Genomic DNA, 72,089 nt, shown 5'->3' on the forward strand with positions numbered 1-72,089 from the left:
CTCTGAAACTAAAGCATTTAGAGCAAATACCACATGGGGTAAAGATGTTCATCACGTTTAGATCTATCTGTCCTGAAATTTTCAGACGAATAAGATAACCCGTTTGTGGGTTGCTGCCACTGAATTTGGTAATTTTAAGGAGATTTTTTTCATTTTTTTTGGGGGGGGGGGGGGATATTTGTTTTTTTCAAAAAAAATTTGGGGGGGATTTTTTTTCAGATTTTTTTTTGGGGGTTCATACTTTTTTCTTCGAGATGTTCAAAATTTCAAAATTTTTCAAACCATTTTTTTGGGGGGGACAATTTTTTTTTTTGGGGGGGGGACACATTTTTTTGGGGGAGTTTTTTTCTCAAAAATTTTCCATTTTTACATTGATTATTTCTGATTTATATATTAAAGCAACAAAAACTGATATGGCAGGAGATACACACCAAACAGGGTGTGTAAATTATTACATATAACAGATTAACTAAGTTAAGTACTGTGCAACAGCACAGTATTGTGCAATAGCAAGAAATCTTCAATTGAAAATAAATACAAATCTTTTAACCAATTTAGTAGGATTAATTTAAAGTCTTTAATTTTTGGGGGTTCTAACCTTGTATTACTACTTTGGATATTGGGCCCCATTTTTAAATTGGTCTACATTGAGGTCCAAAAGGTCCAAAATCGATTGAATCTTATTTTGCATTCAGATTTTATATTTTGGGCCCTGTTTTCAAATTAGTCCATATAAAGGTTTAAAGGATCCAAGATGAAACTTTGTTTGATTTCAACTAAAATTAAATTTTTGGTGTTTTTTTATATGCTGAATCTAACCATGTTGCTAGATTTTGGATATCAGACCATACTAGGTAAATTAAATGTCCTATTTCAAATTTTTAAGAACTTTGACCACATTTATTTTGTTTCAGAAACCTATATTATGTCAAAAGTTTGATAACAATCAAAATTCAGACAGTATCAAGCTTGAATATTGTGTCCAAACTTGCCCCAACTGTTCCGGGTTCGACCTCTGCGGTCGTATCAGGTTGCGCTCGGCGAAGCATTTTATTGGCTATTATCTTTAATATTATTATAGATAGAGATAAACTGTAAACAGCAATAATGTTCAGCAAAGAACGATCTACAAATAAGTCAATCTGACCAAAATTGTCAATTGACCACTTAAGGAGTTATTGCCCTTAATAGTCAATTTTTAACAATTTTTCGTAAATTTTTGTAATCTTTTACAAATTCTTCTCCTCTGAAACTACTTTGCCAAATTTAATTACACTTGGCAATAATAATCATTGGGGTATCTGGTTTAAAAATATGTCTGATGACCCCGCCTGCCAACCAAGATGGCCAACATGGCTAGAAATAGAACATAGGGGTCAAATGCAGGTTTTGTCTATTATTTTGAAAACCATTATAAAGGGAAAAATCTGACAAGAGCAAAAATGTACCAATTGTCCGTACATGTCAGATGACTTCTTATAGGATTTATTGCCTTTAAATGACAAATTTTACCATTTTTTTTCATTTTTGCCTTGTATCTTGAAAACTACAATAGATACAGAGAAACTTTAAGATGATCAGCAAGACAAGTTCTACAAATAGGTCAACATGGTTGAAATCGTCAATCGAGTTATTGCCCTTTTATGATGATTTTGACAATTTTTTGCGTGTTTGCCTTATATATTAAAACTATAGTAGGCAGATAGAAACTTAGCTGGGCAAAAATTATCAGCAAAACAGAACCTACAATGAAGACAATATGGAGGAAATGGTCAGACGACTCCTTATTGGAGTTATTTCCCTCTAAAGACGATTTTCACCTTTTTGTTTTGCGTTTTGTCATATATGATAGAAAATTATAATAGATAAAGATACACTTTAAATCACAAAAATAATCAGCATGCCAAGATCTACTAATAAGTCAAATTTTGCCGATATAGTTAAGTAGACTGTGACTCTTTATAGGAGTGATTGCCCTTAAATGATGATTTTTTTTTATTCTCTTTTGTGTTTTGAGCAAAAACTAAAGAAGATAGAGAGAAACTAAACCGGTTAAATGATCAGCAATACAAGATCAACAAAACAGATTTTTTCATGCATTCAATTAAGTCTTGTCTACAATGTTGGAGAGTGTCCTTTGATGAATATGCACATAGACCAAGGTGCGCGACACAGGTTCTTTAGAGCCTCTAGTTAATTGATGTGACTTCTACGTTTCTGTTGTATCTTGTTAAATGCAATTAATCTGATCTTTTTTTTTATTCATATTTATAAATAAAGAATATCATTTATTGGTGTGCTTTTTTGTCTTTTTGATCATGTTATTTCCTTTTATTCATATTTGTACATAAATAATATCATACGTTGGTGTATTGTGTCATTTTTTATCTTATTAAATACAATTATATATAAACAAATGACATACGTTGATGTTGTGATTAAATTCTTCGTATTAAACGATTGCTCGTCCTGAACATGCATGAAATATTTGCCACTGGGCGTCAAACAAATAACATTTAACCAATCAATCAAATGATGGCACTTATTAGTGATAGTTGATTTTTGTATAAAAATAAATTGGTAAATTATTGTCATTCTTGTCTCGTCTATGACGAAAGTCCAGCATGGAATTCATGACATGATGAATGGAACCTGACATAATTTTCATGGTTCATTGACTAATATTTTGTTGTCTTGGTGCATGTAGTGAGACTTTCCCTCTAGACTATCATCATATTGTTTAGTAAATCCACCAGGTTAGACATCGCATTACATTACAATAGGAAAAAGTTTTTTCATTACAATTATTAGTATAGTGTACATTATGTTTAAATGCAAACTTAACATATTACAAATATTAAAGGTGAATGTTTTGCTTATTTGTATTCTACAGTTATTTCTTAGATGCATCTTATATAATAACATCGTGTCCTAAGTGTTATGTTTTTATGTAGCTTCAATATACTTGTTTTGTAAAATGTAATAAAAGCTTTATTTTATATGTTGCAGTTTTAAATTGATGTTAAGCCAATACATTGAAAATAGTACCAAAAACACAGTAAGTCATGATGGATGGTCAACTTCATTCTTTTATGTACTTGCTGTTTGATTTGCAATATTGGTTTTGAAAACCAATAGTATCGAAGGAGGTCATATTCGATGTTTTCTTTTGTTCATTTTAACTCTGGTGAATAGTCTTCTGCTTGGCGATCCATTGGTGGATCCAGGGAGGGGGGTCCCGGAACTCCCCCTTTATTCCTCGATATTTTTTTAATCATTCAATTATGTGAACGTTTCATGGTGTACCCCCGTTTTTCATAATGGCCGGATTCGCGCCTGAATTCATACCACATCTTATTTTTGTATAGTTATTTGTTTTAAAAACTACAATCCGCAATAAAACTACTTTAAAAAAAAGGAATATTTGCAGTATAACAATAATAATAAGTATTATACCCATTCTTAATCCACAATTTGCTGCATGGTATGAGAGGCGAGAGAAATGAAAAGGGATATTCATAAGTCGAAAACGAAATGACAATGTCATGGAAAAAAACTATAAAAAAAGTGACGAAAACACATACAAGTGTACACAAAACACAACGTAGAAAATTAAAGACTGAGCGTCACAAATCCCACCAAAAACGAGGGATATCAGGTGCTCCGGAAGGAAAAACAAATCCTTCTCCACATGTGGAGATACAATTTTCGCAATAAACCCTCGCAAAAATTTACCAATTACATAATGAATTTTCAACAGAAACTAACTTTACTACTCTATTCTATGCACCTTTATTGATCCTAACTGATATTACAAGGTGGTGCATTATTTCTACCACATGAATATTTTTATCAAAATTAAATTGAGAAGATGTTATGCATTCATAATATGATAGATTTTTTTTTAATTACAGTTGTCTCCCGTTGACTTATATGCCAAATTAGCAAATGAACATATTATTATAAAAGGGGAAACAACTTAGTTATCAATTCGTTTATAAATCTATTTGAATATTTTTTTTTTTTTGGTTTGAAGGAGATATTCGTTAACCTCAATGAAACAGCAACCCAAATACACGCATGAGCAACAGATATCTAGAGTTGTTTTTATTTCCTTATTTGGTTTGTTTGACAAATTAAAATCAACTGTATCAAATCTTATCAAAGATTTATTATTCATATGAGAAAGCAAGCATATTCAGTAAATCATATATACATGTATGTGTATAAACCTTTACTTGAGGAGGTATAAATACCGTTTTCATAGCGTGGACCGGTGTTAATTTATGAATTGACAATAGATTGCTGACTCGACAAAAGATTGCTAAACCGACAAAAGATTGCTGAATTAATCGATATCTATAATTTATAAAACATTCAAGTAAGCTTTATTATTTAGAAAAAAATCTATACTAAATTATACTCGCAGAGTGTAACAAATCTCTTTTAAAAAAAAACCTAGGTCCAGGAAATAAACCCATAAAAAGTTAAAAAAAATACATCATTCTTTCAAATGAATACTGAACTATTTTAGAATATATTGGACTTATGTCATTTATATATTTACAAGAGTTTTTGGCTGAATTTTTAAAAAGAAATATATAGATGCAAATCTGACATAGAATATTTATACAAACGAAATATTTACATGTAGCATATGATAGATATAAATAAAAGGACTACTAATCAAACAATATTTCGTTTTTTCAACTTGCATGCATGCTAACCATACTAAAAGATTCGGTGTGATTTAGGGTTGGAGATAGTGTAAAGACACATTCCTATGTTGAAGACCAATACTGATGTCTTAGACGAGATGTCTATTGATTTTTATGTCTATGGGGTGGTGTCTTATTGACGTAAACCTCATATAAAAGAGGGACGAAAGATACTAGAGGGACAGTCAAAATCATAGATCGAAATCAAACTGACAACGCCATGGCCAAAAAATAAAAACACAAACAGACAAATAATAGTACAGATGACTCAACATAGAAAACTGAAGACTAAGCAAAACACGAACCCCACCAAAAACTGGGGGTGATCTCAGGTGCTCCGGAAGGGTAAGCAGATCCTGCTCCACATGTGGCACCCGTCGTGTTGCTTATTGTATTACAAATCCGGTAAATAGGTCACATTCGTGAAAAGGGAAGGGTATTGTAGTTACGACATAAGGAACATATCCGATATCCTCTGTGAAACGGTTATTCCATAACGGTCAACCAACGCGTGATGGCGTCCGTAAAATTAACGAAGGGATGATTTAAACTTCATCATTTGGAACTCTTGGTTTAATAACTTCCTTGTGAGCAGCAATCCTCTATCAAGGAAATCATGATAGGAAATACAGGCCCGGGAATATCGTATCAATTGGGAGATATATACTCCGTATGCAGGCGCTGCATACGGAGTATATATAAAGTGCTCCATGTATTCATATCAATTGCATGTTTATCACATTATGATTTAATATTACACCTTTGCAAAACAAAAGCATCAACACACGTCACCATACAGTTTGCATAGATTAGGAGACAATGCTTACATAACAAACAGTTATTGAATTAATAATTCAAACATTTTCAACATTTCGAAAGGTAAAATTTTAAACTGCCTAACAAGTTATAGCTTTTAAGTACACGGTACCAATAACGCGTTTTCAACAATCTTCCTGGCGGTTAAGTTATACTACAAAATGGATATAAGCAGTGTCCTTCTTTCACTTTTATTTCTAAGGCTTGTCAACGGTCGAGTTGTTACTGGTGAGTAATTTTACTCTTTTTTTCACAATTTGAATACCATAAGATTGTTGTTCAAAACGAATTTATTATCAGTAGCTGTTACATGTACCTCTGTAAATTAACTGTTAATTTAATGTTAAAATCATGTTGATACCACTAAGGCTTTTTAACTCCAGGTATAGATGATGACCTTAGCTTTGGCTCAACTTTTTAGATATGATTTTGGATTTCAATGTTATTCACGAGACTGAGGCGAAAGATATAAAAGAGAAATTCAAACTCATAAGTCGAAATTTGATAATGCCATGGGAAAAACTGAAAAACAATCACAAGACAAACAGTATACAAAACACACTATAGAATACAAAAGACTGAACAACACGAATCCCACCAATAACCGGGGTGGAGGGGGGGAGAGGGGGGGGGGGGGGGTAGGTGGTAGTGGTTGTTTGGGGAGGGGTGATCTTAGCTGCTCCTTAAGGGTTAGAAGATCCTTCTCCACATATAACACTCGTCCTGTTGCTCTTGTAAATACTAAACCAGTATTCATCTTCGTTATTGATTTCGTTGTCTAACTTTTTGATTTGAGCATTACTGTTAAAAACTCGCCAGTGCCGCTCGAATCTAACAATATGGATGAAACTCCAGTATTGCAAATAAATTAGAAACAAAGTATAGTTGATGATTTTTTTTTTTTATAATATCATCAACTTTGAAGAAATATTCATATGAAAATTATAATAATAAACTCCTTATAGACACTAGGATAAAAAAAAAATCTGAGCGAAAGACGCGTGTTTTGTCTACTTATCAGTGACGCTCATATTACTTCAAGGTTTAAAAAATATTCTTTAAAATTAAAATATTGCCTGTTCCAAGCAGGGAGATTATAGGGCACTGGGTGTCGTTTGTTGCCATCTGAAATAATAGTAATTTTAAAATTATTAGGTTTTAAGTTTTTGAAAAAAAACTGTTGTATTGAAGTTAGCCTATTACTTGAGAGTGAAAAATAAAATTTGTAGAGCCAGGGAGATACAACATGGACAGTTGAAAGTGCCATAATCACTCGATCACGGGTCGGAACACTGACCATCGCAATGTACAATTATTCTAACATTCTAATGTGAGTCTGTCCTTTCCGATCGTTACCTTTTCACTTTTACATTAAAGTTATTATCAAAATCATTTCTTATCAAACATTCACAAATCTCTTTAATCTGTTAATAGAAAATGAATTATGGCCGATTTGGTTATGTGATTGATGAATTAATGTATCCAGGATACCAGCACAAACTGCGTTAACGCGCGTTTAAGACAGGGAGTAAACGTGCGTTTACTTTTAACAAAATTAGAAAACACGCCGTTTTTACCTTAACGCGTATGTAAACGTAAATTTTTCTGTCTACTAAAATTTTGAGGTTATAACAGAATAAACGTGGCGTTTTCACAAAGTGCAAATGAGTTAACGCCGCGCTAACTTTTTTCCGGTTCACATTTTATGTTTGGTCTGCATCTCATGGGCTGTACGTTATATTCAAATCGACGTCCTGTAAACAATTCGGCGTTCTCTTTGCGATAACAGTCTCAAATCGATGTTCAAAAATTTGTAACCTGTAATTGAAACCAAACTTTAAGGTTTACGTCATGAATTAAAAAATAAGAGAAAGAAATCTGCTCTAATCGACACCAAATATTACATTACAGTATTCACAATGTTTAAATCATATTGTGTTTATTATATTGTAATTTTTTTCCAAAGGGAAAATTGGCTTTGAAAAGGGGATCCTTATTTGCCGTCAACTTTAATTTTTTTTATTAATTATGACGTTAGATTGTATTCCCATTTGCTGAACAATCGTCGATCTGGGTCCGACATTGATGCACTACTCTGAAATGCGATGGTGTATCGAAAGTGTGCAGTACCAGTATTGTCGAAACATTTCTACGCGAACTTCAGGATTACGGGCAACAACAAAGATCAGCCAAAAATAACATCTTAAATAGTTAACATACTAATGACTAATACATGCATGCAAATGTCAATACACCGGCCAACCAACTACGTAATACTTGATAAATATCAATTCACCAAACTTTAATAACAAATGGACTTTATTTCACGTAAATCTTGTGTTGAAATTTCCATATTTTGTCGTTAGGTTGCTGTCACATTTGTATATATCTTCATTTATTCATAACATTGGTATACCAATCAAGTTATATATTGTATTTAATTGATTCAATTAACAGACATTAAATTCTATATAAAAATGAGATGTGATGTGATTGCAAATGAGACAACTATCCATTGGAGTTAAAATGAAGTGGAAGTAAGCAAATGTAGTTCACCGTTCGGCTTTCAACAAAGAGAAAAAACCCATACCGTATAGTCGGCTTAAAAACGCCCGACATGAAAATTGTGAAATAATTCAAACGAGAAGACTAACTACCTAATTTATAAAAAATCAGTCAACGAAAAACAAATATGACTGACATGAACCAAGGCCAACCTCTGTCCTACAGGTTCCCGACTTGGGACACGTACAAAAAGAATGTGGCGGGGTTAAACTTGTTTGTGAGCGCTCAACCCCCCTAATCCGAGACAGTTGTGTAACTTTATTTCACGGGCATCAAGTGATATAAATTCCCATTTTTTCTCTCTATTATAAAGAATTTTTACCAAAAAAAGTAAGGTGAGCCCTAACTTGGGCTATATGTCACGTTACCAACAAATTGATGCTGAAAGAGATAAAAAAGATTGTTAGAAAATTTGAATTAAATATAAGAGATCGACTTAAGGAAGAGGAATCTATAGATTCATATTCAAATCACAGAGAAGACAATTTGACAATAGCTTACGACAAGAGGAACGCAAACACTAAATGCAAAGGCTAAATGCAAAGGCTTAACTTCATACGATTCTTCAACATCGACTATGAAAATTTACATGATGCATTAGTGCATCACCCTCTCACATATATTTTTCAATGGTGGAACGATGAGTATTCTAAATTGTTTTATAGCGATATTGTTCACGTCAATGGCCAATATATAGCGCGACTGCAAAATTTGAATTTACTTCTGAAGCAAAAACTAGATAATTCGGATAGACCTGAAGAAAATGACATCTCGGGCATCACGGAAGTTGATGAGTCGATTGTATAGGGAAAAACCAAAAAGGTCGTCAATTAACCTGAAAAAAAACGCGAAAGCAATTGGAATAGACAAAATACCTTATGAAATTTTAGAAGGGATAAACTGACAATTTTCTATATGAATTCTGGAACCTTTTTTTAAAATGGCACAGTGCCTGATTGCTTGTACAAAAGTATCATTTGTCCATTGCCTAAGAGAATGGGAAAGACTAATATTATACATAAAGTTACAGGCGTTTGAGTCTCAGTACTAGTTCAACTGAATTCAAATATAATGTAGTTAATGATAGACCAATGAGGTACCTTGAAAACATAACTCTACTGAGAATAGTGACAATTTGATTTTTATTCTTCAGATTTTGTCTTGACCACAGTTACTGTTGTGTTTTGTGTACTGTTATTTGTCTGAATGTCTGTTGGTATTTTTTTTCTTTTTCAGCCATGTCATTGTTAGTTTGTTTTCGACTAGAGTTTGAATGTCCCTTTGGTATCTGTCGCCTCTCTTTTACTCACTACGTTCTATACCGCAAAACCAAAAAAATAATGACACATGTTTATGTTTTGTTGATTTAAAAGACGGACGAACGATACCAGAGGGACAGTCATACTCATAGATCAAAAACAAACTGACAACGCCATGTAGTTTTAAGTAGTGTTCGATTTTGTTGATATGGTTGGATAATCAAATAATCTGTGAGCTGCGGAAATTCATTGAAACATGTTCAAAGTCATAAAAGTATGTACTTATATCTGAAAAGTGCTTTTATTCCACTTGCAATGATTGCAATATATACAGTAAAAGTAATGACATACCAATTAAAGGAGATGTTGGGTATATCATGTATATGTCAATAAGACAGTAACGCATGGGACATCTACAGCTCTTCAACATAAGACAATTGTCTACAAAACATGCCTATCACCCCTATGAAACCCTGGGGTAAATAAAAGAACTTGAATCCGTATGTTCTAATGAGAGAATAAGGGGTTCCCCAATTAGGTGCGTCTATGCTTTTAATGTATTTATCAAGTACGGAACCAATCAAGCCATTTAAGTTAATGCACTTTACCGTCCTGACTGATACATTAATACTTAAAACCATGAGTTAGGAATGTTTCCTTAATATTTTTTTTTTAAATTATTGTTCAAGTTTTACTTTTTAATTTAGGTTTCTTCGATACATCAACAACTGGATACGTTGCACATTATATCACTCCTGGACTGGACAGTTTTTCTGCTTTACCAAACGGTGACAATGTCATTGGGGTATGGTTATATGAAGATGGATTCGTTATCCTAAGCCCTACAACAAATGGACAGAGGTTGAATTATACTATATTTCTTGGTGGTGTTTGGACCTTGACATCAACTATATATAGGAACTTCAACGGTAAATCAAAACAAGTGGCAATACACGACACGACAACCAGAAATTCGAGATATTTTTGGATTGGATGGTACAACGACAAAATACAAGTTGGATTATCTAGTATCGTTTCTAAAAATGTTATCATGGAGTATACTGATCCTTGTCCATTCAGAATCCATTACGTTGCTGTCAGTAGAGTTACACATTCATATTGGGGGATACATCTAGGCGTTGGTATGATTCTCTAAGTTTAGAATTACGAACGGGTTTGTACTTACATGAGCAACACGACGGTTGCCACACGTGGAGCAGGATCTGCTAGCCCTTCCGGATCACATGAGATCACCCTCGGTTTTAGAATTGGATACGCGTTGCTCAGTCTTTAGTTTTCTATATTATGTTTTGCATACTGTTGTTTGTTTTTTTGGTCCTTTTCTTTTTTGCAATGTCAACTTTCGCATCTCGTTTATCTAACCAGAATCATATATTTTTCCAAAGATGATTCCTTTTTCTTAATTTCTTAAATTGGTCGGAATTTGCATTCCATTTGAATTGGATCTTATCAATCCTGAACATTGGGTTCCGGTAAGGCATTTTTTTTTGTTCTTTCCTTTTCATGATTGTTTAATATTAATCGAAATAAAAAGTTAGATAACAAAAATACCGAACTCCGAGGGAAATTCTAAACGAACAGTCCCTAATCAAATGGCAAAATCAAAGGCTCAAACACATCAAAAGACTAATAAAAGACTTCAGTTTATATTGGTTTCGGTCAACACAGGACAGGTTATGATGTGCTAGTAATTCAAGTCTTAACATCATTATCATCTTATTTCAAAAGAAACACTTATGCGGTGTCCTTTTTCAGTATAAGTATAGTCTGAGTTTGATATGATTAATTAGAAATAAAACCTCATGAACGATACCAGGCTAACCTACTATTATTCGAACATATAAATAAAAGCAATATTATTGTTATTTCCTTGATTATTGAGAACATATTAAAAGAGAGGTGAAAGATACCAAAGGGACATTCAAACTTATAAGTCGATAATAACTGACAATGTCATGGCTAAAAAGGAAAAGACCAACAGACATACAATAGTACACAAAACACAAAATAGAAAACTAAAGACTGAGCAACACGAACCCAACCATTAACTGGGGCAGATGTCAGGTTCTTCGGAAGGGTAAGCAGATCCTGCTCCAAATGTGACACCCGTCGTGTTGCTCATGTTAGTACAAACCCTGAAATTAAAGCAGACTTTGTATAGATATAAGAAGATGTGGTATGAGTGCCAATGAGACAACTCTCCATCCAAGTCAAAATTTATAAAAGTAAACCATAATAGGTCAAAGTACGGTCTTCAACACGGAGCCTTGGCTCACACCGAACAGCAAGTTATAAAGGGCCCCAAAAATTACTAGTGTAAAACCATTCAAACGGGAAAACGAACGGTCTAATCTATATAAAAAAACGAGAAACGAGAAACACTTATGAACCACATCAACAAACTACAACTACTGAACAAATATGTCCATCTTGTAATGATGTTTTCAATATGCTATCAATATCAATTGTTATTAGCTTAATTCCCACCCAGATTGAAACATGCTTAAAAATACCCACAAAGTTCTTATTATTTTCTTTAAAGAAAGACCGTTAACAATTGTATTTTTGTGTTTTGTGTACTATTGTATGTCTGTTGGTCTTTTTCCTTTTTAGCCATGGCATTGTCAGTTATTATCGACTTATGAGTTTGAATGTCCCTTTGGCATCTTTCGCCTCTCTTTTAATATGTTCTCAATAATCAAGGAAATAACAATAATATTGCATTTATTTATTTATATGTTCGAATTATAGTAAGTTAGCCTGGTATCGTTCATGAGGTTTTTTTCTAATACTTATAACCTTGATGCACTGTTTTGTGTTTATTAAAATATCACAAAAAGCATACAATTTAAGAGGTTTTAGTGCATCTATAGCTGTAAACAGAACCCTTACTTTTATACGAATTGGTCCTCAAGTGGTTGTAAAAATACACTTTTCAATTAAACAGTACTTTAACGTAGTGTTATTTTACATAATAACATCCTTAAAGAAGAATAAATTTCCTAACCATAGCCACAAAACTAAATTTATCTACAGAAAAATTAGAAGGACATTCATGCATCGGAGGTTTTACTTGGTTTTTAAACTCATAAACTTAGAAGTAAGCTTTAACTCAAATGTATGGAAACGCATATTAGTCACCAGTTGGCCAGTTGTTACCACAACTTGACGACAAACACAAGTGGGAATGTTGCCTTGTTATAGAACTTGTACATATAAACAAGTTTACTTGTTTAATTAATATTTCAACTTGTAGACTTACAACAAGTTGACTTGTTGGGTTCCTCCGTACAAGGGCACAAACCAAAAAGTACACAAAATATTATTGTGTCCTAGTACACTTTGCCGTTTGTACACTTGTTAATTGAACTTTCTTTCTAGCTTTATAAAAGTATACTTTCCAAGATAATCAAGTTCACTTCTCGTGTTGTTTCTCGCTTTGCCGACATAGTATAAGTTCATTTGTATTGTTTTTTATGACACATTTGAACTTGTTAAGAAAATATGGTTGATTTACTTGCGCAAAGTAAACATAATTTTCATATTGAGCGCGAAATTATCGTGAGATTTTGATTTTATGAATACATATTTTGTTTTCATGAATACATATTTTGTTTTCATGAATACACATTTGATTGTTTTTTAATGAACAATTATTTGTTTTTATGAACATATATTAATTTTTTAAAGAACAAATACTTATTAATGACCATATATTTATGTTTTATGCATATACATATGTATATTATATTTTATGAACACATATTTTGGTTTATTGAATATATATTTTGTTTTTATGAACATATATTCGTTTTTAAGAACAATTATTTATTTTATGAACATATATTTTGTTTTTTGTGAATATTGCAACGTTTCACACGCCATACCCGGGGGTCTTATTTATCTTTTTAAAACCTAACCTAACTTCATTCATTTCTTTCTTGCACAAGTTCGTTAAAGATTAATGTAATTAAATAAATGTAATTACACATGAAAACAATATTTGGCCGGCTAGAGTATTTTCGTGAAAAAGTTAGGATCAAAGAGAGGATTGAATTTGCATTTTGTCACTTGACAGGTGCAAATATTTTCAAAAAGTAAGGGTATTTTAATCTTTAACCTTGGTATATACTTCATTAAAACAAACTCATTTATGATTCGTTTTCTTCATCAGATAATACACTGTAATTACATGTCACGGATTATCAGTAAACGCACGAGATTATGACATAACTGGGGGTCTACCCATCCCCGATATTCCAACGACCATTATTCCTATACCTCATTAGTCCAACACCCCAATATCCCGACGCCGCCCCATTAGTCCGTGACCCCATTGAACCAACACCCCGATACTAATCGGACAAATAGGCTGTCGGGCTAGTGGGGTGTTGGACTTACGGGGTGTCGGAATATCATGGCTGCCCCTATATTAGTCCTAGATTGCTCTAGGGTCGTCAAGTTGGTTACTTATTCCTTATTCCTTATTCGTTACCTATTCGTTACTTATTCTCTTATTCGTTACCTATTCGTTACCTATTCGATACTTATCCCTTATTCCTTATTCGGTATTAATTCGATTTTAATATGTTTCAATCTTTCAATGCTTTATTTTTTTTTATCTCTGGTAATAGTTCTTTGTTTATCGAGGGAAAAATTACCCTCTTAGCGCGTAGGTATCCGTTTTTGCGCTCGACTGATCCCCTGTTATTTATTCGCTACTTATTAGTTCCTTTTTCGATTTTTATACGTTGCACCTTTGTATTGCTTTATTTTCGTGTCTCTAGTGTTGGTTCTTGGTTCGTAGAGGTGAAATTACTTTATTAGCGCGTATGTACCCGTTTCAGCGCTCGACTGATACCCTGTTACTTATTCGCTACTTATTCGTTCCTTATTCATTTTTTATACGTTGAACCTTTTTAATGCTTTTATTTTCTTTTTTTTTTTGTCTCTGGTGTTAGCTGTAGGTCTGTAGATGGGAAATAACCCTTTTAGCGCGTATGTACCCGTTTCAGCGCTCGACTGATACCCTGTTACTCATTCGTCCCTTATTCGCTTGTAATACGTTTGTTATACGTTGCACCTTTTAAAAAAAAATCAAACGTTTTCTTGTCTCTGGTGTAAGCTATGTGTTTTAAGGGGTATAATAACCCTATTAGCGCGTATGTATCAGTTTCAGCGCTCGACTGATACCCTGTAACTTATTCGCTTCTTATTTGTTCCTAATTTACTTTTTATACATTGTAACTTTTAAAGCTTTATTTTCTTTTATTTTCTTGTCTCTGTTGTTAGCTGTGGGTTTGTAAATGGGAAATAACCCTATTAGCGCGTATGTGCCCGTTTCAACGCTCAACTCATACCCTGTTACTTATTCGTTCCTTATTCGCTTGTAATACATTTGTTATACATTGCACATTGTAAAAAAATTTTTTTTTTTGTCTCTGGTGTTAGCTATGGGTTCTTAAAGGTGAATTAACCCTATTAGCACGTATGTACCCGTTTCAGCGCTAGACTGATGCCCTGTTACTTATTCGCTACTTATTTGTTCATACATTGCTCCTTTTTAATGATTTTGTCTTTTCCTTATTAGTCTGTGGTGTTAGTCCTGTGTAATTGGAGCTGAAATAACCCTGTTAGCGCATATGAACCAGTTCATGCGCTCGACTGATACTCTGTTACTTCCTCGTTCCTTAATGTTTTTTACGCGCTCGACTGATACCCTGTTTCTTATTCGATTTTTATACGTTGGTCTTTTGATTATTTTTGTTCGTGTGTTGTGTGTTAGTTCTCAAGTTTGTGGTTTGTTCCTTATTCATTTTATATACATTGCCCCCTTTTTATTGTTTTATTTTTCATTTGATGTCTTTGGTGTTATTCCTGGATTTGTGGTGTTGATATAACCCAGTAAGCTTAATGTACCAGTTTTTACGCTCCAGTGATACCCGGTTACTTTTTGTGCCCTTTCTTTTGCTTTCTTAGTTCTGGTGTTAGTTATTGGTTCATGCAGGTAAAATTACCATATTGGTACGTATTTCCCCGTCTCCGCGCTTGAATGATATCTGTTACTTATTTGATACCTTTTTGTTTTTTATTTGCAATGTTTTTGAGGCCATATGAGATGACATGCCCAAAATAAGCTTAAATAAATTCAGTAGACCTGGATTTGTACAAAGTACTAATAGTGCTTTGCAGTTCCTGTTTTTTTTACGCTTTTAACACCACAACAGAGTGATTTAGACTCTGAACCTTGCTTGTTCCAGCTATGGCAGATAGCTTCAGCCCGTGGTGCTTTTCGTTTTTTTTGGTGGTGCTCATAAATATGCTTCATGATAGGCACCATTATAAGACATCTCAGCCTTGTTGACCGGACCAATAAGTCTGGTGAATAGATGGGCCATAGAAACCAGATAAGACCACAACATTTAATAATTTAGACCCTGAACCTTGTTTGTTGTATGTTTTTGAAGATAGCTGCAGCCCGTGTTGCTTAATGAGTTTTTTTTTTGTGGTGCTTATAAATATATGAGATGGGTGGTCATCTCCAACTTGCAGTCTGGACCACCAAGTCTGGTGGACCAAAGAGTTGTGTTTATCAGATAAGATCCCAACCAAGTGGTTAAGACCTTCAGCCTTGCATTTTAGACCTTTTGGAAGAAAGCTGCAGTTCGGAGCGCTTAATTATTGTTGTGCTTATAAGTATATGACATGGGTGGACATCTTCAGCTTGGAGACTGGACCACCAAGTCTAGTGGTCCAACGTGTCGTCTTTATCAGATAAGAACCCAACCAAGTGGTTTAGACCATGAGTCTTCCATTATAGACCTACCGGAAGATAGCTGCAGTTTATGTTGCTTTATTATATTTTTTTAGTTGTGCTTATTAATATGAGATGGGTAAACATTCCTACATTTGTGAAGAAATTTTATTTATTCCTCTTCTAAATGAATCCTTTACTGTATTTCAATTACTACTTGTATATAAAATAACTCATAAACGACTATTTTCAAGTTTTACTAATAAAAAATATTAAAATCCGTAATGCTTATAGGTATAGAACCACTAATTCAGGCCCGGTCGGAAAGAACATACAAGAAAGTAGTACATATTTTAAACAAAATAGTTCCTACGCATAGCTGTATCTTTGTCAATAGTGGAAATATTTGGGTAGTTTTAGTATCAAATGAAAGCTTGGGGACTTGGGACCACTGTAGAATCCTTGTTGAAAGTTTTATTTGAATAATAAAGAAGTATATGAAATTTTAATAGGAGGGCTCATTTGGCCTGTTGTTCAGATCAGAAGTTCCTGTTTTTGTACTATCAAACTTCCGGGAACCAGTACGCTCTAATATGCAATTAAAGGTATGTTGATTTTTTCAGCACAAGTCAGGATAAGGTACAGTTTTGACATGAAATAACTGCCTATTTATTTGAACTTAAGACAAAGTAGCCATTAATGCTTGAAATTACAGAAATTAACATAGAAAGCAATGGGGCTATGAATTAGTGGTTTTATACCTATAGTGGTTTTTCTACGTAAAATGGAAGTATATTATAACTCAGTACAAAATTAATGCCGGGGATAGTAATGAACGGTACTAAGGTAACTTTGAATTCGAAATAACTCGCCCCATTGCTAAATCGCCCAAGACATACGCGCCCAAGTTATAAAAAAGAGTTAAATCCCGTTTAAAGGGTGCTTTTACCACTAGGAACCCAAAGCTAACACCAGAGACAAGAAAATAAAAGAAAAGAAAGCATTAAAAAGAAGCAACGTATAAAAAGCGAATAAGGAACAAATAAGTAGCGAATAAGTAACAGGATATCAGTCGAGCGCTGAAACGGGTACTTACGCGCTAATAGGGTTATTGCACCTCTAGGAACCCGTAGCTAACACCAGAGACAAGAAAAAAATTGAAAAGATTTTTTTAAAAGGAGCAACGTATAACAAACGTATTACAAGCGAATAAGGAATGAATAAATGACAGGGTATCAGTCGAGCGATGAAACGGTTACATACGCGCTAGTAGGGTTATTTCCCATCTACAAACCCACAGCTAACACCAGAGACAAGAAAATAAAAGAAAAGAAAGCATTAAAAAGAAGCAACGTATAAAAAGCGAATAAGGAATTAATAAGTAGCGAGTAAATAACAGGATATCAGTCGAGCGCTGAAACGGGTACTTACGCGCTAATAGGGTTATTGCACCTCTAGGAACCCGTAGCTAACACCAGAGACAAGAAACAAAATGAAAATTTCTTTTTAAAAGGTGCAACGTATAACAAACTGATTACATACGAAAAAAGGAACAAAAAAGTAATATGGTATGAGTCGAGCCCTGAAACGGGTACATATGCGCTAATACGGTTATTTCCCATTTACAAACCCACAGCTAACACCAGAGACAAGAAAATAAAAGAAAAGAAAGTATTAAAAAGATGCAATGTATATAAGGTGAATAAGGAACGAATAAGTAACAGGGTTTCAGTCGAGCGCTGAAACGGGTACATACGCGCTAACAGGGTAATCTCACCCCTACGAACCAAAAACCAAAACCAGAGACACGAAAATAAAGCAATACAAAGGTGAAACGTATAAAAATTGAATAAGGACTAAGGTACTGATTGATAATTTAGTCTTAGATGCACATTTTTTTTTATATTAGTTGTTATTGGCTTTGAACTAGCTGTCAGTAACTGCGAGTACTCTCAGATCTGTACTTTGTGTCTTTTTGTTGTTTGGATGTACAAGTACCAGTCACGTCCACATGTTTTTGTTATATATATTTCTAATTGTATCCATCTGATGAGTCAAGCTTTTTTCAACTGATTTGTATAGTTCGTTCTTATTTTGTACTGTTACACCACTGTCCCAGGTTAGGGGGCGGGTTGGGATCCTGCTAACATGTTTAACCTCGGCACATTCTGTATGTATGTACCTGTCCCAAGTCAAGAGCCTGTAATTCAGTGGTTGTCGTTTGTTGTTGTGTTACATACATGTATTTGTTTTTCGTTTAATTTTTTTTTTTGTACATTAATTAGGCCGTTAGTTTTCTCGTTTGAATTGTTTTACATTTGTGATTTCGGGGCCTTTTATAGCTGACTATACGGTATGGGCTTTACTTATTGTTGAAGGCCGTACGGTGACCTAAAGCTGTTAATTTCTGTGTCATTTAGTCTCTTGTTGAGAGTTGTTTCATTGGCAATCATACCACATCTTCATTTTCATAATAAGTAGCGAATAAGTAACAGGGGATCAGTCGAGCGCAAAATCGGATACCTACGCGCTAAAAGGGTAATTTTTCACTCGATAAACAAAGAACTGTTACCAGAGATAATAAATAAAGCATTGAAAGGGGAAACATATTAAAATCGAATAATTAACGAATAAGAAATCAGGAATAAGTATAGAATAGTATAGGTAACGAATAAGGAGTAAGGGATAAGTAACGAGTAGGTAACGAATAAGAAATAAGGAATAAGTAACCAACTTGACAACTAGAGCAATATAGGACTAATAAAGGGGAAGCCTTGATATTCCGACACCCCGTTAGTCCAACACCCTACTAGTCCGACACCCCATTAGTCCGATAAGTATTGGGGTGTCGGATCAATGGGGTCTCGGAAAATGAGGCGGCGTCGGGATATTGAGGTGTTGGACTAAGGAGGTATAGGAATAATGGTCGTTGGAATATCTGGGATGGGTAGACCCCCAGTTATTTCATAATCTCGTGCGTTTACTGATGATGCGTGACATGTAATTACAGTGTATTATCTGATGAAGGAAACAAATCATAAATGAGTTTGTTTTAATAAAGTATAAACGAAGGTTAAAGATTAAAATACCCTTACTTTTTTTGAAAATATATGCACCTGTCAAGTGACAAAATGCGAATGCAATCCTCTCTTTGATCCTAACTAAATATGTGTTCTCAAAATAAAATATACATATTTATAAGCATATGCATACAACATAAATGTATGTTCATAAATAAGTATTTGTTCTTAAAAAAAAAAGATATATGTTCATAAAAACAAATAGGTTTACATAAAAAAAACAATTAAATATGTATTCATGAAAACAAATTATGTATTTATAAAATCAAAATTTCATGATAATTTCGCGCTCAATATGAAAATTATGTTTACTTTGCGCAAGTAAACCAACGATATTTTCTTAACAAGTTCAAATGAGTGAACTTGACTTATTCATAAAAAAAACAATACAAATGAACTTATACCATGTCGGCAAAGCGAGGAACAACACGAAAAGTTAACTTGAATATCTTGGAGGGTATACTTTTATAAAGCAAGAAAGAAACGTTCAATTTAACAAGTGTACAAACGGCAAAGTGTACTAGGACACAATAACATTTTGTGTACTTTTTGGTTTGTGCTCTTGTTCGGAAGAACTCAACAAGTCAACTTGTCGTAAGTCTACAAGTTGAATTATTAATTAAACAAGTAAACTTGTTTAACTGTACAAGTTCTATAACAAGGCAACATTTCCACTTGTTTTTGTCGTCAAGTTGTGTTGAGAACTGATCAACTGGTGACTTATATACGTTTCCATACTAATATGCGTTTCCATACAAATGAACAAACTCGGTAACTGCTGTAAATCTGTTAATGGAAAGAAATCGATATCGTTGAATCTAAATTTTAATATGATAAATTATCTGTACATGCTGTACTAAGTTGAATTTTTAAATCCTTCAATACTTATGTAGATTAACCAAGTTTACACAAACGTGTTGTTAAAGGCAACTTTAACATGCAGTTCAATAAACGGGATGAGGATGTTGATCGTCAGATAGTCTTAAATATTGTTTATATATATATATATATATTTGTTCTTGTAACAACTCTATGATATCTTTGGTGGCTGAGGCAATTGCTATTCAGAGTTTTCACAACAATATAATTTTTCAACTTGAAATAAGCCTTACAATAGTGGATTGCATTTTTTGCACCTATACATTAATAATGTTTCCTTGTTGGATTCAAACAAAACCGTTAAATTGTCAACAGCATCACATGTACTGTGCCTCCAAATATATACATATATATCGTAAAAGTTGTATGTTCATTTCTAACAAGTCAAAGGATAAAAAGGAAAAAAAAAAAAAATGAAAGTACAATAATTTTAAAACCTATTGAATTCGATAGACAACCATTGCAAAATGTCACTAAAATATCAATCCATCAATAAAATGTGTTTCAGTCGTATTCAATTCATTCGAGATATTCCTGGTTCCACGGATTACTGGATACTGTCCATAATGGCAATGCAACGTTACAATCGATTAAATGTGGCTTAGAAAAAAAGAGACGTATAAATATCAAAATATACGACAAACCTTATAATATGTATCCCCTTCTGGATTATATCTGGTTTATAAAGTTAAAACTATATTTATTCTCCGCCTGTAAATTTCTTAACATCATGGCTAATCAGTGATAGAAATCAAATTATATTTTTGAAGCTGGCAAAAAGCGTGTTCTAATGGGGTCTCAACAGCACAGGAGGGTCGTTTTACTTATGTGGCTATTTTTTATAGCATCAGTGGCAACAGCACATACAAAGATCACATCCCACAAGCCCATTTGACCACATCGACCTTATAAAAATCAGGCTTCAATAATAAGGTGTATATTCTGTTTCATATTACTAGAGATTGAAATCCGTTCAAGATCCATTTATGCAGAAATTATTTTATTGTTTACATCTTTTCAGACATATTTATTAATTTTTGTATATTTTGCATGAAGGTGAATCAAGAAAAGCGCTTCGGAAGCATTTAATCTATAACGTGTTGTTTTCATTTTTTTGTAAAGGATCAGAAGATATTTTGAAATACATTCCATATAAAGTGTTATAAACAAAAGTGTAAACATAGAGTAAACTTTATAACGACTATATAAAAGCTTGAAAATAAACCCAACTGTGAGTGAAAGGTATATAAAGTTTGCAAAGTTAAGTCGTACCTTAATTGGTAATCCGATAGCCATCAAATAATACAGTCAAATCTCATATCTTTATCATGTTTATGTAAATGTTAGATTGTTATTGTTCTAAAAAGACACCGTGTACAGCGATATAAGTTATACACAGATATACCATAATAATTAATAAAAAAAGGACTGTTTCGACTTTTCAGAAAGGCATATATTATGCAGTTGTAATTTGCGACGGAACGTGTTTCATTTTTGACTCATCTCATGTTTACTATAAAAAAAAAGCCCCACTAACAAATAACTTGAATAAAACACATGCTCGATAACAAATGGATTATACTCATATCTGATCAGGTCGAAACAAGGGAAGCTGTCCGGGCGTATCTTATTACTAGTAGCATTAAAAGTAGTTTATGCTAGACTTTTTATAGAGAGCTATGAAATTTTTAAGTGTAGTGATTTCATCATTCTGTATATTACATAGTGTTGGTAAACTAACATGTATATGCTGTTTATTTAATAAACGGATGATGATGTTTACACAACAATATACTTTTTTCAGCATGAATGTCGCCTTACAATGATGGATTGCATTTTTGCAACTACGCATTTATATTGTTCCCTTTTTTGGATTCGAACCCAGTATAAAGTTATCAACAGCAACACCATGCACTGCTTATGCAAACATATTTATTTCTTATGCAGCAAAAATCCTGCAATCTGATTGGTTAATTACCCGGGTGTAAATAATACATCCTTGTTCACCCGGGGATAAATAAAATTTTGCCAAAAATTCTATAAAAAAAAAGATGTTGCCAACATTAAAAAAAAAAAAAGAATGAAAAAAAATGAAAATGCAAATTTTTTTTTCCAAAATTTAAAAATAGAAAATAGATAATAAATGAATACATGTATGAGGACATAAAATAGAAAAAAAATGTTTACCCCAAAAATTAGAAAACAAAAAAATCCAAATTTCCAGAAAATAAAGAAAGAAAAGTATTTGACAATACGCAGCAACATCAGTGTTGAAAAAATATTGCACTGGAAATTCTTCAATAACATTTTTCAGTTTACATCTCAGTTTTAAAAGGAGTAAAGGAACGCTTCGTAAAAAATAAATTTGTTATCTTGGCGTAATCAGGGGTGTACGAAATTTTACACCGGTTTTGAAAATGCATACGCCCTAAGGCTGAGCCGCAGGGTGTATGAATTTTCCACACCGGTGTAAAATTCTGTACACCCCTGATTATACCAAGATAACTAATAATATACATGGGAAAAGAATGTTCAGTCCACACGAGTCAAATGATAAAAAAATTTAAAAAAAAATATAAAAAGTGATACCCATTTTCCTTTACAAATGCATTATACTCATACCTGATTAGTCCGAAACATGGGAAATGCACCCGGGAGTATCGTGTAATTAGTAGCATTTAAAGTAGTTGATGCTAGACACTATAGTAACTCCAGTTTTATATATATTTTAGAATACCAAGAGGACACATCATGTAAAGTTACTCATTGTGACAGTTGTAAACGTTATACACTTAGAACGAAATGTCCAGCTTTTGTTATGAAGATGTCTGTTGAGGTTAACTCAGAGGACGAATGCTATTCCCGATGTTACAAGGATGACGACTGCGAAGCCTTCCATTATGATAATACTGCGCATGTGTGCCGCTTGTTCACCGATGAAGTTGATCCAGACGGCGAAATCATATCTCCAATTTTTCGAAAGTTACATTGAGAACTATATAACCCATTTTATATTTCAAAGTGCTGAAGATATTTTAAATCGAAAAACGGAGAAAAAAGTTAAGTGAAATATTTGAACTACCTGTATATCAAAGTCATACAAACTTTACACTTTGTTTTTATACAATTTGTGTGTCTTAAAAGCGTTACATAATTGTCTTTTCTGGTTCTTTATATTTCTTGTAATTTTGTTTTATTTCAGTAGCATATCACTTTCGTAATAATTGTATGTACATTAAGATTGTGATATAAATCCTATTGGTGAAAGTGATTGGGCAGGGTCGAATATAAGTAGAATTATGATACGGATATTACGAAAAACTTTGTACTCAAGAGGGTCATTTGTTGATGTTTGGTATATATAATTGGAAATTCCATCGTGCTATATCATAGTATTTTCAAACTTTTCGACAGAGCTAACCAATGACAAAATTAGTTATGCCACTTAATGAGCGATGTGATCAGCATTTTTTTACGTCGATTATATGAAATAATCACGGTTACATCATTTGTCAGTATCTATTTAACAATTTTCTTTGCAATCCAAAAGAGATGAAAAGTGTGTCAGTTTTGTTGGGCGGAATGTATATATATACGCGTCTTTATCCTGTCGAAATAGTGGAAGGAGATGCAAAGTTATTTACACGTTATAACAACATTGCAACAACTCTTTGAGAGATCTTCGGATTGCCTGTTGCAAGGAAAAAAATGTTCTTACAAAAATCACCGTCATTTTCAAGTGGCTGAAGAAATCCTGCTTTTCATGACATTTGTTCCCTTTTGGAGAACCAATTTGTAATAATCTTAATCGTGTAGATGCATATCATTTAACCCGAATATCAATAAATCATCATTCAATTCAATCAATCAAATTTATTTTTGTTTGTGAAATACTGAATACATTTGACGATTTAGAGGACTGCGGAGGAAATGGACTGAACACAAAGTAGAGTGAAATTTTAACTTAAACTTTGGGAAAGGAGTATTTCCACCTTGTTTTCACCACAATTCTGGTTTCCATGTATAGTTAAACAATACTGTTATGGGACCAGTGATGATGCGATTTTAATGAAGAAAAGAAAAGTACCCAACATGTTTTCGATGTTTTTATTCGAATCATAAGAATGGTAAAATTGAAAATATCATCAGAAGAGAAAAGCTGCAAATTATCTGACATTGACATCCTACAAAAGAAACAAAAGTAATGAAAACGTAAAATGTAATGGGATCAGTCAATTTCTCTACGAAGTCATTTTAATAAGATATCAAACTATTTTTCAATAGTTTTAGTTTTATGTGTTACTTTTATTATTTTTTTTATTTAGTATTGCAGTTTTTGTAGACGTTTCTTAAATGTTGTTAGGTTCAATGCTGTTTTAATCGTATCTCCTTTTACTCATATTCATCAATTTAGCATACATTAATACACTTATATTATACTAGATGTCTTTATACATATATAATTCGTCCCAAAGTTAGACTAACAATGTTATATCTCAAATTTTCGTTAGCAAATTTTAGTTCTTTCCTCAGCGGGAATTCGAGCCCTTGCTTCTGTGACATCTTACATTAGCAATCTTTTATAAACTAGTTGTTTTCTTTAAAAAAAAAAAGGGTTTTGAAAGAATTTTTACATTATCTTAAACAGCAAATTTTCAAAGATTTCATGTCAGCACACGAGTTCTAACTACTAGGCTGGTGATGCCGACGGTGGAAACGCCCACTAGCAGTGACATCGACAAAAAGGTTGTTATATGTAATCAGAGATACTCCTTTATTTTTAAATCATTTGAATTATGTTCATTTTGAATTGTATGTTTTTTATACCTAAATATTGATTGTGAAATACATCTTCTATTGTCGTTCTTGCATTTAGTTTGATTTGCAACATGACTTCAAATACAATTTTATCAACTTGAATAAACATATGATATAATGTTTATTGTTATTGACTAGAAATCTAAATAGGAAATTATTTGACAAATTTACGAATCTAAAACATGTGATGATAATAATATATAATGTATGAGTTCAGTTAGTTGTCATAACTGCAATATGTCAACATTGCAGTTAAACAATATGTCTAACAGTGTAGTCAATGTCCATTTAATACAGAGTGTTAAAGCACACAAATCAGTATGAAGTTTCACAATACTACTTAGTATACATGTGTTTAATGCAATATCATTGATGAATGCAAAGTTGTTCAAAAGGGGAGGGGTTCTTTTGTTTAAAAATAAAAAATTGATTCTTTTATCAGGAATAAATTTTGTATTCAATCATATATACAAAAATTGACAATTTTAAATATGCCATAGCTGTTTGAGAGTACCCATCCCACTTTAGAATCGAAAAAGGCCACATGATGCCAATAGGACGTCAGGAGTGCCTGGACAACACACAACTGTCGCTTTAAAAGTAATGTAAAAAGGGACTCATTGACAATAACAACAGAAATAACCTGTTGAATAATATACTTAAGTCATTGGGTGTTTATGATATATATACAAACTTCAATAATTTCAGTCTAAAATCATATAACGGGGAGGGGGGTTGTTTGCTGATGGAATATTCATTCTCACGTGTTGCAAATATGGCAGTATTGATTATCTATTTGCATTATTGGACACAACAATGTCCTACATTTTGTTGTGCAGAATAATAATTTTCATTGACAAGTGTCTTTTTATCAAGTTCTTAAAATAGTTATTTTTAACATTCTTCGCCCCACCAATGGAGTAGTAAATGGTTGACTCTCTCTAACATGCATATTGACAAATCTAACTAGCAGAAAATATTTATTTGTCTGCTTTGGGGAAATATTTTGGGATGTAAAATGACAGTGCATGAATACAGATGAGTGTCAGTTACACACAAGGAAGAACATAAGGAAAACGTATATAAATATTACAAAAAGGCTCATGCCACGGAATCACCATGAAAAGAACATATCATCAAAATAATGTAAAATAACCAAATTGTATATTTATTTATTTATTTATTATATTTTGGTAGATAAGAAGTGGATAATAAATTGCTAATACTGATAATGAAAAAATAAAAAAAAAGTTATATCTATGTAAGAATTGTCTAAAATATGGAATGCAATTCTACAAAAGAGCGGAATAACCACCCCCCAGCCCCCCCCCCCCCCCCAACCCCCCATAAGAAGGATGCATTAAAAACTCATAAAACGAAAGGATACAATAAATAAAAACGACAAAGACGAATCAACTAGAATTTTGGGGTGATATGAGGTGCTCCAGAAGGGTAAGCTGACCCTGCACCAGTAATGGCAAGCATTGATATCGTAGATTAGAAAAAAAAAGAAAAATACAAAATGGAAAAGTAATTAGGATCCATCCACTGCTTACATGGTTTTTGCATAACATATTTTTTCAATAGCCTAAGTCATATTTGTTACTAATAATGTCATTTAATTACATAATTGTTTGAAATATAGAAGTTTTTCGTAGACTATATGTTTTGTGGTTACCTATCCAATGTTATTTAAACATGTGTTATCATATATAATTTCATTCAAACTGTCATTAATGTATATACTTTGTCTCACGAGACTACGATTCTTTATATCTGACATAAGAATGATAAAGATAATAATTTAATTATTATTTTTCTGATTTAACTCTTGAGGAAGTATCATGTCTTTTTGTAAATTTATGGAAATTAAAAAATAATGTCTTGCGTGAGACGAAATAAGAAGAATGTGAGCCATATGTATGTTCGGGCGTTAAAGAATTAGAAGAGCGTTTTTTTAAACAGATGATTTATGGTCGGAAATAACTGCCTGTCATATGGAGGTCGACCTTGACCTTATTTTCATTTTTGAATTACCTCCTGAAGAGAAAGTTCAAATATAATTTATGTTTCGTTGATAATATTTCACATCTTGTATTGTGATCGACCGAATAATAAGTTTAGAGTTTTATGAACATTGAAGACCTTGTTGTGACTAAGAAATGGAGAATAGGAAAAAGAAGCAACTATCAATGAAAGTAAATGGTGATTTTGTGTCATGAATAGTACACTATATTCTTTCGTATTATGTAAAAATCAATTGTTTTAATGTGATTTCTTTTCACGACATGGAAAAGTAATCAGAATCCATTCATTTCTCACCGCATAGTCAGCTATAAAATACAATTTCAATAGGTTCAGTTTATCTGTTATTGATAATTTCTATCTAATTAAATGATTGTTTGAAATGTTATAATTATTCGTAGACGATACATGAATGTTTTTAAGTAGCCTGTTTAATGTTAAATGATATCTCATTTACTCATATTTATAAAAACATATTATTAATTAGTATACTGTGTGTTCTATGAGTAAAATTGTTTATATCTTATATTATCGATGCTTTTCATAGCCATGTACTTATTTGTTCTAATATAAGGCAATACTCTATATTTTTGTAAAGTAGGAGGTATGATAAGAGCCCTTACTTGGCCCTGAAATTGCAAAAATAGTAATATTGTTCAAGAATTTCAAAATTATGTTATTTTTGCATAACTGAATAGGTTAATATAATTTGGATACTTTGGTTTAGAAAGGTCACTTGAGGTGTCACATTTATGTCATAAAGGCTGCTGGGGGACTACTACTTCCCGAGGGTGTCATCAGCTTAGTTGTCTGCTTTTGCACCCGCATGATTTATAATATATACAAATAAGAAGATGTGGTATGATTGGCAAAGAAACAACTCTCCACAAGCCATACCGCAGAGTCAGCTATAAAAGGCCACGAAATGACAAATGTGAAATAATTCAAAAGAGAAAACTAACGGTCTTATTTATGTACAAAATAATGAATGAAAAACAAATATGTTACACGGCAACAAACGACAAACACTGAATTACAGGCTCCTGACTAGGGACAGGCACATACAAAATGTGGTGGGGTTAAACTAGTTAGATGGCGCAAAACCCTCCCCCTAACCTGGGACAGTGGTGGGTCACAGCACAAATAAGTAGACACTACACAAAACAATAAACGAAAAACAAATATGACAAACAGCAAAAAAACAGCTACTTAGTTACATGCTCCTGACTTTGGACAGGCATATGTAGAGTGTGGTGGGGTTAAACTCGTTTGAAGGCGCCAACACTCCCCAAACCTGGGACAGTGGTGTAACAGTACAACATGAGAACACTACATAAAAAATCAGTTGATAAAGGCTTAACTCATCAGATGGATACAAATAGAAATACATCTACCAAAAACACAAATAGGACGTGGATGGGTACTTACACATCAACACAACAGAAAGACACTAAGTCCAGATCTGAGAGTACTCGCAATTACATACAACTAGTTCAAAGCCAATAACAACTAATGAAAAAAATCATGCATCTTAGACTAAAATATAGAACATGCCTTTCTTAAATTGTTCGTTCGTGAAATTAGAAATTATTAAGAAACTGAAGTTCCAACTCCCTCATGCAAAGTTGACATTTGATGGTTTTGCTATTATTTTTAGATACCTTCTGGGTCAAACAGTTTTTCCCGTGTTTTGGTACTAATACATTTTTAGCTTTATAATTTTGGCTTTGGGCGTTCCTGATGAAGGTTAATCCATAAAAGCCATTTAGACGCACAATTCTTTAAAGTGTTATTTTCTTTTTTCGTAGTTAAAGGATATAATGAGTATCTAATAGAATGTTAACATGAAATGAATCAAATTAAACAGGTTAGACATTTCCCCGTGTGTACTCTCGTTAAAGAATTAGTGATATTATAATTCCATTTCTAATTCATTTATGTATATCATGTTGCTTGTATATTTTCTGTAAAATAAAATGAATAAAATACATTTTCTACTTCAGAGTCTCTTTAGGACAAAATACCTGTATATCAATTATTAAGTCACTTTCCAGTTTTAATGTCATTCATCATCAAGAAAGGTATTTAACAAATTCTATGGCTAGAACAAGATATGACGATACTAATGAATAATGAACTAGCTCCATTAGTGGTCATAACTACAATTTTCCAACCTTGCATGTTTACAATGTCAAAGTTATATGCAATCAATAATAATGCTATAGTTTTACCGAATGTCAATGCACAATTTATGAATTTTTCAACATTACATTTACAATTGTTTAGAAAACGTACAATTACCTGTGGATGCTGATATTTGATACAGTCGTTTTGCTTAGTAATCTAAAAGGTAGTTTGGCAACCAGACATTTGAGAAGGAATTATACATATATTATGGTGTTGCTGAATTTGTTGGATTAATTTTGACTTTTTTATAAATACAATAGCTATTTAAAAGCACGCATTGATCTTGAAATTTAAAAAAAAACCAAACAGTTGAAGTTAAAAAAATACGTAAAATGCCTGGATTCAAAATGTTGGCATTTGAAGTTTCATAATCATACACGAATCTGTACACAACAAAAAAATTATTTGAGGTCAAAGTGTACCTCAGTGGCTCTAATTATCAATAACTTCAATCTGAAATAAAATCAAATCACACATTCTTCTATCTATGCATAGCAGTTGAAGTATAAAGGACACGTTAAGTGACAAGATGCCACAAAATTGGCACTTGAAGTTTCATAATCAACAGGAATATGCATACAAAAAGATGGTTGCAGGTAAAATATACTTTGTGGAAATGAAATATAGTCGGCTACAATTCTCAATCGATTAAAATTGAAATAAAAAAACAATACATAATTGTAAATCCATTAAACTGGCACTGTACGTGTGTCGTGCTGAAAAGTGTTGTGTTTAAAACAAACCGTTACACGTGTTTTAACAAGGCTTTGCTAAAAACATGTTCTAGTATTAAACTAAATAAAAGTTTCTATATTTGGTTATATATCAATATCGATCTGACTTACATTAAAAGATACAGATCGACGAAAGATTTAGACAGCAACTCATTTTTGTTTTTGTCATCTTCATCTATACTGAAAAATCATTGTAACAAAAAGGTGCACATGTCAACTAGGCAGCAATTAGTCCTCCAGCTCCATACAAATGATTTCCAGGGGTCACAGAGTATTTAATATATGCGTTCGACATGTATTTGGCCATTATTCCCTCAAGTATATAATACATATATAATGATTGTTTATTAATAAACTTCCAGTGTTACTATTTTTTTAATAAAAATTGAAGTATAAGAGAATATACTTTATACTGGAAATCGCCTCTTATATATTATGTACAAAACTCAGATTGAAATATTATACTTCATTCACAAAACACAAACATCTTTTTTTCAAAAACTTATCGGGAAATTCGAAGTTTACAGAATATTGATATGCATACATCAACATATAAAGAGCGACAACTTTCTTTGTCTGTCAAGTAGAAATGCTACGGATGAACACGGATAAAAAATATTGAGATAACGCATCAAGCTAAAGCAACTTACAAAAAGGCAAAACCATTTTCTATAAAAACAAATACATGTATGTAATTACAAAAGTCTTTTCCAGGGCTTGAACACTTAATCACTTAAAAATATCAGAAGGTAATTGCAAAATTAATCGTTTAACTGCTGATTTCTACGGATAATTTCAGAAACTCCGTATAGATCTCTATGTCCGTCCGTCTGTCCCTTGCATCCTTTCTATCTACCTACATACCAAAACATCAACCAAAAATATATTTACAACTTTGTTTCACACTTTTATAATAACTTTTCTCTAGGGTTGTAAAAGAGCAGTCAGAAAAAAAAATACAGAGGTATAAATTGGTAGATATGAATTGGGATTTAAAATGGGAAATTTGTGATGTTAAGTGGGAAGTTTTTATTTACATGTTCATCTTATATCAACGAGAGTGTAAGCAGCAGGAATAAACGTACTGGGGTTGTTATATCACAACAGAGACGTCCAGACTTTTGAATGGTTAATTTATTGGTAGCCGGAGTATTGTAGGTGACCATCCATCTTTGGCAGGTAGCAATCCTAGTCATTTCAGATTGGAGTCGAACGCACCTTGATGAAGCGGGACTAGAACACACAACCAATTTTTACATTTATGATACATTACTTATAACTGAGAGAAGCTTAAAAAGCACTTGAAATGGACGATTGAACATTTGAGTAATTCTAGATGTGTTTCTGGTAAACGGGAGATAATCCAATATGAATTATGTTCAATCGTACTTACATTGGCAATATATATAAACATAAAAAGTTGTGTATATGATTGCCAGTGAGACAACTCTCCACCAGGTACAAAATGACGTAGAAGATAACAGCTATACGTCACCGTACGGTCAGTAACCTTAAGCAAAACCCATGCATCATAGTAAATATAAATAAGAAGATGTGGTATGAGTGCCAATGAGACAATTCTCCATCCAAGTCACAATGTTTAAAAAGTAAACAATTATAAGTCAAAGAACGGCCTTCAACACGGAACATTGGCCCACACCGAACAGCGAGCTACAAAGGACCACACACTTACTAGTGTAAAACAATTCAAACTGGAAAACAAACGGTCTAATTTATATAAAAACGAGAAACACTTATGAACCACACCAACAAACGACAACCACTGAACAACAGGCTCCTGACTTAAGACAGGGGTATACAAATGCAGCTGAATGGTACGTTTTTGAGGCACCGATTTTCACACTAACCTGAAACAGTAGTGGAACATTGCTACATAAAAAGACACAAAATAAAAGATCACTTGAAATGGCTTAACTCGATCAAAAAGACATATAAACAAATAGATTTTGAACATACACTGAACGATTAAGCTTGATCTATGACACAATATAAATACAATATATATAAAAAAAAGATGAAGGTACAATGCCAAACACACAACTCTTACTTGGGTCAAAATGGTAAACGGGAGATAATCCAATATGAATTATGTTCAATCGTACTTACATTGGCAATATATATAAACATAGAAAAGTTGTGTTGTTCAGTGGTTGTCGTTTGTTGGTGTGGTTCATAAGTGTTTCTCGTTTTTATATAGATTAGACCGTTTGTTTTCCAGTTTGAATTGTTTTACACTAGCAAGTGTGTGGTCCTTTGTAGCTCGCTGTTCGGTGTGGGCCAATGTTCCGTGTTGAAGGCCGTTCTTTGACTTATAATTGTTTACTTTTTAAACATTGTGACTAAATAAAATAACGTACACAGGTAAATTTAAATATAATGATTTTGGTGTTGGGAGTACGGAAACACTTTTTACAAAATAAACAAATTTGCTGTTCACAGTACGAGTACAGAAGTGAAAATGTATCATCATACTATATACTTCAAATCAAAGGTGGTACATTTTAAAAAGAGTGAACGAGATATAACATACAATAAGTAAACATTGAATAACAGAAATGCATTACAAATAGTGTCCACAGGTCAAATTAAAACGAAAGTACGATTTGAGAGTTATCTCAGTTACTGAAAGCTAGTTAAAAGCCAAAATCAATTAATAATAATAAACATCAAGCACCAGAGAATAGTAAGCTGGTATACAGCCAGATAAAAATCCCCTATGAAATTATGTCCCCAAATAATTGTATATAATATGAGGTTTTATTGTTTTTATCTTCAAATGTTTAATTGTATTTGCTCAATTTTCAATGTAGTTTTCATTTGTTTGAATACCACCACATAGCGACTAGGCCTCGATGTCCGGATGGTGTTAGTAGTTTATCTATAGTGTTTAGGATATACATGAACTGTAGTGCGAGTATATGACAAGGAATACGTCATGCCAAAGAAGATCCCAAAAATCATTAGATGTGCAAATTACATCCTGTAAGTACAAAAAGAGGATTTGGTTATTATTATCAGTTGTACTGTCTATTACAAAATGTATTATATTTGGTAATTTCGATTCTTTTTATGTATTAAAACAATGGAACACATTAAAACACGATTCAAAGATGAAATCTGTACTGAAGGACTAGCGAACGCATTATCAATAAAGACATAGAAATCGTAGTTTGCATAGTTGCTATTTAGAAATATGATGAATATGCAGGCGAAATTCGTCAATAATTACTCGTAGACCAAATTGACGTTTCTAACAATTTTGTTAAAAAATATTTATACTTTGTTAGACATGTAGTTTTAAAACTACCAATAGTTAACAGAAACCCAATAAAAACGACAAAACTTGGCATAGAAAATCAACGAAGTATATTTTCAGTTCAAAAGAATGAGTTAATTTCATGAGAATCGCAATACTGCTAATTACGAGGACGCCGTACGCTCGTGATAATATAACGGGTATGTAGGCCAAAATATATTGGATCAGTTCAAAGGTTGATAAAGTAATTAAAGAAAAAAGACTGATAGATGTTTACTGAAGGTTCTTTGGCAAACATTTGTATATAAAAAAAAGAAGATGTGGTATGATTGCCAATGAGACAACTCTCCACAAGAGACCAAATGACACAGAAATTAACAGCTATAGGTCACCGTACGGCCTTCAACAATGAGTAAAGCCCATACCGCATAGTCAGTTATAAAAGTTATGCACATTCTTGACAACAAATGATCACTCAGGTAGATTATTCATAGTTTGTCGACCGGGGGATAAATGCCGGGAGATTAAGATTTTCGTTTGAAAAGGGCACACACATTTTGTCCTTCATCCAATAAAACTTTCAAAGAATTGTTACAAGGGTTCATTGTCGCGTAGAGGGCTTGGTTTTCTCTTTGATCGAGGCATGCGTAAATAAATATCATACACAGGCAAACTTTATACTGGTTTTACTGCCGGATAAGAGAAGTTGTTACAAAAAAATAGTTCCGGCGTGACCATTTTCGAACCTACTTCACAGAAAATAAGTACCTTTGTAACATATTTTATAGTGGAACATTTTCTTGTAACACTTAAATGATAATGCAACCTGGATGCTGTACTGTGCTTGCATGGGGTTCCTTTGCAATTGAGGGCATGACTGTAACTCTTGAATGAAGAATAAAAATAAAAGCGATGATTATGTATCATAGTATGTATTTGTTTATGTTTTATGTGGTATTCCTCCTTGTTTCCTGTTTACTGTCATGGGTGTTCTAGTCATGCTAAGGTCATGGCATATTTTCAAAATACTCTTTGTCTTTTGTCACTACATGTCTTTTAATTAATATTGACCAGTCACTGTGTCCTTTTTAACTTAGTACAAATGTTAATCTTTAACTATATTTTCTTTCTGAGTGATATTTCTTAGTCTTCTCTTTCTGGCTCATTAGTGTCATTTGGGTATTTTCTATCGAGTATGTAATTAAGCATTTGCTATACTCCACAGGATTCATATTGGATGTTTACACCTATTTATTACATTATCAATATATGCATGTTTTTATGATATACCTGAACGATAATTGTAAACTCACTGATGACAAATGCTCAGTATTAAAGTTAACTTGTATAACCAGTATAACATTTCCAAAGACAAGAAACTTATTTCACCAGGTAATAGTGGAGTGACTTTAATCATAAAATTAAATGTTTAATACACCCACCTAACACACGGCTAAATTATATATCATTCGAAAGCTACACATCCGTACTATCTGTTTTGCCCGGTCGTAAAACATCGTACGGTGCAATTTCTGTCAAATCAAGATCAAAGGTTAAGGACGAATAAGTGCATATTTTCCAAGATGTCAGCTTGATTGCATATTATGACTTCTATATAATAAATTCACGTATGCAAACAATTTAAACTTTTAGCAGAGAGATCAACAGTCATTAATCAAACGGATTTTTAAATATTTAAAGCGTGTTTTTGATAGACAGCACATGTTTCCTGAAATTTGAGTAAAAGTTAGCAAAATGAAAACAAAAATTTGTCTTTCTGATGCAGCTGCTAATCACTAAAAACTAAGTAAAACCCTGTTATAACTATTAAAGAAGTTTTTGACATCATCAATTTCGTATAAATATGCTTACTTCTAATCAAACAGCAAATCTAAACAACTCATACAGTTGCCCAAAATGCCACCATCTGTGGAAACACAGCTTTTAAGCACTTCTTCCTTTTTAAACATTGTATGTGGTCAATATGAGATTTAATAAACAAATTCTTAAGAATCTGCAAAATTTAAAGTAAAAAAATATGTGCGAGCATCATACTATTACTCGAAATAAAGGGGGCGAAACTGGGAGATTGAAATCTGCATTGTAACTACCACACTGAAAAAAATATCTTTCAACTTTTCTAATTGTTTGATTTGTAGTTTCATTATAAACATTGATGTAGTGAAAAGACCTTTTATTTATTCAATATGAACCATAAAAAAGAAATTTAAGATATAGACAAAAATTTAAAAAAATCGATGAAAATTGAAATTTCAAAGAATTCAAAAAACAAGAAAATATATGATAAAAGAGATGATTTTTCATTTCCTATCGTTAGTTATCCATTTTTAGATGGTGACGTTCCCTTGTCACCATCTTACGGTGTTTATATATCTCAACTTGTACGATTCGCTCGTGTATGTAACAATGTTTTAGATTTTAACGAGAGAAATTTATGTATTACTGAAAAATTATTACACCAGGGTTTTCGATATCACAAACTAGTCAAAACATTTACTAAATTTTATCATCGGTATAAGGACATCATTCGTAAATATAGCTCAACATGCAGACTTCTTATACGTTCAGGTATTTCACATCCAATTTTTTATGGAAATATTCTTTATAAAGCACAAAAATGTCAGTATTCACCTCTGAAGCTTACAAAACCTTTAAATAGGCTTACTAAGAAGGGATATAGTTACGATACTGTCAGGTCATTAAAGATTGCATATTTTGGCGTTAATATTGATTCACTTATAGGGTCTTTGCATCGGCACTAAACACATTTATTTAAAAACCAGTTGTTGGCATGACACGGCTTATGTTCTTCTAATATATGTTATGATGGTATGATACTAAACCCCTAACGAGAAGGATTGTGCCTGACATTCATATGATGAAGACATAATCTTTCAATCAGTTTAATTGAAGTCTGGAGCTGGCATGTCAGGTTACTGTTAGTAGTCTGTTGTTATTTATGTATTATTGTCATTTTGTTTATTTTCTTTGGTTACATCTTCTGACATCAGACTCGGACTTCTCTTGAACTGAATTTTAATGTGCGTATTGTTATGCGTTTACTTTTCTACATTGGCTAGAGGTATAGTGGGAGGGTTGAGATCTCATAAAAATGTTTAACCCCGCCGCATTTTTGCGCCTGTCCCAAGTCAGTAGCCTCTAGCCTTTGTTAGTCTTGTATTATTTTTAATTTTAGTTTCTTGTGTACAATTTGGAGATTAGTATGGCGTTCATTAAGACTGAACTAGTATATATATTTGTTTAGGGGCCAGCTGAAGGACGCCTCCGGGTGCGGGAATTTCTCGCTGCATTGAAGACCTGTTGGTGACCTTCTGCTGTTGTCTGTTCTATGGTCGGGTTGTTGTCTCTTTGACACATTCCCCATTTACATTCTCAATTTTATCATTATATATCTTGTCTTCTTGATTGATTAAATTGCGTTGTTTATTGTTCGAATGCATAAATTCATCAAAAAAGAATAATTTTGAAGAAAAAATTCCATTAATACGCAACGATTCTAGTTACTAGTTACTAGTACAACTAAATTTCCTGAATAGCTTGAATGACTTGTTCCTTTTTGACACGAGGCTGACTTCATGCCGGAGCTTCTTGTGACGATTGAAAAGAAGCTTCCATTTCAACTATATAGATGATGTACTCTCGCTTAATAGTGCAAAGTTTGTGACAATGTTGAACGCGTACTTTCCATTGAAATTGAAAATAAAAGACTCAACAGATACATTTAACTCTATCACATATGTTGAAATCGACGATAATGGACGGTTGAGAACAAATTTAACGACAAAAGAGATGATTTCAGCTCCCCAATTGTAAACGTTTCATTTCTATGTAGCAACATTACAGCAACGCCTGCATATCTATACTATTCAAGGAAGAGACCGATTTCATTGAGCCGCAACACCTCTGAAACCATACAAAATCGGAAATATTTATGATATGACGTATGAATGTAGTGTTTTGTATTTCCTAAATTTGTCTTTGCATGCTCAGTCGACGTTTTGTCCGCGAAATTTAAATAAACTCTTTGTTTCAACACTTGCCCAATTGTAACGCGACTTCGCGGCATATTCTTGAGGCGTATATATCTCCAAGTCGTTACAATATTCCAGAGCTTGCATTTACTTTCACGATTTCCTTGATGATGGATTGAAGCTATTGAATAAAGATAACTATAGTATACCGGTATTGAATAGTGATAAATCGATTTAACTGAAAAAATTCCGGATCACAAACCAAAACCGAGGGAAACACATCAACTATAAGAGAAAAAAACGGAATAACAGAAACACTGAACTGCTACAAAAACTAACGCCAACATACATAGAAACGGACTATTTGATAACAACTGCCATATGCCTGACCTGATACAGGACATTTGAAGAAAAATGTTTGAACATATTTATAAATCACAGTTCAATTGCAAAGTTGAAATCATCCCTTCGAAAATTTTATGGACGCCATTTCAAGTGTTTAACAGTTATGGAATATCTGATTCGCCAGATGACGACGGATCAATCGACGTAACCAAAATACCGCCATCTCTGCCTTGAATGTCACCTATCGAATAAGACTTATTACCGAGTTAGGAATTACATGAACCACAAGATGTGTGTCACATTTGGAACAGGATCTGGTTACCCTTTGGGGGTCCCTGAGTTCACCTCAAATATATTTGGGGTTTCTGTTACTCAATCTGTAATTTTATATGTTGTGTTTTGTATACTGTTGCTTGTCTTTTTCGTGTTTTTCCCCGGCTTTGTCAGTTCGTTTTCAAGTTATGAGTTTGAATGTCCCTTTGATATATGTCGTCTCTCTTTAAGTAGTTTTAAAAATTGTGGTTAAATGTATCACGATTACGATTTGGTCGTATATATATATCACCCTGAGCAAACTAACTTATTTTCGCGGATATTTGTCTTATGGCGTTTAATCTTCATCACTTCACTGTGAGGCGATTTTTTTGCCGATTTTCATAACTGCAACTTAATGTCTTCAAAGTAAAATGATACCAAAGGGACAATCAATCTCAAACCATGAATCAAAGAAACTTAAATAAAACCATCAAAATAATAAAATTAAAGTCCAAGAGACGAACAACAGTCCACAAAACGCAGCACAGCATAAAAACGGTCAGTGCCTAAAACAGCGAATGATCTTATGAGGTCAGGAAGGGTATTCAACCTATTCATTTATTTAATAATACAACTGCTTATTATGTTTTACAAACTCAATGACCTGCATTTGTATTTTTAAAAGCTTATGTTGAAAACACTCAAAACATCTTTCATTCGAATTATTAAAGAGATTAAACTTCTAAACACATTCAACATGTCTAACACGTTTTTAAACAAAATAAAAAACAGCAGCATTATATTTAGTTCGTTTACATCTCGCTTAAGACAACCAATTATTTTAAACGGTGGTTACTTATTTCAATGCTGCTTAGGATTTAGTCGCAAAGTCATGTTTGCATTTAAACATGATTACAAAAGGTAAATAAGTTTGATTCAGAAAAACAAATCAAATTTCTACCTCAATTAGCTCGAATATTTCTTTTCGGACTTTAAATGTTCCTTCTTTTATTATGGAAAATCATTCTCTTCCCTGATATTGACAATTAGCGATGTGCTATCTTAACATAAAATAACAAAATGATCGCTATTTGCAGATGGCAGATTTTTGGGCAACTGCAAACACTTCAATAAAAGGCTGTTCTATGAGCAATAGTTAATAATTGCATCTTAAAATTATAAAACAAATATTCCTTGACCTAAACAATATATATTTATCTATGTTTTAGCATACAAATATCGATTCCACAAGATATATTTTGCTTTTGGAACATTTTTTTAATTTTTTTTAAATTTTTTTATGAATTTCAATTTTCGGGAAAAATTGCGCAACTAACCTCTTGGATTTTGTATGATTTAAAAATAATGTACCATATTATATAAAGTTCATATGATCTTTGGAAAATTTTATGGTACAGGAACTAGAAAATGGCTTTTTGTTTAATAATCGCAAAAAATTTGAATGTTTATTCATGACCTTTGACCTTGATTTAACAGAAAATGCACCGTACGATTTTTTTACGACCGGGCAAAACAGAAAGTACAGATAATAAGCTTTCGAATGATATGTAATACAGCCGCGTGTTAGGTGGGTGTATTAAAGTCGTTAACTAAGCGTCTTTTTGAAATATGTCACTTGCCTATAAGGAACAAATCTCACAAACCCAGAACTTATTTCACCAGGTATATTGTGGAACTTATTTTATAGAGATGGAACAAATTATTTAGAAATTATCTGTGAAAAAAAGTTCTCCCGGAATGTTTCCTGTGATATTTATGTCACTGAAACTATGTTCACAGGAACAAATTTAGGCTTACAAAGTCCAGGGAACTATTTTTGAACATTTTACGTATATTCATTCCTTGATTATGAAAATGATTAGAAACTAAGGTTTGACTTCACTCAGCTAACCTGATTAATTTGAGTACTCTGTTTAGGTATTTTTTGTCATACAGCTCCTAACGTGGTAGCGTATTTTAGCATCCCTGATATTCAAATGGTTCGGTTTGAACGTTTTTCATGAAGGTAAACCCAGAAAAACGCTTCGAACGCAAGAAATTTGTAATGTGTTAATTTCATGTATGGATTCAGAAGAACAAAAGAATATAACGGTTACATTTGCAGATCAAGTCAAGAAGAAGGGACACTTTTCAAGTATCTATTATTAGGATATCTTGTAAGACGAAAACTGATCACCGTGTACACTGCAGAGGATCAAAGTAAAATTCCGGGTTTCAAATTAAACACTCTCAGGTTCAGAAGCATTCAACTACACTTCACTTTGCTTACCATCCTTTGAAATCACGACAACACTATAGTTGACAGGTCACAAACATATAACCACTTGCATCAGCGCAAATATTCCTGACGCATTTAGATTTACATTTTTATTTTGCAACAAATTACTCTCAGACGAATGAAGCAACAAACACAACCTCGTCAAATTATGAACGAAAATTTAGGTCTTTAAAACCATGCAGGTAAATCAAGTTCTTTCGTTTTGGAACATTTAAACAGCTAAATCTGGAACAAACTTCTCAATGTTTCTTGAAACAAATACGGTTCGTCTAATTTATAATTGAAATCAATACAACGTATAAACCATTTTAAAATCAGTTGAAAATGACTTAATTCATCAGATCGTACCAAAGCAGAAAAAAAAACATCTAACACAGACCGGACGTGGCAGGGTATTTATAACGTCCATAACAACAAAAAAGACACAAAATTCATACCTAAGTGTACTCGCAGTTACTGACAGCTAGTTCAAAGCCAATAACAACTAATAAAAGAAATCATGTATCTAAGGCTAAAATATCAATCCGTACAACATGTACAATTGTCAAATCAAATATCTCCTTACATATTTAAAAAACTATATATCAAAAGGAGACAGAGACAAAACCATATCCGCTGTGGCTGATGCCAGGAATACAATTTGGATATCTGGAGATATGAATAGTTTTTAACATAAAAAAAAACACCATTCATTTATGTGTTTTTCTTTCTGTTGTGTCTAACAAAATAAAACAAAATAATTCATGTTTATTTCTCCCTCACAGTTCCTAAAAAATATACAAATAGTAAACATCTTCAGCAAGTGCTTCTTCGAACTTCTTCTCATACAAGCAAACATATGCAAATGTATATCACAGAGATTAAATATTAGATTTATATGTGTCAAATAGTTCAAGAGAAATTGCGTTCACAAAGTGTTATTGTCAAAACTATTCAACGGTCAAAGTCCCATATAAGTCATTCAAAAACGGTCAATTCAAAATGGTGGCATCATATGACCAGCAACACATGATAGAAAACATTTCTACCAAGCACCAGCGATTTCTCTTGAACAGACTCCGAGCTTCAATAACATAGAAACGATTTTAAACATCGTCACTTTTGCTAAGCGTTTACTTCTTCAAACTTTTCATACAAGCAAAAATTACAGATAGAAATTACAGAGATCAAATAGCAAACACAAAATTTATTTTCATTTTTGATTAACAGATTATGGTAATTTCAACAGGCTTCCAAAGTTTTTTTTAATTGATCTTTAAAAGAACAAATAAAAAGCTTAGCACTCATACTGCACCTGCTATCGGAATATACATCCCCATTTCGACCGAATATTGCTGTTTATTTATTAAAATCCGTAATGCCAAACAGAAAACATTCTTTAGCTGTTAGCACCAGTTTTTTTTTTTTTTTTTTTTTTTTTTTTTTGTCGAACGGGAGAAATCAGACTGTTGATTTTTCTTCAGAATTGTTGTTTGAATTAAGATTAAGGTTTTTTTATAGCGTACTATATAGAAAAAACTTTGCCCATTGTTGACCGATTATTGGTAATACGGTGAACGATAGTTGTTTACATCCTAAATACGCACAGTAAAACTCAGTTTAAAAGTCAGAGTCCGATGTTAGAATAGGTAACAGAAGAAACTAAGCAAAATGACAATGACAATGATAACATAAATTAGCAAAGGACTAGTAGCAAGTACTGACAAGCCAGCACCAGATAGACCTCAACTAAACTGATTGAAAGATTATGTCTACAGTATATGAAAATCAAGCACAATCCCTCCCGTTTATATCATACCATCATAAGATATACGAGATGAACATAACTCGTATAATGCAAGCATTTAACAGTGAAGTATTCTGTGAGACGAAAAGTGATTACCATGTTGACTGCAGACATACAAAATAGAATTCCTGATGTCAAAATAGACACTCTTAGGTTCTGTAACATTCAAAACCACTTTGCTTTGTTTACCGTCTTTAGAAATAACTACAACACTGTTAGAATCTTTACAAGCAACAAATAAATTACCATAAGCGTCAGGGCACAAAGTTCGTGGGCCTTTGGTATTTTCACTTTTAAACTGCCACAGTTTAGTTCCAAGGGAATGGTAACAATTGACACACCCTTGTTCTAATTCGGAACAAAAATATACGTCTTTAAATGTATGCACATAAATTAAGTTATTTTGATCTGCTTGGAATATTTTGACAACATTTCCAGATAGATCTAACAGTAAAATTTCCTTTCTCTTACTAGCCACAATAATGAGGTTATTTACACATTGTATGCCCCAGCAATAGTTCTTTAATTCAATAGCTTGTACTTCAGTGTAATCCGTTGTTTCAAATATCTTTATTGTACAGTTATAAGGAAAAGAAACGGCAAAACGACCCTTGTCTATACATGCCACACCAAATGGCGAGATCGAGGAATTAAATCTAATAGACTTCAAAATGCTTCCGTCTGAGCAGAACACAAATATTGAATCGTTGTCAAAATCAGCAACTACTATCTTTTTCTCTGGCAGTATGATAGTAATACTGGTAACATTTGAAGTTTTCTGAAAAACAGATTTATCGAAGTTAGTTTGGAGAATAGCCGTTACTTTAGTCACATCTTCAGAAACAATTTGACACGAAAGGTTTGTTGATGAGTCTAATATAACCGTAGATTTGTCCTTTTCAAGATGAACATCTAAAAGTTGACCGATTGAATCTTTCAAATTAGGGTCTAATGTAAACTTCAAATTTAACTCTGACATCTTTTCTTCTGCCATCACGGAGTTCAATGATTCACCTTCTTTTGAAATGGCTTTGTCTATCTGCTTGCTGGATATAAATACTTGTAAATTAGTTCCACCTCTTTTTAACTCTGTAAAGTTGTTTCTGAGTTGATTCACGTTGCGTTTCTTTTCTTCTAACTTTTGGGGAATTTTTTCAATACTTTTCGTTTCGTCTTCGATAATTTTGTCACTCTTTGAAGCTAGATGAATTTCTAAATTATCTAAATGAGTATTGATTTCTTTTCTCAAAGTTTGTATATCAGATCGACTTTTCCTCAACTGATAACTAATTGTCTTTTTAGTGCTCGCACGATTTTCAATTATTTTGTCGATATTGTTTACTAAAACATCAAACCTCTGGTCAAGATGATTTAGATATTCTGACTCCCTAAATGTTGCAACAACATTTGGAAGAGATTTTAATCCAAGACATGTCGAATGATCTAGTGTTGCACAAAAAGAGCAGCAAGTCGCTTCATGATTAGGACAATAAAGTTCAAATGGAAGGCCATGTATCTTACATTCCGTTTCGATAGTTGCTATAAACGGCTTTAGTTTCATAAATTTGGTAAATTCTACAGTTATGTGACTTCTAGATGCCTTGATGGCTTTATGGTGTTCAAAAAATTCAGCGCACAAACCTTCTTTACAAGAGTTACACCAATACTTTGGCGCTCTTGTCACAAGTCTTGTTTCACAAGGACCACAATAGTTGTTAGATTTTGGTTGAATATCTGAAAGAAAAAGTGTAGCATTAAAGTAAAATTGGGAATGGAAATGGGGAATATGTCAAAGAGACAACAACCCGACCACAGAGCAGACAACAGCAGAAGGCCACCAATGGGTCTTCAACGCAGCGAGAAAATCCCGCACCCGGAGGTGGTCCTCTTAACAGAAAAGAATATTACAACGAATTACATTGGTCAATACGGGATTGAAAAATTCGCCTTGTTCACTGATCCATGAAATGAGGTCGAGGTCAGATGAAAACTGACTGACAGGCATTTGGTTGGCGCCTATTAAAACGTTTAAACCCGCTGCATTTGTTTGCACCTGTCCTAAGTCAGGAACCTGATGTTCAGTGGTTGTCGTTTGTTGATGTGGTTCATAAGTGTTTCTCGTTCTCGTTTTTTATATAGCTTAGACCGTTGGTTTTCCTGTTTGACTGGTTTTACACTAGTAATTTTTGGGGCCCTTTATAGCTTGCTGTTCGGTGTGAGCCAAGGCTCCGTGTTGAAGGCCATACTTTGACCTATAATGATTTACTTTTACAAATTGTGACTTGAATGGAGAGTTGTCTCATTGGCACTCATACCACATCTTCTTATATCTATATTTGAATGCAAATACATATCAAAATATGACTTTCTTTTATTTTTCTACCTTAGAACAATTCGAAAATTATTTTGAGAATTAATTTGTTTATCTCTACTTTCTTTAAATGCTGAATTTTTTTTATTATATTCCAATATCAACAAACTTGAAGACTACATATTATGATACATACTGGGAAACAAGTAACTTGCGAATTGATATATAACTATGAATGAAACAAGAAGAGGGGGTATGAAATAACTGAAAATGACACAAAGTATTACGCATCATTATTTCAATGGATTATTATGTAATGAAAAATTTAAATTAAAGTTTGAAATTATTTTCAGTTAGTACATTGTACTTCACAACGTGAACATATATTGGAACCTGTTCGATTTAAAAAATAAAGAAATGTCCCCTAAATACTTAAATTCAGCTGAAAAAAAGTTCGTATGCGTTATGACCTGAGATTTTCTTCTTCAATGCAGGTCATGACCTGCATTTTTATAAGTTGACAGGTATGGACAGACGGAAACTTTATAAAATAAGGCATCCATATTCAAAGTATGAAGCACCCAGGTCTCCCCCTTCTAAAATATAAAGCTTTTAAGTATTTAGTTACGCCGCCGCTGCCGACGGCTTACTATTCCTATGTCGAGCTTTCTGCGACAGAAGTTGCAGGCTCGACAAACAAACCAGACATACGAACGAGGATAAACAACAACGCACAACACAAGGTCAAGATAGCCTGACAGGTGGGGTAAGACTGCTTTACGAGCAGACAAACCTCCCGTTTTACATTTTGCAATCTTATGTATTAAAATTTTAACTCTCAATAAAAACCATGCAGTACCTATCGGAATAATTTGTATTAAAATTTAAACACTCAGTAACAACCATGCACAGTTCATCTATCAGTAGGATGACCACTGCTTTGAAAAAGGAAATAACGCCACATAATTTGGAAAAACAGGATAAAATGTGCATGCTACTACATGAAGCTACCTAAGGTACATGTAGCTAAAGCTGTTCTTTTGAAATTCCAAAACTAACAGTTCTGAAACAAATAATAAATATAAAATATCAATTTAAATCATTGCTGCAATAAAAATAGATAAATAAATGATATAAATCTTGACTCTGTGACCAGTAGACTCAGGCGCTTGAGTAGAGAATTTATATTTTATATTTTATATTTGTCATTATTTGAAATGAATTTTCTTTTTTTATACCATCTACTTACCACTATATGATTGTCTTACCTAGGATTTGGTGAATTTATCAGGGGAAACTTCACTATGTTGAGCGAATGGATGAAAAAAAATGATGCTTTTTCGCATGAAATTGTGATAACGTCCTTACGGAACAAACATTATTTCTAGATAGATCTAGATTATCCTGCACAATAACGACCACGAAGACCCTTTACGAATTTTGATAGTGCAGGGATACAGGCATGTTCCTCTGTGTGGTAAATGACGTTATAAACACGATAAAGGAGAGCATAATTGAATCACTTATCTGGTGAAAGAAATAATTCAGAAATCCCATATTGCATTAGTACGCCTCAAACATTACTAGTCCGAAGTTGCTTTCCGTAGAATTCGAACACTCACGTTTGAAAATCGCATTGGAGAAATCCAAATATATAGACAGAGCAGCTCTTACTTTTTAGAATTATTTAAACTTTGCTAATACTTATTTATATAAAAATGTACCTTCTACTGAAGTTTGTCCTGTGTCTAATTTGAACTCTGCCATTTGAACGACGTCAATCCAATTTGAAATGTTTACCTGTATGTAATCACCTAATTATGCATAATAATTACGGCATGCCAAAGGTGGAACGAAATATAAAAATAAAATTGAACAATTAGTTGCCGATATTATTTACTTCATCATCCATTAGGGTAAAACTTTTTGAAATTAAGAAAGAATGCGGTATATAATTTGCTCATTGTTGAATTATGTACGCTGACCTATACTAGTTGCTAACTGCTACATCATTTGGTCTCTGAAAGTGAGTTGTCTTATTGACAATTATATCATATTATCTTTATTTTCTTATATATTGATAATTTAAAAAAAAATGTCGATTCATTCCGTATGCTAACTTAATATGAATGTTTTTCATTAAATCATTCCGGTTTAAATATTGACAAAAATGTTTGTAGGATTTTTAAGCAATAATAATAAAAACCATCATACATCAATTTTAAAAATGGAATCAGGATAAATTCAATTTTGTTTTAGCGTCATTCTTGTTCGTACAGTATCAGGTTACTATATTTTGAATTATTGTTTTTAAATTTTTTGTCTTGTAATCTGCAAAAGGTAATATTTTGGTAATTAATATAAGTTGATGATAACTCAAACAAAAAAAACATTTTTTTTAATTATTCCTTTCAATATTTTTTTCAATAAATTGAATTTAATCGGTATACAACAAATAATATATGCTCAGCCTTTTACAGATGCTAGATTAACCGTGGAATTATTTCTTCCTAATATTAAGGAACTTGATGATTTCAGAAGAACGAAACATCTTAAAAATATAGACCATATACAGTCGTTTGTATTTGCGTCCTATCATTTATTTGTTCTTCGCACAAATATCTTTCTTTTGGAAGGGGTGTTGCTTAGACATTATGCACATGCAACAGTTTCAGTTTTAACGGAATGTTTCTTCTCCTTCCTCGTCTTCTATGTTGTAATTATCATTATTGTTGTTAATATTAGAGAGAACAGAATATACAACAACAGACCAAACCAACAACTAACCATCGGCTCCTCCGAAAAATAGATAAATAACAACTGACAACACTTGTTGTTATTTTGCTACGTTTTTTTCGAAATTTATCACTAAAACTTATTTCTTTACTTAATTCTTATTAGTTGACTTTAATTCCTATTCTATTGTATAACCTTCTATGGCGTCTATATATCATATATATAAGGCATTCACTGATTCGTAAGCAGCGTGACACTTAAAGAATGAAGTAATTCTTTCTACTATCGTTATCGTAAGTAGCTGATATGCCATCTGTTGCTCTCAAGCACAACGACTAAGTTGTACAATTAAAATTTACTTGTAATTTTATTTAATAACGGCATATTTTTTTCATAACACTTATATGTAACGTCACACATACAGTCGTAATAGTCGAAACGTCAGATTTCACCTTCCCACTACATGTTGTTTGTTCTCTGACACTTATCATCAATATAGACCATGTAAAACATGGGATATGCTTACGAATTACCTCGAGATAATTTTTGGCAAAACCTTGCGGAATATTTTTGGCCCTCGTACTGTATTTGGCCTTTTAACCTGTTTGATTCGAGCGTGTTTTGTCAACGAATCGCGCGTCCGGCATAGAAAATTATAAGCATGATTTCTTTGATGAGTTTTGTTAATATATCGATGGACATTAGTGTTTACTATTTGATTTCAAGAGCTATAATATACATTGCGAAAACCTCTTTTATATTATATAAAATATGTCTTACTGATATCAATTAAGCGGCATTCATTATCCCTTGTTATGAAACTCGCACAAATATTCTGTGGTTAATGTCCTTTTGGTCACAACTAGTCTTCTGTTTGTAGTTGTAATTTCAGACTTGGGAACCATAAAACATTATAGGAAGAATTTACAAGTTTTATATGCATCAAATTTGCACTTATTCATAAATGCCACATATGTTTCAGCAATCATTCACGACGAGTACAAACAAAAATGTATCTCTGAAGATGGGCCTTTGGACAGTTCCGATTTCGCAGGGAAAAATGCAATGTGGTGAAGTCTGGGCCTATAGAAAAGTTGTGAATTTATGTAACTGAGACTATCAATGATCTGATCTATTTACATGTTTCAACGCAAAAATCTTCAGATGACAAAATAAAATTGAGATATAACTAAAGACAACCACCGAAGAGATTGGTGATTTATCAAAGGTGTTGCATTTGGAGCAGGATCAGCAAACCTTGCCGGAGTACCTGAGAACATCCCTAATTTTTGGTCGGGTTCATGTTGCTCAGTCTTTATTTTTTATGTTTTGTATACTGTTGTTTGTAATTGGGCGTTTTTTTGTTTTTTGCCTTGGCATCGTCAGTTCGTTTTCGACTTAAGAGGTTTATTATTCTTTTTGGTATCGTTCGCCTCTCTTATATATGAAGAGTGTTAATAAGATATTGAGAGATTATGGTTGAGTGCCCATTGAGTAGTATAGCCCGCAACATGGACACGCTCATCAGGTCATGTAAATCATATCAATGGTTGCCTTATGTTATCTCTCAATGTTGTTCTGTCCATTCAGGATATGGTTTGAGCCTTATTTAATTTATATAGACTCTGAGCGACATACAGCTTGAAATATTTCGTATAGACTTGCATATTGTTAAAGAACATGTGTTGGCTTTTAAATGTCTGGTGAATTTTTTGGGGTTGTTGAGTATTTCTTTCATTGATGTATATCAATCATCTTCTTTTGTTAATAAGAATATAAAATTGGTTACATTAGTGAGTTTGAGTTTGAATGTCCCTTTGGTATCTTTCGCGCCTCTCTTTTACATTACTCATTAACATTTCGTAATAATTGAACGTACTGAAGCATCTAATGCATACCACAATTGTACATTTATTGGTTTATTATGGTCTATTATTAACACAAGTTGTGCAACAGATGTGTCAATTATATTAAATGAAAATGTATAGAAGACTTAAATAATTAAACATTAATAGTAATATAAATTTGTTGATAATTGAACGTACTGAATCATCTTAATCAAACCACAATTGTATATATGTTGATGTATTATAGTCTATATACAAGCTAAGATGTGCAACAGATGTATCAATTAAATTAAAGGAAAATGTTCAGAAAACTTAAATAAAAGATTATTTAAAAAATATTATAAAGTTTTATGCATGGCCAATTGTATAAGATAATCTTACAAAAGATTGTAGTTGGTAACAAACGGGGTTAGATTTATGTTAGTGACGGATGATGCAAGCATTTACAATAGGACACTTTTCATCTATGATTACATAACAGTTACTAATAAAGATGGTACTGTAAATTCAGAAATTATTGCGTGCATTTATTATTGCAATTTTTGAAGAATAGACAAAAATGCGAGATCAATTATTGCGTATTTTTTAATGAAAAATTATTCGCATTAGAAAAAATTTCGCAATAATTTTCTGAATTTACAGTATTATCATGATAACTAGACTGACCAATAAAATATCAATACCGACAACCAGTTAAGAATTTTTTTTATTTATATATAATATTAAAAGAGGATGATTGAGTGTTAAAAAGTAGCTTTGTCCCGCAACATGGGCACGTGCCTGCAACCAGTCACATGAATATCGTCAGTGGTTGTCTTATGTCATATCTTGTTGCTATTTTGTCCTTTATGAAATTGGTGCTGCTTTAAAATTCTTTATATTTATTCTCTTTTCTAGAAAAAGCTTGATTCAGAGCTTAAAATATTCCGTAGACACATGTCTGTTGTTATGGACGATATAGCAGCTTTCATTTTCATTTGAGTACGTCCTAATTTTCAAATTCGAGATCTGCCAAGTTAAGAAAGTGCCTATTTACTGACAATATTTATCTGGTATCAAATTGAATCATGTTGACCTATAAATATCTGTGAAGTTTTTGTGTTGTTGAGTGTCTCTTTCTTTGGTCACTATGCCACATCGGGCTTCCCGATCCGAATTCCAATAATCCTAGCAATAATCGAGACCATTTTTAAAAAAAGTAAAACAGAAATAGAAAAAAATGGGAATTGAAAACCATTTTTGTAAAAATATTTTCCTTTAATTTTCATCCTGAACAGAAATAACTTTTATTCACACAAAAGTAATACGTTTATACCAAAAGTTCACGTGGTAATGAACCAACAACCGACGTGCTTCAAAACTTCTTAACAATGTAAGACGGAAATATAAACTTTACTTATAGGTTGAAGACAAAACTTGGTCATATTTTTCGAAGACGTAAAGCCCGAGGCGATAAAGAATAACGTAACAATATGAAATAAAATTGCACTAAAAATCAACCTAAAACAGCAAGGAACCAGTATGGACAATAAGAGGGAGCATGTTTTGCCTTCTTATATGATAATAATTAAGTAATATGCTAAAAGTAGTTCAGATCAAATAATTTCAATGGTTTTTATAACAACTCAACATTGCTCACTGATCCATGAATATTAGCAGATAGCAGTTAAATCTACCAGACGGACATATAAACTTTACAATGTTTTTTTTTCTAAATTTTTTACCTTTTACTATAACTATAACGATATTGACCGTCCATATCGCAAACTATTCACTTGATCAATGAGTCATAAAAATAACGTCAAACGGTATGCCTAACAATTATTTTGTTATTCCAATACAGTCAAAGAATTACATTGAGCATATTAGAAATTCCTCTTTTTTTGGAGAAGTCGAAAGATTAGATAGAAGATTAGCAATCCGCTGCTGCGTGATCTCTTATCACTAAGTATCACTTATCAAAGTAGTTAATAGGAGTAACAAGACGGGTGTCACTAGTGGAGCACAATCTGCTTACAGGAGCAACTGAGTTCACCTCCAATGTTTGGTTGTGTTTGTGTATCTCAGTGTTTAGTTTCTGTATACTATTTTGTGAACTAGTTTGTCTTTTCGTCGTCTATTGATTTTTGTCATGAAGTTGTCAGTGTATATCGACTTATCGGAGGGTTGAGCGCTCACAAACATGTTCAACCCTGCCACATTAATCATGTGCCTGTCCCAAGTCAGTTACCTGTAGCTCAGTGGTTGTTGTTGGTTCGTGTCTCTCATATTTGTTTTTCGTAAATTGTTTTGTTATACATGAGGCAGTTAGTTTTTTCAAATGAATTGTTTCATCTTTTTCATGCCTTTTATAGCCGACTAAACGGTATTGATTTTTCTCATAGTTTACGGCCGTACGGTTGCCTATAATTGCTTACATCCACTTCATTTGAAATCTGGTGGAAAGTTGTCTCATATGCAATCATTCCACAACTCCTCATTTTTATATTAGACGTTTTGACTGTCCCATTGGTTTCATCAGCCAACTTTACGATTTTTGTCTAATTGTCAAGCTATACTGTTTTTTGTAATTGCTTATGTCCACCTCCTTCGAATTCTGGTGGATAGCTGTTTCACTGGCAATCATACCACATCTCTTTATTTTTTATAACAAATGGAAACAACACGTACTAAATATCATGCGTCCGAAGATGAATGTGAAGTTAGCGGCCGGTTCGTTATTCGATATTCAATATCCAAACGGCTGCTAGCAGTCGGTTCGATATTCAAATTTTCTTAGTTGAATATAATAAAAACATTCAATAATATTAAAAGCATGATAGTAATAGTTTAATGGAGTAAAAAGAGATGTAGCAAATCTTTTTGTGACTAATTCAAGTTATCGTCAAATATAAACGCTTATGTAAATCAAATGTTTACGTAGTGCTCAAAGTGCCAGTATAATATTCAAAATATATAGTGAAAACCTACCGGAAACAGCTTAAATAACGGTGAGACCCCCCTGGTCTTTCAATGTCAATAAAATTGAATGATCTTTTAGACTATAGATATAAGAAGATGTGGTATGAGTGCCAATGAAACAACTCTCCATCCAAGTCAAAATTTATAAAAGTAAACCATTATAGGTCACAGTACTGTCTTCAACACGGAGCCTTGGCTCACACCGAACAGTAAGCTATAAAGGGCCCCCAAAATTACTAGTGTAAAACCATTCAAACGGGGAAGCCAACGGTCTAATCTATATAAAAACGAGAAACGAGAAACACTTATGAACCACATCAACAAACGACAACTACTGAACATCAGATTCCTGACTTTGGACAGGTGCAAACAAATGCAGCGGGCTTAAACGGGCTTAAAAGTTTTAATGGTACCAAACCTTCACCCTTTTTCTGAAACAATAGTGTAACATCACAACATAGACACACTATAAAATATCAACTGAAATAGCTTAACTCAATCAAATATTAATACCAGTGAACATACACTGAACAAATAAATTTGACCTATGATACAATGTAAATACAAAATAAATAAACTAAGGGAAGAATAATAAAAGTAACATGTTATACCGCTATGAAATGTTAAACAATCTAAGAAAAAACAATCTGCTCGAACAAAAATATCAGCCGTTTGCAATAACTTTAAACACAGGTAAATGAAAATAATTTTGTAGTTAGGTATACGTATACAGTTCCAATAGAGAAAGAAAATATTTTTACAAAATAAATAATTTTGATGTTAATAGTACGAAGTGAAAATTTATAGTAATACAAAACACTTATAAAAGCTGGTATATAGACCAGATATAACCCTGAATAACATTAAATAACAAAAAGCAATACAATTAGTATCAACAGGTCAAATAAACAAGAAAGTACGATTTGAGAGTACTCACAGTTACTGACAGCTAGTTAAAAGCCAAAACAACTAATAATAAAAAATCATGCATCAGAGACTAAAATCAACTAAAACACATCCCAGGGATTTAATATTTTAACGTCATGGACAGTCAAAGAAGACATGACTAGTGCAATGCCAAAAATAAATGTATCGACAAACAGTAGGATAGTTAGGAGTTTAACCTCTTTATAGATCAAAACGAACGTGGGTGTGTCTTTATACATCCCGTTTGAAAAGAATACACATTTAGTTATGTTTTAATTTACTGATGACAAAATCGATATTAGTGCCAATGTAAACTATATTCAAAGATCTAATTACAACATTGGTAAGATAACCTTTAGTGTATGTCTATATACAGATCGTGTCAAAAGGATTGTTCAGAATAATGTCATCTTCGATATCTACGGAGGGCTTAATTTGTCACTTTTTCGCTAAAAATCGTCGAAAATTCAGATAAAAGGGTACAGGTCGATGGCTAGACCTCCCTGAATTTTGTTTTTAAACTGGGAAATTGGAATCGAGGAATATGGTAAGTTTGTATGTAAATGTAAATATCAAATAAGTATCAAAAGGAAGAAATTGATATTCAATTTATTATTTTTTAATCTCTGATGTCTGTAGTCGTATGTTATATGTCTACAGTTTATTCTTTAGATCCATCTTCAAAGCTATTTATCACAACAACCTGAAAAATAGCAAACTGTTTAAGTACGCATCTACAATTCGGAAAATTCAAAGAAGGTAAGGCTATCTAAATTTCTTCTCTCTTGTCAATTTACAAATGATAATAATTTTATTTATTTCAAAACTTACAATATATGGTTTGGTAGAACAGTTACCATGGTTACGAGGTAATATTTTTCCCCAGTCAATTTAAAACGAAGGTACTTTCACAAATCCTTTTTTCGAACGGATTAAATCAAAGATTAACACAAGTCTAGAAATTATGTGGAAATAGATTAAAAATAAACACTAAAATGAAATTTGAAAAATCTAAATTTTTAATCAACAATTATAAAGGTTTTTAATACTCCCACATAATCCCCTAATTCGTTCGCTTCTAATATGGTTGGTGCTTAGTTGATTTTAATTGACAACTTTTTATTGTTTTATTTAATGATTTGTATACTTCATTTTTTTTTTGGTTCTTTTTTCACAATGCACATTGTGTCGATCCATTTTCAATTCACCCATTCTAATTGTTTGTTGAATAATTTTTGTATCAATTTTGAGATACTGTCTTAAGAAAATCAAGAAATTACATATCTATTAATTTTTTTTGTATATCGTCTTCGTTTGTCCTTTAATTCGTTTCTTGTGGTTTCTTTGAATCTCATCTGTAAATTACTCTCATGATAAGCCAATGTCGTACGGGTTCTGATCAGACCCCCATTGTCATGTTTGGATCGTTTCTATCTTTGTTATGCTATGGACTTAACGCCATGCTAACAAGTTTCAAAAACATATATACTAATTTTCACTGCTTGCTAGGTACTGTACTGTTAATTAATTGTTGTCTCATTCACTTCGATGTGAAGTTTTCTTTTTGTACTTTTACCCCTTATGAATGATTGAAATATTTGGCAATTGTTTTCAATGGTTAAGAATTCACCACTTACCCTTTACAGGATTCATACAGGTATGCCCACACCCGTTAAAACATAGTAGTTTTCCAGTCGGACAACCACCGAGTTCTACACATGCACCAATGCCGGGTGGAGGGCATACATCACAATCCATTGGGCCTGAAAAATGTCAAGGTACATTTGCATTCACAACATAAAACATATGTTCTGTGTTCTATTAATAGGTTTTATATCATACTCAACCAGATTAGAACTAACAACGTGCAAGTAAACAACTATAAAAGACACAAAGGACACAGTCATAGTTAATAAAAGCTAATGTAAAGCCTAAATACGACGTATATATAAACCACAGTCTGCGAAAGGCATGACCCTGTGCATTGATAAAATAGAAGTTGTAAAGTGATTAAGACGATAAGTGTTAATACCTGGATAGCCACTTAAATGTTTAGTATGAATAAAAAGAGATGTGGATAATACATTAACGAAACATCAATACAACAATAACAATACATTATTCAACAATAGTCAGGTACATGAATAATATATCAACCTCAAAATCGTCCCGATTCTATGAAATTGAACAAATTTAACAGAAGCAATCAATGAGCTGCCATCAGCACAAAATTCTCAAATAACGAGACTAAATAAGATATTATATATGTTTCGTACTTTGTTTGACCTGGGCAGGTATTGAACGCATAACATCCTGCACTCGATGCCAACATGTTGCATTCAGACCAATGAGGCATTAAATAAAAGTCGACGAAAGTCTTTACTAAATACCTTTAGAAAAATCAAGGAAATATGGGTAGTTTTTCGTCTTTCCCTGCATGCAGTACAACATATTCAAAATTTTATTATGCCATCTATTAGAAAAAAAAATCTACTTTTGAAATCTTTATTTTTTTGTAGGTCTATTATCATAATATAGAATAACAAAAATCATTAATTATAATTTTGTTTTTAATTGAGGTACACATGTTACGGTATACGTACTGATCGTTTAAGGAAACAGATGGCCACTTCAATATTCATATACCCATACTAAATTGAAGACAATGGTAGATTTTTCAATATTTGATTTGGCGCAATACAACTGTACCTTTGTGTAGCAAAGCATATATGGTAGTGAAAAAGGGAGAATGAGCAATGTTGAGACTATTTCGACAAAAACAAAGTGGTGGTTTGCAAAGATATTCAACCCCGCCACTATTTCTTGTTCTTAATGGTATTAGAATAAACGAGAAGGTTGGTACTTATTCTTTTAATTATTGCACATAATCTAGACACCTATAAACGCTGATTAAAGCATGTATAGGGCAAGATGTTTGTCAACTGGAACAAAACGCAATTTCATAAGGAAAGTCATCATACGACATTAATGTACAAACAATCCAGATAGCTCTACAACCATAACAATGAAGATCCACAATAGCTCAATTGTCATAACAATTATCAGTCAAAGGGTCGTTAATTGCGAATAATCGGTCAACCTAAAAAACAAAAATCAGCAAGCTCAAATTGTAAATCATAATTTATTAAAATGTCAATAAAACAGCTCCTATCACAAACAAATTCAGGAGATGTGCAGTTTTGAATAAAGACATATATCGATATAAGAAGATGTGGTATGAGTGCCAATGAGACAGCTCTCCATCCAAGTCACAATTTGTAAAAGTAAACCGTTTTTAATTCACATGCATACAATTTCTATTTATATTATTTATTGATAAATACAATAGTGCAGAAGAAGTGGAAATAGATTTCAGGTGGGGGAAGTTGTTTTTGACTTCAGGAAACTTTATTTGGATATTCCTAGTTTTGGTCTCATTGAGATTTACCAGACCTTCATACAATTTCAGTACTTTTTTATGTATTATTTATGGACATTATGTTTTTCGGTTTGTGCGTCCGTTCGTTCTTCCGTTAATCCGTCTGTTCCGTTTCAGGTTAATGTTTTTGGTCAAGGTAGTTTTTGATGAACACTGATGAAGTTGAAGTCCAATCAACTTGAAACTCAGTACACATGTTCCATATGATATGATCTTTCTAATTTTAATGCCAAGTTAAAGTTCTGACCGCAAATTGACGGGCCACTGGACATTGAAAATGATAGTGCGAGTAGGGCATTCATGTACTATGGACACATTCTAGTTCAAATCCTTTATTAAAGAAGTTAGTATATTTACTTCAGATAAAAGTACTTATTTGACGAACCAATCTAATTACAAAATATATCTCTGATTTCGTTATACTTATATGTATGAGCACGTTAATATATGTATGAATTTTTATAAGATTACTGGACAAAAGCGTTCAATCTTCGGATTTAATTCTTAACAATTTTTCCGAGCGGAGCGAGTCGAAAAACATTGACGTCTTTCAAGGCAAATTTTGTATGTTTGCTATACACATAAATTTATTTTTCAAACTTGGTAATTAATTATTTAATCTAAAATACAGTCCTAGATAATCAAATAATCATGAAATATTTGGTCTAGTAATCATATAATCACACACAAAAAAAAAACAGCCAAGTAACCACATAATCAAAAACTCCATGAGGAGGCTCATTAAAGATGGCATATTTTTGTATTAATATTGATTCACTTATAGGGTTTTTGCATCGGTAATAACCACATTAATTCTAAAACCAGTTGTTGGCATTATACGAGTCATTTTCTTCTCATAAATTTTATGAAGGTATGATACTAAACCCCTCACAGGAGGGATTGTGCTTGATTTTCATGTGATGAAGACATAATCTTTCAATTGGTTTAATTGAGGTCTGGAGCTGGCATGTCAGTTACTGCTAGTAATCCTTTGTTAAGTCATGAATCATTGTCCTTTTGCTTAGTTTCTTTTGTTACCCATTGGTTTAATTGAGGTCTGGAGCTGGCATGTCAGTTACTGCTAGTAATCCTTTGTTAAGTCATGAATCATTGTCCTTTTGCTTAGTTTCTTTTGTTACCCATTCTGACATCGGACTCGGACCTCTTTTAAACTGAGTTTTACTGTGCGTATTGCTGTGTGTTTGTTTACTCTACATTGGCTAGCTATAGTGGTATAGGGGGAGGGTTGAGATCTAACAAAACAGGTTTAACATTTTTGCGCCTGTCCCAAGTCAGGAGCCTCTGGCCTTTGTTAGTCTTATATTTTTTTTTTTATTTTAATTTTAGTGTGTCCATTTTTACTGAACTAGTATACATTTTTATTTAGGGGCCACCTGAAGCCCGCCTCTGGTTGCGAGATTTTCCTGTTGTGTTGAAGACCCATTGGTGGCCTTCGGCTGTTTTCTGCTCTTTGGTTGGGTTGTTGTCTCTTACATTCTTCATTTCCATTCTCAGTCTTAATTTCACCAATGAAACTTTACATTATTTTTTGCCTTTGTATTAAATTAATTTGTAAACTTCTTGGAACTCTACAATGAACGTCTGATTACAATTAGACACGCACAAATGTGAAATATGAAAACTTATTTGGCTCTCAATGCCTCAACCTTTTTTAATTTCACGTGGGTATCTACTTTGTTCAGTAAGATTTCGATTTTGACAATTATTTTGCAAACTACCATAGATTTCCGGTAATTGTTCTGCATAAAACCCCATGGGAAAGCACATTGGCATAATTTGCTAAACGTTTATTGGAACCCAATAATTTGGCAAGGAGAGGCAACCTGTAATGTGAAGACGTGAATGAAAATGCGGAGTTTGTAAGAGCAGGCTCAAGCAAGCAGCCACTCGCTAGCAGCCACTTCGCTAGCAGCCAGTTTTTCAGACATTTATATAAACCCAAATGTTGCATAAGATTCAAACGTTCTTCAGATGTTTTTATTAATATATAACCACTATATTATCAGTTTTTAATATATAATTAAGCAGTCAAAGACAATATTCAATGAATTTTAAAATTTCATTTCTTGTTCATTTATTATATAAATGCAATAGAAATCGCTTTCAATATATCACACAGCGTGCTGCACGCTTTACATTTTAAATAGTCAACACTTTTGAGTGTATATAGAATCGTAAATAATTATGAAATTAACTTAAATGTTGGCAAAATTGCGCTATTGTGTGAAATAGCTTACCATTTTCTCTGCATCCTATAAAATAGCTCATGAAAAGTAACTGTTGTTCTGCATTAGAAGAAAAGAAAGTTTCACTCGTTCTTTAACTTTTTTTTTGCCTCACAAAAACTGTTTTGACAAAACATTCTACTTCTGAACCAGTGGATTTCGCTTACTTATGATTGGACGAAAGGTATATTTTTTTGTACTCAAAGTATGGTGGACAAGGAAATTGTTTATTAGCTTTAAAAAAAATAACCTGTGCTATACCTTAACTAGGTATTTTGCTCAAGTAGGCGCTAGATCTCTAGCTTACGTTTGCACCTAGTGCGGACAAAAGTATTGCCGTAGAACTTTTTTTTATTATCTTTTCGGGAAGGGTTGGGTAGGGTAACCGACCTCAACTTTGGACCTACTTTAGAAAAAAAACTAAGACGAACAACACCCTGGATTTGTTCTACTGTAAACCTCAGCTACACAGCTTACCTTTGCACCTAGTGCGGACAAAAGTATTGCCGTAGAATTTTTTTTATTAACTTTTCGGTAATGGTGTGGTAGGGTGGGTAGCTGAGGTCTACTTGAGAAAAAATCCAGGGTGAAGTTCGGCTTTGTCTTTTTTATAATGTAATAAGCTGGCAAATTATGAAAGCTCACGTCTAAATTGATAGGCATAGAAACAAAAAGAAAACGTATGATAACCAATAACAATCTACCGGAGACAAAATATCGACGGTTTAGGCAACTAGTACGATTGTCTGGATACGGGGTTCTTCATTTCTGTATTCTTTGATATGTTATACCATTTTCCCTATTCTTTAATTAGTGTTTTATGCCATTTATCTCTATTCTTTATTTCTTTTTACTTTTTGCCAATTATTTTGTTCTATTCATATTTAAACACCTCATTATTCTATTTTTTTATGTCTTGGTTCATTGTCTCTTTTATTTATATTTTTTTACCACTATTCTCTATTCCGTAAACCCCCATCCACACCCTCCAGTTAAGGTCACCAAATAACTTTCACAAATAAGCAAAACTAGTACCGAATAGGCTCCGAATGGCAAAATGATTGAATGCTAATCCCGGTTTTAATTGTGAAATTGCGCAAATTTGTTTTTCAATCAATTGATCAAGCAAAACACATTATCGTCCTGGATGTTCGTATAATACTGGCAGATGGCTTGGTCATCAATTCTAATCATCTTAGATCAACCTTTCTCAACTTAAAAGAAAAGATCACGCACCCTTATTGTTCAAATTGATAAAGACTTTTGCATCCGTCGACATTAACTTCGATTTAAATACTATAGATCTGATAACCGTTGTGCATGTATACTTTAACGACTGGGCTAGTTTTCTTATCAGTTTTAAAAGTAGTAACCTCCCTTGTTAATGTAATGTTGTAATCTATCTATCTATTTGTACCATCTTAATATAATATTATATTGTATAATTTAAATTTATGATTCGTTTAATATTGAATTATAATATTTTTTATTTTTAGTAAAGATATAAACAAGGTAATTTGAAAGGCTTTGATTCATTTATCACCGTAGTTCAATTCATAAGTCAGGCGGTCTATTTTGTCTACATTATTTTGAAATTATACCGGGGTGTTTACATTGGCCTTATTTACTGTCAATAACTGTGAAACAAGAACGGAAAACATTGTACATAATAAAACGAGAAATAATTAAAATTTCATACAAAATGCATCATAAGTGAAATCAAAAACGAAAAACGGAAACACTTTTGATTTTCATTTTGGTATTAGAGAAATCAAAAACAAAAAATGAAAACACTTTCGTTTTCCGTTTTGGTTTTAGAGAAATCAAAAACGAAAAATGAAAATACTTTTGTTTTTCGGTTTGGTTTTTGAGAAATCAAAAACGAAAAATGAAAACACTCTCGTTTTTAGTTTTTTGTTTTTGATATTTCAAAATGAAAAACGAATGGACGCAAATATACACGGACCCTTTTGATATTCATTTTGGTTTTTGAAAAAACTAAAACGAAAAATGAAAACACTTCCGTTTTTCGTTTTGGTTTTCTTTAAATCAAAAATGAAAAACGAAAACACTTTTGTTTTTCATTTTGGTTTTTAAGAAATCAAAAACGAAAAATGAAAACACTTTCGTTTTTTGTTTTTTGTTTTTGGTATTTCAAAACGAGAAACGAATGGACGCAAATATACACGGACCATACACGGACCCTTGTCGTCTAAGGGTGTATATTTTAATGGCATACAAAAATGTTTACCCCAAAAACGTCCTCTCGTTTTTTCTTTCTTTTAATTTCATCATTGAAAGGGCAGGGGTTCGTGCATCATTTGCCAAAACCTTGTTGAAATTCACCATTGCCTTATATGTCTATGTAACATGTTTAAGTGTGAGTTTGCATTGCTATACGACGTGTGTTGGTATTTTGTACATCCAACATTCATGTATTTATGTTTGATGTTTCTGTTATGGTTTCGGTTGAATAATATGTTAAGTCTTATCGTTTGTTGTCCAAATAATTATATAAGTGCATTTCAATACCATCATTTGTATATTCCAGAATATGACTTTTATACCGAGTGTGAATTGGCATTGTTATACGACGTGTCTCGGTATTTAGTTCAACCAACACTTATATTTTTATTTTTGATGTTTCTGTTATAGTTTCGATTGGATAATCTGTTATGTCTTATCGTTCGTAATCCAAATAATTATAAAATAACCTTTCCATAACATCATTGTCATGAAAATTGTTTGGACGAGTATGTTGAAAATAATTGTATTACGTTCGAGATTGCATGTTATTTACGTATGCGCGTCATTTTTTATATCATGTGGTGATTATGCATGTTGTGGTTGAAAGAATATGATCGTTGTTGTTTTGCGGTTTGCATGTTGTGTCGGCTATAATGTTGTTTGTTTGTGCGTTTCTCCGAGGTGGGTGTTCTTGCGTGTATTTCTGTGGCGTGGTGTTGTCTTTTTAGCGATTTTTGTAGCATTGTCATAAGGCGGAGGGTTTGGCTTGTCATTGGACCGGGTTCGGTCCACCGTTTTTCCTTGGGGTGTCCTGTGCCAGGTCGGGGGTGTGGCAGTTGTTGTAAAATAGTTCGTTTTTATGTGTGTTGACGTTTGTTTTTGTTGCACTTCAGTGTTTCTGTTGTTTCTTTGTTTTCCTCTTATATTAAAATTGATGTGTTTCCCTCGGTTTTAGTTTGTAACCCAGATTTGTTTTCTTTTTATCGATTTATGACTTTTGAACACCGGTATACCATGTGTACTACTGTTTTCTTTATTTATGGTATATTGAATATTACCAATTTTGGGTCCCTAAAAACCGTCGAAAGCATTAATATAGGCATATATTATTGTGTGTTTTAAGACATGTTCCCATTAGGAATATCCATGACTGTTAAAATTTAAAAGTAAATTTGAAATGTGATGCTTTTTTATATGTATTTGTAGTCTGAAAGTGTATGAACATGATGAATGGTTTTAAAGTACTGAACAAAACGAAATTCTGGCCAGTTCAGAAAACATATATATCTATTTTACAAGAAAAAAAAAATTCGTTTTAATTCCTGCAAAAAATTGCCAACGCTATTATTGTTTATAAACTTTGAAAATCACAAACTCTTCTCGAATTTGACCGTTTGAAATTTAAGAGATTTTCAAACAATTTGGCTTTCTGACATAAGAAAAAAAAAAGAAAATTTATTGACAAATTTCTGTTTTTTCCACCAAATCTTCTACCGTTAATAAATTTCTTTTAATGAAAGTTATAAAAAAAACGTGCTTATCTTGTAAAAATCACAGCAACCACTGTCCTCCTCAACCTACCCCAAACGGTGGCCAGTGTCTAAATTTACTGATACGATAATAACCATCAATGACAACGGATATGGTATTGCTTAATTTTTAATGGCATTAAATATGACTGAGAAAAGAATATATAATTCTATCGCTTTCTCTTTTTACAATTACGCAGTAAAACACAGCCTTCACCGATAGTAAACTTTCACAAGTTATCTACCTTTTATCGTAGACTAAAGTGCAAGTCAACCAGTGGAATTTTTATTATTGAATCGGAAAGGTAAATATTCCTTTAAAATTATATAAGTATGTAATTACAGTCTGGTGCTGAACTGTTAAAATTGGTCTAGGTAACCATTAATGTCAGAATCATTGAAATATAATTAAAATGAGGCGTATATTGAACGAGACAAAGAGTCGGGTAATTTCATTATTATAATACTTCCTTGTACAGTACGATAAATCAAAGTACTGTAGTACGGTTTACTCCGATGATCCAAATATCTGATGGTTAACGAATTACTGATAGAGATTTTCTCCCAATTTCGAAGCTAGTACAACGTTCATTGCGACACCATGGATTCAATATTCCTTCCGTACCAATACTTAAAATTGAAATTAATGATAAAGGGCAATATATGATCGTCCTGCAATGGATAAAAATGAAAATAACACGTTAAAAATTGCATCCGTCCGAAGCGCTTTTTAACTCACCTGGCCCGAAATACCAAGTGAGCTTTTCTCATCACTTGGCGTCCGTTGTCGTCGTCGTCGTCGTTGTCGTCGTCTTCGTCGTCGTCTTCGTCGTCGTCTTCGTCGTCCGTCGTCGTCGTTAATTTTCTACATACTTCTAAAGAACCACTGAATGGAATGAAACTAAACATGGCATGAATGCTCCTTATAAGGTGTTGACCATGTGTTGTTACCTTGAGGCCGATCAATCATCCAAGATGGCTGCCAGCGGGGGACTTAGTTTAACATAGGACCCTATATACAATACCTACAAAGTCTTCTTTTAGAGAACCACTGAACGCAATGAAACCAAACATGGCATGAATGTTCCCTAAGAAGTCTGACCAAGTGTTGTTACATTGAAGCCAATCCATTATCCAAGATGGCCGCCAGCGGGGGACTTAGTTTAACATAGGACCCTACGGGAAATAAATACAAATGTCTTCTATTAGAGAACCACTGTATGGAATAACACCAAACATGACATGAATGTTCCCTATGAGGTGCTGACCAAGTGTTGTTACTTTGAAGCCGATTCATCATCCAAGATGGCCACTAGCGAGGGACTTAGATTTACGTAGGACCCTATGGAAATACATACAAATGTCTTCTTTTAGAGAACCACTGAATCCAATGAAACCAAAAATGGCATTCATGTTCCCTATGAGGTGCTGACCAAGTGTTGTAATATTGAAGCCAATCCATCATCCAAGATGGCCGCCAGCGGGGGACTAAATTTAACATAGGACCCTTGGGAAATACATACAAATGTCTTCTTTTAGAGAACCACTGTATGGAATGAAACCAAACATGACATGAATGTTCCTTATTAGGTGCTGACCAAATGATGTTACTTTGAAGCCGATCCCTCATCCAAGATGGCCGCCAGCGGGGGACATTTTTTAACATAGGACCCTAATGACAATACATACAAATGTCGTCTTTTAGAGAACCACTGTATGGAAAGAAACCAAACATGACATGAATGTTCCTTATTAGGTGTTGACCAAGTGTTGTTACTTTGAAGCCGATCCATCATCCAAGATTGCCGCCAGCGGGGGACTTACATTTGTGTAGGATCATTTGAGAAACACATACAAATGTCTTCTTTTAGAGAACCACTGTATGGAATGAAACCAAACATGACATGCATGTTCTTATGAGGTGCTGGCCAAGTGTTGTTACATTGAAGCCAATTCATTATCCAAGATGGCCGCCAGCGGGGGACTTTGTTTAACATAGGACCCTTTTGACAATACATACAAATGTCTTCTATTAGAGAACAACTGAATGCAATAAAACCAAACATGGCATGAATGTTTCTTATGAGGTGATGAGCAAATGTTGTTACTTTGAAACCGATCCATCATCCAAGATGGCCGCCAGCGGGGGACTTAGTTTTACGTAGGACCCTATGGGAAGTACATACAAATGTCTTCTTTACAGAACCACTGAATGCAATGAAACCAAACATGACATGAATATTCCCTATGAGATGCTGACCAATTGTTGTTACATTGAAGCCAATCAATCATCCAAGATGGCCGCCAGCGGGGGACTTAGATTTACATAGGACCCTATGGGCAATACATACAAATGTCTTCTTTTAGAGAACCACTGAAGGCAATGAAACAAAACATGCCATGAATGTTCCCTATGAGGTGCTGACCAATTATTGTTACATTAAAGCCAATCCATCATCCAAGATGGCCGCCAGCGGGGATCTTTTTTTAACATAGGACCCTAATGACAATACAAACAAATGTCTTCTATTAGAGAACCACTGAATGCAATGAAACCAAATATGGCATGAATGTTACTTATGATGTGCTGACCAAGTGTTGTTACTTTAAAGCTGATTCATCAATAAAGATGGCTTCCATCGGGGGGCTTAGTTGAACATTGGACCCAATGGGAAATCATACAAAGGTTTTCTTCTGGATAACCGCTAAATGGAATGAAACCAAACATGGCATAAATGTTCCTTATGAGATGCTGATGTAATGTTGCTACTTTGTTACCGATTTACTGCTCAAGATGGCCACCAGGATATTTATTAAATTACGGGGCATAATTAAACCAAATTAGGCCTCAATCATTATTAGGGTATCTGTTGTGATTTCAATCTATTTTTACATGATTTCCAAAACCAAAGTAGAATCAGGTGAGCGACACAGGCTCTTGAGAGCCTCTTGTTTGGATTTACCTTCATTAGGAACGCTCAAAAGCCAAATATTTAAAGGTCAAGGATTTATAAGAGCCAAAAAGGTTGATTAAAGGTTAAAGATGATCGTTCAAAATGTACGTTCAATGATTTCATCTCCCAACGTGATTGCCGATTGTAAGAAGTCGTAAAACAAAACAACAAAATCTGAAATCAAATTTGAGGGAAAACACGTGTATTGAACCATTTTATTGCTTAACGTTCAGTGTAGAAAATATGTACATACTCAACCCTACCATATTATTTTGATTACTTCGAGTTGTCAGTTTTCATTGTTACTCCTAAATGATGGGTGCTTCGAAAATTAAATAGTTCTTAATTAATTATCCGAAACGCTAAGCTTATGTTAGTAAATTAATCTGTTTGATGCAGGTTTAAATAGGTTAAAAAAATTAATAGATGCAAAGCCTTAAAAATTACAGGATACTGTTATCTCATGTGATGTCCAATTTGTTTAAAGAAAAACAACTTTTTCTTTAAAAGATTTTTTTTGCAAACAAAAATGATTTGATTTATTTATTGCTTTTTATTCCTTACTAAGAATGATCATAATCAGCACCGTGTTTCTTGTTTTAAAATTAAAGTTTCTGCATTCGAAAAATATTTATTTTGTTATTCAATTTTTCACCGCTTACAACTGTATGCCTCTGGTTTTATTTGTTACATGAAATTTAAGTTACAGTAACTTTTCATTTAATTTTGTTTCATTTCTTTTTGCGTTGTTTGTTTCGTTCCGCTTTTGTTCGTTTCGTTCCGCTTGTGTTCGTTTCGTTCTGCTTTTGTGCCGTTTCGCACTTTACAGGTACACCAAACGCGATAATGAATCGTATATGTATGTTCTCTTTTCGTCTGTTTTCTATTTTTTATATCTTAATCAAAAATTTTAAAAATCAAACTTTCAAAAAGCGAAATACATGTAATCAAAACTGCACGTTAAGTTTAGTACTTTTAAAGTTTGATCAAATATCTAAACAATCACACTTTAAAATGATGTTCAGAATTTTAAGATTTTAATTATTTGGTGAAAATTTCAAAATTTCAAAAATTTTCCTAAATTTGGAATGTTGATATTTTTAAACTTAGATCAAAATTTCAAAAAACTAAATTTGAAAACTTTTAAAAATTTTGAATCATAAATTTTACACGGGCCATCTTTGCATATACATGAGCTAATCCTCATTATGATGATGTTTTGTTAAATGTAGCAATGTTGCCTTTTACGGAAGGGTATTAGGGCCATCCTTTTTTGTTAATTGTCGACTCTAACCTAGGAATTATCAACTTCAAACTTGGAATTTTCAACTTTATATCTTGAAATTATCAACTGTAATCTTGTAATTATCAAAATTAATTTTGGAATTATAGACTTTAATCATGGAATTATCAATAAGATTAAAGTTGATATTTCCAAGATTAAAGCTGGAAATTCGAAGATTAAAGTTGATAATTCCAAGATGAAAGTCGACAATTTGAAGAAAAAAAGTTAAAAAAGGATGGCCCTAATTTGCTTCCGTAGCCTTTTACCTTGAATACCACAAATTTTATATAACACCCATGAATAGCTAAAATGATCACACCGTCAACAAGAACGTCATATTATCGACACCATGCATCTATTGACCCCTTAAAGAAATTGTTGCCCTAAAATATCACCTTGAAATTATATTTGTTAAATGTTCCAACTTTATTTAACTGACTTAAAGGTGATAAAACCAATCATATATAGGAACGATTATAAACGATGAAATTCCAAATGAATGTTCACCGAATAAAAACATCAATTTTTAGAAATTTCCAATTATAGATCACTCAATTCGGAGTGTGTTCAGTGATCATCCAAGAACATTGTCATAACACTAGCAAAGACAAATGTGAAATTATTCATTTATTGATAATTATGAATCTATTACCCAGGGGTAAGTGGCATATCAATAAAACAAAAAATACACATGCAATTAATAAAAATGGCATGGAAAAACATGCAGTAAAAATGATTCAAAATCATACTATTTATTTAGGTGTGATGACACATCAGCAGTCTATAGCAGCCACTATTGTAGACAGATTAAAAACTGAAATACAATTACTGGGGATTCATTATAATTCGTGGGATACCAATTTTCGTGGATTTCGGGGCTACAGGTGAACCACGAATCCAAATGTTCAACGAATTACACATTTTCTATAGGCTTAGTATACAGATTGTCTAAACCACAAAATCAAATATCCATGAAAATGTAATTTTCCTTAATCCACGAAAATTGATACCCACGAAAATAAGTGAATCCACAGTAGTTCATTAATGATTTATATACATCGGCTTTAATTACAGCTTGTATTTTGATTTATTACTTTTTAATATATTCAATTTCAAATATAGGTCTGAACGCAGACTAATCTATGAATTTAAAGCAAAAAAAAAATCAAAAGGTGAGTGCATTGTGAGCTTGCATTTTGTACATAGATAATATGGATATTTCCATCTTAAGCACCTATGTCAAACACCTGTCTATTAACTTTTTCCTTAATTCTTTTTAATCACTGTTCTATACGAAATCAAGTTTGGCCATCAACTTATATACCGTTTCAATGTTTAAAATTACAACCGATGTTCCATAAGTTTATTCAAATAATAAACTGTTTACACAGCGATATGTCTTGTCTGTTTGTACTTTTGATAATTCAAATGTTCAAATTAAAATAGCGATTCTTTAACATGTATGTTATGCAAATATTCAAAGTCAATGAACCTTGACTGAAGGTACATGGCTAAACAATGTCATGGAAATGAGATGTGCAAATGCTAATACAACTGAATACCAATACCATTTACTTATAATAAGTTATTCCCTTCAAACAAACCTAATCAGAAACATAAACTTGTAAACTGTGTAAAAGTTTCAAAGTCAATGAACCAAGATGATGGGGTGGGGATTTATAATTTCCATGGAAACGAGACTTGCACATGCCAATACATTTGCATCCTAAATATAAATAACTAAACATTAGCGGTTCATCTTAAACTGATCTAATTACAAACTAATTCATGTAAACTAAGCAAAAGTGTCAAAGTCAGTAGGTAATAACTGAGGGGGCGGGCCAAATATTCTCCATGGAAATAAGATGTGCTAATGCTTATACAACTGCATACCACTAACAGTTCCCCTTGAACTGACCTAATCAAAGACTAATACATGTAAACAAAGCAAAAGTTTAAAAGTCAATAAACCATGACTAGCTAAATAATCTCCATGGAAATAAAATATGCAAACGTTTATACAACTACATACCATCAATATCATAGACATACCACTGGTGGTTCACTATAAACTAGACCTAATCAAAACAAATACATTATTGACGCCGCCACCTCCGCCGTCGCCGTAAACAGCATACCTATTTCTTGATTTTTGACTCTGTCAAGGCGAGACAAAATTGGAACATATGTTCCTGTTACCTGACTATCGTAAAATAATTTGCATTATATATGAAAATTTTTTTCGTTAAAATCGGAACATACTTTTAAGTTGCATTTGAAGTGTAAAGTCTATCGTCAAAGTTTAGCTATTTTTGGTCGGATTGTTTTGATCGTTCAATACTATGTGCTTAAACTACAGACATTGTCCATACTCGAAAAAAAACAACGTTTAACCCAGATACTGTTTAAATTTGATGGTTTTCGGGGTAATTGTTCCACAGTTGAGGGAAATATTTCAAACGTGATAACTCGATTACATGTTATTATACTACAAAAAGTATCCACTCCTATTGTTTTTGTACAGGTGTATCATTGGTGGCTATAATCAAACAATAAACTAACGTTTGCTATTGTATTTTCCAGGAAATGGCGTCAAAATCCCCTAACATGTTTTGTGGAACCTGTTCAAGAAGAAGTAAATCCACCAAAGCTGTAAAGTACTGTACAGACTGCGAGGATGCACTGTGTTCAGAATGTTTAGATGTTCACGGAACAATTAAAGCTTGTGCGTCTCATCATGTTATAGATGTCAATGTGATTGACGGAAGTCCATTTATTGTAAATAAATTTTGCGCAGTCCATCCGGTTATGGTTTTAGAACTGTTTTGCTCTGACCATGATACATTGTGCTGTCGGTCATGTATGGCTAGTCATCATCGCTCTTGTGACAAGTTATTGCCAATTGAAGTAGCTGCGAAAGGAGTCAAAACTTCAACCATGTATGAGGAAATTAACACGGATGTCCATATTCTTAATACCGCTGTTAACGAGCTGGAAGATAAAAAGAGAAAAGGCATGCTAAGTCTTAATGATAGTACGGAGATTGTTCAGCAAGACGTTAAAAACTTGAAAGGGCAATTGCAGAAGCGGATTCAAGAAACTGAAGCAGCTCTTATGTCTGAAATTGACAAAATACATACAAACCTGTCAAAAGAATCAAGTGACGACCTTGACAAAATATGCGATCAACGAAAAAAGATACAAAATATTTCTGAACAATTTTTATCTGTCACAAAACATGGATCAGAATGTCAAATATTTATGTTCATTAATAATATAAAAAAAGAATTGAACTGTCAGGTAAATGATTTTCAAGAACTGCTATCGTCCCAAAAAGATGTATCTCTTTCGTTTAAAGAATCCGATTTATTGATCGTTATGAAATCATTTGGTTCAGTGGAAATGAAAGAGGCTTCCCTTAATATCAAATGCAAACCGTTGAAGGGCCAGCAAGCTCAAAAATTGCAGCAGCAGAGAAAGATTCCAACACAATTCAAGCTTGATGCTAAATTCAAAGTAGCTGGTGCAAGTATTGCCGCCATAGGTGTGACAAAAGACAATAGATTGTTTCTGTGTAATCAAACCAGTAGAAATTTGTATGTTATGTCAGACACAGGTCAACAGTTTGCAACAATTCAAATGAACGGAACTCAGTGGGGGATAGCTATCGAAGAAGAAAAGAATTTAGCATGGATCACACTACCAGGAATAAACTCTATTCAAACAGTGAATATAGTTACAATGACGAAGGGGCAACCGATTAAATTACTGGAAAGATGTTACGGTATTGCTCTTATTGACGACCAAATTGCTGTTGGTGGTATTGGGAAAATACACATTATAGGCAGAATCGGTAACTTAAAGAAGACACTTGATGTTGGGGAAATAAATTATATTTACTCAATATCAGTTTGGGACAAACAGCAACTTTACTATGCTCAATTATCAAAATTGAAATGCGTAGGATTAGATGGAACAGTTACGTCTATCTCTACTGAAGATTCTTACCAAGTGATTGATGTTAAACAAGACAGAATAGGAAATGCATATTTACTAGAATACCAAGCAGCAAATTTTAAACTGTTTTCATTTGAAAATAAATCTATAAAAACTATTTTGACAAAAAAGGATGGACTGAATAATCCATATGGCTTTGCTTTCAGTAAAGATTTTTCTAAACTTTTTATTTCAAATTACTCTTCAAGTAAAATTTTGGTATTTTTGTGCAAATGAAAACCAAAGAATTGTTTGTTGAAAAGTAATTGAACATTATATACCATTGCATCTGTTTGACATGCTTGATTAAAGAAGTTATTGAGGATATCTCAATTATTATATAGACATTTTTTATCAAAGCAGACTAATAAGCTGGTCGTTAAGGTAATGTGAAATGAAATGCTAGGGAATATCTAACAATTAAAAGAAACTATGCTTTCTGTATTACTGTTCGTCAACACTAATGTTGTTACATTGGGTTCCTTGAGATTTATTGATAACCGGTACATATAATTATAGTCTTTGTCTGGATATTTGCCAAAACCAATACGATAAACGAGTTATTTTTTTAATATTTAGCTCGTAAGGCATTACTAACTTTCTTAAGGGCAATACAGATGAGGACAGTAAAATGGTGATATGTTCGGCATGATAAAGTCCTATTAAATTAATTTTTGTGCAGCAATTTCTTGTTTAATTTTTTATATAAAAGTGATTCTTCCTTTTATTATATCTACACAGTGAAACTTTGCTTCTACTTCGTATCCAAATATCCCTTAAAAAAAATTCCGTAATATTTCCGATACTAACAATGAACAAGAGCAAAAACATGTACTGAACCTTTTCTTTCTAAAAATTGTAAATACTGATTCATTTTGATAACATGAAATTTAACAAACAATTAAGAAGATTCTCGTTTTCAGCATGTGACAAAATGGATATAAAACACACATAAATGAGGTTAGCATACAGGTTCATACTGTCGTTTTAATATATGTTTTGATGCTGCCTTAATAAAAGCACAACTGCAAAAGTCTTTCGTTAATTTATGTATCATCGTCATTTTGCTTAGTTTCTTCTGTTACCGATTCTGACATCGCACTCATACTTCTTTTAAACTGAGTATTACTGTTCGTATTGCTATGTGTTTGTTTATTCTACATTGGCTAGATGTATAAGGGAAGGGTTGAGATCTCACAAAACATGTTTAACCCCGCCGCATTTTTGCGCCTGTCCCAAGTCAGGAGCCTCTGGCCTTTGTTAGTCTTGTATGTTTTTTTTAATTCTAGTTCATTTATATGGTTGACAGTTTAATGTGACGTCCATTGTCACTGAACTATTAAATTAGTTTAAAATTTATGTTTAGGGGCCAGATTTTCTTGCTGTATTTAAGATCCATTGGTGGCCTTCGGCTGTTTTCTGATCTTTGGTCGGATTGTTGTCTCTTTGACACATTCCCCATTTCCATTCTCAATTTTATTTCATGTTCACTGTATACACCAAATATTGCTGAACTGAGAACTTCTTTTGCATTCTATTAACCGATGCGATTAGAATCAACAAAAGCAAGGTACAGCTAAAAGAAACTCACTAATACAGAAAATGATTTTTAAGGAATACAAATGCGGTTCATCTGTACATATATTTATACAAGACAACTGTTGAAAAACTTATTGAAGTAGAATGGTTTTGGAACTCATTGCAAAAATAAACTGAAAAGAGGATCCATATTCACATCTGTTTTTTTTCAGAACAGGAGTGGCGGGACATATTGTCCAAA

General features: G+C 32.9%; 2 protein-coding genes and 2 long non-coding RNA genes across 4 annotated transcripts; 2 read left to right on the forward strand and 2 right to left on the reverse strand.

Moving 5' to 3' along the window:
* The first annotated feature begins 10,069 nt into the window (after positions 1 to 10,069).
* Positions 10,070 to 28,932, forward strand: LOC127711993 (uncharacterized). Its single transcript, XR_007986920.1, has 2 exons — positions 10,070 to 10,500; positions 22,825 to 28,932. It is a non-coding gene; the product is annotated as an uncharacterized LOC127711993 (long non-coding RNA).
* A 12,507-nt stretch (positions 28,933 to 41,439) lies between these two features.
* Positions 41,440 to 45,947, reverse strand: LOC127711985 (uncharacterized). Its single transcript, XM_052218141.1, has 2 exons — positions 45,867 to 45,947; positions 41,440 to 43,565 (listed from the first exon to the last, which is right to left on the reverse strand). The coding sequence occupies exons 1-2, from the start codon at positions 45,907 to 45,909 to the stop codon at positions 41,890 to 41,892; spliced, it is 1,719 nt and encodes a 572-aa protein (XP_052074101.1). The 5' UTR covers positions 45,910 to 45,947; the 3' UTR covers positions 41,440 to 41,889.
* Positions 45,948 to 53,204: 7,257 nt separating this feature from the next.
* LOC127711991 (uncharacterized) lies at positions 53,205 to 54,372 on the reverse strand. The gene is made up of 2 exons (XR_007986918.1): positions 54,251 to 54,372; positions 53,205 to 53,316 (listed from the first exon to the last, which is right to left on the reverse strand). It is a non-coding gene; the product is annotated as an uncharacterized LOC127711991 (long non-coding RNA).
* A 7,943-nt stretch (positions 54,373 to 62,315) lies between these two features.
* LOC127711986 (E3 ubiquitin-protein ligase TRIM71-like) lies at positions 62,316 to 70,648 on the forward strand. Its single transcript, XM_052218142.1, has 2 exons — positions 62,316 to 62,379; positions 68,897 to 70,648. Exon 2 carries the CDS (start codon positions 68,900 to 68,902, stop codon positions 70,544 to 70,546), a length of 1,647 nt encoding a protein of 548 aa, XP_052074102.1. The 5' UTR covers positions 62,316 to 62,379; positions 68,897 to 68,899; the 3' UTR covers positions 70,547 to 70,648.
* The last annotated feature ends 1,441 nt before the right edge of the window (positions 70,649 to 72,089 follow it).

This window comes from Mytilus californianus, unplaced genomic scaffold (genome assembly GCF_021869535.1).
Source record: "Mytilus californianus isolate M0D057914Y unplaced genomic scaffold, xbMytCali1.0.p SCAF_8, whole genome shotgun sequence".
NCBI lineage: Eukaryota > Metazoa > Mollusca > Bivalvia > Mytilida > Mytilidae > Mytilus > Mytilus californianus.

Excerpts from the sequence above, each read along its gene's own strand:
- LOC127711985 (XM_052218141.1), bottom strand. The coding sequence starts at position 45,909 with ATGGCAGAGTTCAAATTAGACACAGGACAAACTTCAGTAGAAG. Across the intron at positions 43,566-45,866 it reads AGGACAAACTTCAGTAGAAG|ATATTCAACCAAAATCTAAC; the intron begins GTACATTTTTAT and ends TTTTTCTTTCAG.
- LOC127711986 (XM_052218142.1), top strand. The coding sequence starts at position 68,900 with ATGGCGTCAAAATCCCCTAACATGTTTTGTGGAACCTGTTCAAGAAGA.